Below are 72089 nucleotides of genomic sequence, written 5' to 3' on the forward strand. Positions count from 1 at the left end.
ACATTCTTGACATTGAAGAAGCAGAGGAATCAGATGAAGCAGAGATGGATGGAACTGCGGAGAGTGATGGACATGCAGATGACTCAGAGACAGTAGTTGGTGTTGAGGGTGTTAGCTCAGAACTTCCTGAAGCTTCAGATGATGATTCTGATTGGGATGATGATGCAATGCTCCGCATGGACACCTCTATTGCTAAATATTTGAAGGATAGGAAGAACCAGGCTGGTAGTGAAACTGCTCATTCACAGCTTGCCCTCTTCAAGCTTCGTGTCCTCTCTTTGCTGGAGATTTACCTACATGAAAATCCAGGCAAGTCTTTTCTTTACTCACTAAGGGATGTGTGGTTGCTGGTTAGGAAGGGGGCTATTTATGTATTAAAATTAACATAACTTATACTCCCCCTGGATCACAGAGTGTCCACTTAGCCCTTCTTATCAAATCAAGAAAGAATTAACCTTGTTTTTCCAGATTTGCTCCTATTAAGATTTATGTGATTAAATCCCAATACCTATTTAATGAGGGACAGTTTAGTCAAATTACCTATTTTTCTCTAGTAGTAGTATTTTCTTAAGGGGTGTGCAAATGAATAAGTGGACACTCTTTTTGATCCGGAGGGAGTATCATGTTTGACCTTTAGAGGCCTAGCGTCGACTCGATATAATGTTGGTCTCACAATTGTTATATAGCATTTAGCATTCACTTTGTGTATCTTTCTGTGGCATGACATTCCTATCACACTCTTCTTTTCAGCCATCCTATTGTTGTTCTGCATGATGTCTTTGTTTGTGTCATTCTCCTAGAAGTGGAAAATAATCAAATATTACCTATGCTGAATATATCATGAAATAAAAGATGCACCGGCATACATTTTCTTATGGCTGAGTTTCATGATCTAAAGCTGTGGTTCCCCTTGTTTTAAGGACTGCAGCTACCCTAACGTGTTTCAATTGTTAGTTTTATCATGAACTCAACGGCACTGTTTGTTTGATCTTAATGATTCATTGAGGGGTGAATAGCTGTTTAAATTTTCCATTTTGCAGGGAAGCCACAGGTATTGAAAATATTCTCAAGCCTAGCTCAAGCATTTGTAAACCCGCACACTACGGAAGGTAACGAACAACTTGGCCAGCGAATTTGGGGAATTTTACAGAAGAAAATCTTCAAGGCAAAGGACTATCCAAGAGGCGAAGCCATCCAGTTCCCAGTGCTTAAGTCACTGTTGGAAAGGAACTTGGCGCTGTCTGCAAAACCTTTCAAGAAAAAGAAATCTGCATCTGGCTTGTCAAAGAAAAAACTGTCTGCCGCCTTGAATAGATACAAAATGATTAATTCTCTTGCTCAGAGTTCAACATTTTGGATTCTGAAGATAATTGATGCTAAAAATCTTCCAGAGTCTGAGCTTCAGGAGGTTTTTCTTATATTCAGGGAAAAGCTGGAGGGCTACTTAGATAGTAAAAGTACTCGAATGAAGTGCGAGTTTCTAAAAGAAGTTTTTAAAAGACGACCATGGATTGGACATCACCTATTTGGGTTCCTTTTAGAGAAATGTGCTAGTGCGAAGCTACAGTTTCGACAAATTGAAGCTCTTGAGCTGGTTATTGAGGTTTTAAAATCGATTGTTTCTTCAAAGCCTGATGACAGCAGCTATCTTGCAAAGTTAGGCTGTCTTGTTAATGCGTTGTTGAAAAATATGCCCGATAAGGCATCAAGACGAGCTGATGTCCGGAAGTTCTGTGGCAAAGTCATTCAGGTTTTAACAGACCCTAATCCGAGAGCCTTGTTTCTTAGGGCTCTGGAACCTGATTGTGAAGCTCAGCTGACTGACATGTTTCCTGTTTTGAAAAAGTGAATGTCAGGGGAAGACATTTAACAAGGATTTATGAGAACATTCATTCGTATGTTGGGTTTTGCTCCAACCATAAGTTATTCGTGGGTTTTGTTACCGTTGGAATTTTCTGTTTTCACCAAAAAAAACTTCTTTGGTTGTTGAGAAACTTATGGTACTAGCAGTTTTGGTAATATGTAGTCCTTCATAGTAATTGTAAAATCCAAATTTTTGGCATACGGAGCGCGAATTTACATCTCACCGTTGAATGATTCCACTTGTCATTCTTCACCTTTGATTCCATGTCATTGTAGATATTTGGATTACTTTAGAAGTTGGAATTTTGTTGAATCTGATTATCGAGTATTATATCAGCCAAAAAAACAAGAATCTGGCATCAAAGGATTTATTTTTTTACTTATAAAAACTGTGGATCATACAGTTAAGTCATCTTCATCGTTGTGCTCGCGTAGGACTTTTGTTGGATAAGTTTTTGTTCGTTTTTTTTTTTTTTTTTTTTTTCTTAAATAACAAAAAGTTAGCCCGAAACTGGGTGAGGGAGTGAGATCCCAAACAACATCTCCCGAAGAAATGCTAGAAGTTATGTGTGAATGTCATTCAAAGTGAGACTCTTGATTAAACGCCGGATTGGCTAACTCATCAGCAATCGAATTAGCCTCCTTGTAAATATGGGCAATAAAGTCTAGCTTATTGCATCAACTAATCAACACTTTAAGCAATCGCTGCTAAAAAAAAAAATAAAAAAAAATTGATTTCAAGCTGTGGAGAACTATTCCATCGGAATTTCTTGTTTAGCTAGATCTTTTTATGATAACCAACACATTTCTTTCTTTCTTTTTTGTTTTAGTTGAAGCGGAAATACAATGTGTGGGCACAACCTCAAGGGGTAAACTATGTATTGAGTTTGCCTTTTTTTTTTTTCCTTAACCGTTTGGTGTCGGAGACCTACTGATCAGACTAATCATGATTCACGTTGTATAGGAGTTCCACATAGGGGGATTAAGCTCTTTTTATCAAAGAGAACTCCATTTTTAATTGAGACTCATACCCCAAGACTTCAAATTAAGGACGATAAAACTTCTACTATATTCTACTACACTCATTGATGATATAGGTAAAAGATGTCTTCCAAGATCTAGTGTAAATTCAAATGGAATACTGTCCATATATTTTTACAAGTACATGTTTAAGAGATGCAGACAAAAAAATTAGACCGTCTCCATTTAAGTGGAACACATTAGTGAATTTTATCCACAAAAGAGATAGGGTAATTTTAACCATATGTGGCCTAAAGAATGTTCATTGGGCACAATTTTTTTTTTTTAAATTTAAAAAAAAAATTTAAATTATTCTAATGAAAATAAAATGAATATCAAGAAATATCGCAGCTCGCAGCCTTTTGATGGAGGAAGAACCGCGGCTATGGAATCAGCCGCTCTGCGGCCGCCGTTCAATTTCTTCAATCGGCAAACAAGGGGGAAGTCTGCCACACCAACCCTTGTATTCTAGATGGAAAGAAAAAGTCAAAAGAATGAATATCATGCTAGATGGAGATATCAACCATGAATTTTGCCATTCATGTTTGTTATGTTTGTTACTTTAATTGTTAATTTAGCAATTGTTTTCACGGGTGTTGTCAAGTTAGATGGAAATGTTCACGAGACTTAATTCAGACGATTAAAGGTGTCAGTTTGATTACTTGAAAAGTTAGATAATTTAAAAGATAACTTAGACTAAAATATTTTTGTATAGACCCCCAACATCTAGATAATTTGAAGGGACATGTTTTAGAATAAAATATATTTATATGTTGGAATTAATATTGTTCATCCATATTTAACAATTTCATCTGATTTATATTATCATTGTCTAAAGTTTTATACACAACTTTTATAAAAGATATTTAATATATCTTTTGTCATTCCTTAATATTACACTTAATTAAAAGTACAACAACAACATACTCAGTGTAATTCTACAAGTGGAGTCTAGAGAGGATGAAAGTATTTTTGGATGTCTTGACAGGAGAAATCATTATTGGTTGGGCAAAGGGTCCAATTTACCCTTCAAGTATAATTTATAGCTTAAATTTTCCCTCCTCAAAGTTTGGGATCAAATTTACCCTCCCCGTTAGATACTTGTTATATTTGTCCTTTGATGGATGGAAGTTCACATCATAGCAAAAAAATAGCGACATTGAATCCACATTAGACCCACGAAGGCAACTCATATCCAAGCCAATAAATCCATAAGCCGACCCGTATTCCCATCCCATAAATATTCTTTCAATCCTAATTCTTTTTTTTTTTTCTTCAAAAAGAGAGGGAATACAACCTGGATTGTTGTTCAACATAGTTGTGCTCGCGTAGGACTTTTGTAGGATAATAGAACTAGACACAAAGTCTAGTTTTTTATTTTTATTTTTTATTTTTAATTTTTTAAAGAGAACTAAACCAATAAGAAACTAGCCCGAAACTAGGCTAGGAATGAGACCCCAGCAACATGTCCTGCAGCACGCGAAGAAATGCTAGATGGCACGTGTGCATGCCATTCAAAGCGAGACTCTTGACTAAACGCCAGTTTGACTAACCCATCAGCAACCGAATTAGCCTCCCTGTAAATATGGATCAACTAATCAACACTTTAAGCAATCGCCACAAAAAAAAAATTGATGTCAAACTGTAGAGAACTATTCCATCGGAATTTCTTGTTTAGCTAGATCTTTGTATGATAACCAACACATTTCTTTCGTTCTTTTTTGTTTTAGTTAAAGCGGAAATACAGTGTGCAGGCACAACCTCAAGGGGTAAACTATGTATTGAGTTTGCTATTTTTTTTTTTCCTTTTAAGCATTTGGTCTCGGAGACCTACTGATCAGACTAATCATGATTCATGTTGTATGGGAGTTCCACATAGGGGGATTAAGCTCTTTTTATCAAAGAGAACTCCATTTTTAATTGGGACTCGTACCCCGAGACTTCAAATTAAGGACGATAAAACTTCTACTATATTCTATTGCGCTCATCAATGATAACATATGTATTCACATAGGTAAAAGATGTCTTCCAAGATCTAAAATTCAAATGGAATACTATCCATATATTTTTACAGGTGCATGTTTAAGAGATGCAGAAAAATTACACCGTCTCCATTTAAGTGGAACACATTAGTGAATTTTATCCACAAAAGAGATAGGGTAATTTTAGCACTATGTGGCCTAAAGAATGTTCACTGGGCACAATATTTTTTTTTTAAAAAAACAAATTAATTTCTCACTTTGGTATTCGCTTTGGGCCCGACTAATTCGGATTCTAAATTATTCTAATGAAAATAAAATGAATACCCAAAAATATCAATCATGAATTTGACATTCATGTTTGTTACCGTAATTGTTAATTTAGCAATTGTTTTCAATGGTGTTGCCAATTCAGATGGAAGTGTTCACAAAACTTAATTCAAACGATTAAAGGTGTCAATTTGATTACTTGAAAAGTTAGATAATTTAGACTAAAAAACTTTTGTATAGACCCCCAACATCTATAGATAATTTGAAAGGACATGTTTTAGAATAAAGTATTTTCATATGTTGGAATTAATATTGTTCATCCATGTTTAACAATTTCATCCGATTTATATTATCAATGTCCTAAAGTTTTATGCACAACTTTTATAAAAGATATTTAATATATATTTTGCCATTCCTTAAATATTACACTTAATTAAAAGTACAACAACAACATCCTCAGTGTAATTTCACAAGTAGGATCTGAAGAGAATGAGAGTATTTTTGGATGTCTTGACAAGAGAAATCATTATTGGTTTATATTTGTTTATATAGGTAAATGACCACCTTAGGGTAGTAAAGGAGAAGATTGACACGCCTCTTAACGTTCGGAAATTAAAGAGCCATATAACTCCGAATAATGGTCGAGATTCGAGAATAAAGGCCAATAAAAAAAGACAATACATAACTTATTATTATTTTTTTTTTTAATAACAATACCAGTAGTCTAAAACAAATACGCCTATAATTTGTCAAAAACTGATTAATACTTGGTAACGAAAAAGTGAAGGTTGGAAGCATCTAGAACGCTGGGACCTAATAGCTTTACAATGCGCCGTCACCCAGTCTATATTTTCTCTCAAACCCCTTGTACAAGAATAAAATCTAATTTACCCCTTTCATTTGCCTCCTCTCTAAAACCCTAAACCCTAACACACAATCAGGAATTAGTTTTCTTCCATTGTGTCTCCAATGGCGACTTTGATTGGATCTCTTCTTCGTCGCCGTGAGCTTACTACCTCTTCTTTCTCTGCCTATAAAATTGTGAGTTCTTTTTCTCCATTTTCATCCTGTTTTGTTTATGTTCTGTTATATTCTTGATATTCTAATATCTATAGCTGGTTATAGTATTGTAGGGTTGTATTACATTGAACAGAAAACATATGTGAGTTAAATCTTATACACTAGCAATGCTAGGTTGCGTAATATGTTGTAGCTGCCATATTGGGATAAAAAAGCATATGAGACCTAATTTTATTCCTGTAAAAAAAAGTTGTTCAATAAAAATTAGTATTAAGTTTCTACTTTTACAAACCAATAGATTCGTATTTGTTAGTGTATAATTCTATGTTAGATATATTGCATTTTTTTTTTTTGAATTTGACTAATATATAGGTTGCTTAATATGTTCCAGCTGCCATAGCTTCCCTCTCAAATTAGGACAAGTCTTCGAGTTTAGATGTTAGGAGAAAAATAAAGAAACCTACAAAGGAAGGGTGAATAATGAATATCGACTAGTGTTGTTGATGGACTCGGTTAATAGTGGGTTATTTCCTGTCATTATGCTTTTGTTTTCTTTCAACAGTTTTGCCAATATGGAATGGGCTAGAATAGAGTAGAATGGATATAGAAGGTTCTTTGTATCTGACCCTATTGGTTTGGAGTTGAGGTTTAACTGATTTGTTTCTCATCTCCTAGCTTTTCAGTCTCTAACTTTTCTCTACCATTGGCTTGTGCAGTTGGCTTCCAACACCAAGCCTTCGTGGTGTCCATCAGAACTTGGTGCTAAATGGGCTAGTCTGGCTAGACCATTCAGGTATGCGGCTGGTAGCAATAGCATCGTTTTCTCCTTTCTATGTTGTTGTCTTGTATCTGTTTCTGTTTCAAGCTTATTTGCCTTTTGTTGCAGCTCTAAACCTGCTGGAAATGAAATTATTGGGATTGACTTGGGTACGACCAACTCTTGTGTTGCATTGATGGAGGGGAAGGTAAGGATTAGATTTGTTGAAATGCTGAACTTTTGTTGAGATCATTTTTGAGATATTGTAGGATGGCTTCAATGGACTATCTAACATCCCCTGATGTTCTTGTTAATGCAGAATCCTAAAGTCATTGAGAATGCTGAAGGGGCTAGAACAACTCCTTCTGTGGTTGCTTTTAACCAGAAGGGAGAACGGCTTGTTGGTACTCCAGCCAAGCGTCAGGCAGTTACCAATCCTGCAAACACTCTTTCCGGGACCAAGCGTCTAATTGGCAGACGCTTTGATGATCCTCAAACACAGAAGGAGATGAAGATGGTTCCTTACAAGATTGTGAGAGGCTCAAATGGAGATGCTTGGCTGGAAGCAAATGGACAACAATACTCTCCAAGCCAGATTGGAGCATTTGTTCTGACAAAGATGAAGGAAACTGCAGAAGCCTACCTAGGGAAATCTATTAATAAAGCTGTGATCACTGTTCCAGCTTATTTCAATGATGCTCAGAGGCAGGCGACAAAGGACGCTGGCCGAATTGCAGGTCTTGATGTGCAAAGGATTATTAATGAGCCTACTGCAGCTGCGCTCTCTTATGGTATGAACAACAAAGAAGGTCTTGTTGCTGTTTTTGATCTTGGCGGTGGAACGTTTGATGTTTCAATCCTTGAGATATCCAATGGGGTTTTTGAGGTAAGTAAAATTTGTGGTACTCTCTAAAGCTGAGCATCTTTTTGTGTTTTCCTGTCTAAACTCATATCTGTACTTACCTTCACTCAGGTCAAGGCAACCAACGGTGATACCTTTTTAGGTGGAGAGGATTTTGACAATACCTTGTTAGAATTTTTAGTTAGTGAGTTTAAGAGGACAGAGGGAATTGACCTATCAAAAGACCGGCTTGCCCTGCAAAGACTTCGAGAGGCAGCTGAGAAAGCTAAGATAGAGCTTTCATCAACATCTCAAACTGATATTAACTTGCCATTCATCACAGCCGATGCATCAGGGGCTAAACATCTTAATATCACACTGACAAGATCAAAATTTGAGGCATTGGTGAACGACTTAATTGAGAGGACAAGGAATCCTTGCAAGAATTGTTTGAAGGATGCCGGAGTATCTTTAAAAGATGTGGATGAGGTCCTGCTTGTTGGAGGTATGACACGGGTTCCTAAGGTGCAGGAAATAGTTTCTCAGATATTCGGTAAAAGCCCAAGCAAAGGTGTAAATCCAGATGAGGCAGTTGCCATGGGAGCTGCACTTCAAGGCGGTATTCTACGTGGTGATGTTAAAGAATTGCTTCTTTTGGATGTAACTCCACTATCTCTTGGTATTGAAACATTGGGAGGTATCTTTACTAGGTTGATCAACAGGAATACTACCATTCCCACAAAGAAAAGCCAGGTGAGTTGTTGGATCTGATTGTAGTCTTCTGTTGATTTTTATTATTGCCTAGTCTTGCCAAGAGTGGTACTCCTTCCGTCCAAAATCTATATACTTTTTTCCTTTTTGCAATTGCGCGACAACATTCCATGTTATACAACATTCATGATTTCAAGAATTCAAATTCAAAGTAAAATTTTAAATTTTGTTGTTATTTTCTTTGTCAAACTAACTTGTCAGTTACTATTTGTGTTCTCCTCCATCAAAACTAACATTATTTACAAATTAACATATATTTTGTCTGCGGTCAAATATGGATCTAGGGAATGATTTAGCATGTTCAATTCCAGTTCAGATTATGCTTGTTTTTTTTATTGTGGTTAAGTGTGCTGCTGCCTCTTGTATTTCAGGTATTCTCTACTGCTGCGGATAACCAAACTCAAGTGGGCATCAAGGTATTACAAGGTGAACGTGAAATGGCATCTGATAATAAGCTTCTGGGTGAATTTGAACTTGTAGGTATTCCTCCGGCACCAAGAGGTATGCCTCAGATAGAGGTCACATTTGACATAGATGCAAATGGAATGGTCACTGTTTCCGCCAAGGACAAGGCTACTAGCAAAGAGCAGCAGATCAGCATTCGGTCATCTGGTGGTCTATCGGAAGATGAGATAGACAAGATGGTCAGGGAAGCTGAAATGCATGCCCAGAAGGATCAAGAGCGCAAGACACTTATTGATCTCAGGAACAGTGCAGACACTACCATATACAGCATTGAGAAAAGCTTGAACGAATACAGGGAGAAGGTCCCCCAGGAGGTGGTTACAACAATTGAGACAGCTGTTTCTGACTTGAGAGCAGCAATGGGGACTGAGAACATTGATGACATCAAGTCAAAACTTGATGCTGCCAACAAAGCTGTTTCCAAGATTGGAGAGCACATGGCTGGCGGCAGCAGTTCTGGTGGTGCATCCGGTGGTTCACAAGGAGGAGATCAACAACCACCAGAGGCTGAATACGAGGAAGTCAAGAAATAAATCATTCTAGGCGAGAGAGATGTAATAGATCTACTTTCGTTCTAAACATGATTTAATTTTTTCCACCCCATACCCTTCTAAGTATCTTCTGCTCAAGTTCAAACACTGGCTGTTGTAAGTCTTGAGTGGATGTGAATTTGTTAGCATCGACTTTTTTCAGTAGAGATGTGATTATAATTTTTGCGAACAACTCAATGTTGAAATTGACCAAACTATACTTGTTGCCCAAATAAGATAAAGAAGCCACGTCCTTTCGTGCTCTGGATTCCTTTCTGCCTGCTAATGCTTGGTGTGCTTTACAAGATTGCTGAGCGAGTTTCAAGCTTGGATCATCTCGGTTTTTTTTAATTCCTAACTTGAATTACTCAACTACGGGGTTGTATAAACATCTTTAGGTGCATTGTTCTTTGGTGAGATTTCAAGCATTTTGATGAAATATTTGTACTCACCCTAAATCCTGCAGAAAAGAACTCACTCCGGGGGGAGTGAGGGGGGTATTCAACAAGGGGAGCCGCGGGTTCAGACTTGTTTAAAATTCTGAAGAGAGTTCGAGCACATTCCAACTTGCAATCTGCCTCCTAAGAGTGAAGTGAGCGTGTGCAATGAATCGATTGCAAGATATTTTGGGACATCAACTCTCTTCTCATTCGTCAAGGGAAGTAATATCGTTTTGACTTTTATTTTTCGCAGAAGTTTTAACGAAGGTGTATTACTTTAACCTATAAACTGGGGTTATAATAAAATAGTTTGTGTACCAATTAACATAATCTATTTTGCAATGTCTGAATATTGATATTACCCGATATAGTTGACAGTCTACTCAAAATTCAATGAGCAAAATATCATAAATAACCTACAATTACGGTAGAAGATGATGGAATTTGGATGTGATTCATAAAGTTTCTAGAGCTTCTAAATGTAATCTACCAATCTATATCTATATATAATATAAAGCTAGGCATAGATAAAGTGATGTGGCACCTCTCTTTGGCTAAGGATCATATTTATCTTATTTCTCTTTTCTTTTTCTTTTTTTTTTGCTTTTTCTTCCTCTTTCCTATTTATTCTTATTATTAGAATGAATTTTCTTAAAGAATGAATGTCCTAATTATTGTAATTATTAAGAAGACTTAAAGGTAGTCTCTTTGTCTACTATGACAAGTTATTTTCTTGCCTATAATTAATTGCCCGCAGATAATTTTTTATGAAACGGATGCAATGCAAGAATGTAATAATCAATTATTATGATTTTAGTGAGTACTGCCTTTTTTTTCCAGTTACTAACCCTATTAGTTAGGGCTGCTTATCGGGCGGATCGGGTAGTTAATTATGTTTAACGGTTCGATATATCGGTTATCGGCTTTTAAATGTACTAATCCGCTAGCCAACCGATAAGTTATCGGTTGGTTCGGTATCAGATTAGCAATTATCGGGCAGTTAGCGGACGGTGTATCGGCTAAATCTAAAAGACAATGAAATGTTGATGCAAATTTGAAAAATACCAAAGGGAAAATACCAACGACGATGTCACACATCGTATTGGAGCGGGATGGATGAAATGGAAGCTCGCATCGGGGGTGTTGTGCGATAAGAAGGTGCCGCCTATTCTAAAGGGAAAGTTCTACAAAGCGGTGGTTAGACCGGCTATGTTGTATGGGACAGAATGCTGGCCAGTTAAGAAAGCGCATGTCCAGAAGATGAAGGTAGCTGAGATGGATGTGCGGGCATACCAGGAGAGATAGGATTCGGAATGAAGTGATTCGGGACAAGGTGGGTGTGGCTCCTGTGGTGGATAAGATGCGGGAAGGGAGGTTGAGGTGGTTCGGCCATGTGCAGCGGAGATGCGTTGATGCGCCAGTGAGGAGGTGTGAGAGGATGGCAGTGGTGGGCCTGAAGAGAGTGAGGGGTAGGCCAAAGAAGGCCTGGGGAGAGGTGATTTGGTAGGACATGGCGTTACTCCGACTTCCGAGGGACATGACCGGTGATAGGAGGGGATGGAGGTCGAGTATCAGGGTTGAGGGCTAGGGGGGGGGGAGGTTTCCTTCCTCGTATTAGGAGTATTTTTATCCTGCTTCTATGTGTTGGTCTTGTCTATATCTTGTCTATCTTTGCTGTTTTATCATAACTTCGTTGCTCTTGCTATTTCTCATTTTTGCATGGTTTTGATTTGCTGTCCGTGTCGACTCTTTTCCTTGTTTTCTTCTTGTTTCTTCTTCGGGGTCTTTCGGAAACCTCCCTACCTTTCAGGTGGGGGTAAGGTCCGCGTACACTTTATTCTCCTGGAGACCACATTGTGGGATTCAACTGGGTATGTTGTTGTTTTTACCAAATAGTAAAATATTGATGAAATTTATACGAGCTCCAGTGCCCCCAGCCTTGGCAATCATGGTTCTTCCTGTATAAGGAGGACCAAACAAAAGAATCACTTAAATGACAAAGTTCAATTAGAACAATTTAGCACTTTTTTTTTTAAGTTTAATTAATTTCGGTATATTGCGAGGAGACCGAATAATGTTTATCTAGTGGCAGTTATTTCCTAAGCAAGTGAATAAAATAGTGAATGGGGCTTTAGCATTAGGGTTTACGGTAGATATTTATATATCTGGGACTAAAAAATAAATATAATAATTCTTAGAGTTAACGGTTTACCCAATAAGGAAATTGAGTAATCCGCTCCCGCATCGCTAAATCATTAACTATAAAATTTTAATCCGTTTACCAACCGTTAATCCGGTAACCCAATACTAAAAAGCCAATAAGCCAGTTATGCGATTGGGTTATCGGTTACGGTTCAGTTTTGAACACCCCTACTATTAGTATTACCTTTCTCCCCTATTTTTTATGCAATTTGTTGTAAGAATAAATGACTTAATTATTACTAATTCCAATCTTTCATACCTATTGTAAATAATGTCAATATTTAATACCTTAACCTTTCCTATTCCTTCCATGCTAAACTCTTCGGATCCAGCATATGAAATTCAGTCAAAGGTCGTTTACATTTCCTATAAAAAAGAAGCTAAAACATTCCAACATTGCAGGGCTTTTCTAAAATATGGAGAATGGGCCGTCGAGCATTGCAGGGAGTCCAAAATTGCACAAGCAATAGCAGTTTAAAATAATTCAACACTCAGTAGAGGAATTATGTTAAGATCAAGCGGTGACTTAATTGGTACAGTGAACAATTTATCATTTTGTGATAGGTCGCTTCACTCAATAACATCATTTTTGTGAGTAGTCTTTTTATTTGAGAAATTATTTAGAATTAATTCATATACCTAGCCTCATCTATGTGGATATCCATATTTTTTTACCTTTAAATCACATGCATACCCACAACTTGAATTAAGCGGTACTTTCAATTTCATGAGTAGTGTGTCATGTTGTTCTATATAATCGTTTTTATATTACAAAGCTTTTTTCTTGCATAATTTGTTATATTTCATTGTGCTCTTTGTATGTACAATTCATTTGAGCTCACATATACATACTACGTACGAAGCCTTCCATTCTATTCATGTTCTGCATTCCGAAAGTAAAATTCTCTCAGAAGACTTTTAGCTAGACATCGAAGTATATAGTATGTTCTTTTGTGCATTTTATGATACAATGAATTCATAGTTCTTTCCATTCTATCAAAGCACTTTACATTTATCGAAGTAAAACTACTTTTGTTCTCTTCATAGTAAGTATTGTTGGTTTATGTGCAATATTAGTGATAGATTAGAGTGTTGGAGTTGGAGTACACCACCGAAAATATCTATATATTTGTGATTTAATTGATTTAACTTAAATGCTGCCGGTTCTGAATATGATGTTAGCAATATTGCTGGAGTGTTGGAGTTAGATTTTTTTTTTTTTTTTTTTTTGGTGATTTAATCGATCAACAAAATTATTTCTCGTGCATATATGCGGGAATTATATCCTTTTATATATCTTGACAAAGTACTAAAAAAAATAGTGCTTCTAAATTCATTAAATTTTAACAACCGCGCGAAGCGCGGATAAATTTATTAGTTTTATATATATTCCTTTTGTAGCATAAACTACATAATACAGAAGAACTCTGTTTTTGCTTAAATCTTAATCTTAACGCTTTTTTTTTTTTTTTTTGGGAAAAGGGTCAAAAATACCCCTCTACTTTGAAAAAAGGGCTAAAAATATCCTCCGAACTTATTTTGGGTCAAAAATACTCCTCTCATCCTTAAAGTTTCTAAATATACCCTTTCCTTGACGGAAATTATCACCTAAAATAACCCAAAATCATTTTTTAAATCAGTTCCACCATTTAAACCCGACCTAACTAAATAATAACCCATAAGATCCCTTATTCCCCAATTCCCTCAAACTTCAAACCTACGTATTGGGGGAATAAGGGGATTTTATGGGTTATTATTTAGTTGGGTCAGCTTTAAATGATGAAACGGGTTTAAAAAATGATTTTATTTTGGAGGATAATTTTGTCGAAACAGTGTATATTTGAAAACTTCAAGGATGAGAAGGGTATTTTTAACCCAAAATAAGTTCGAAGAATATTTTAGCCCTTTTTCTAAAGTAGAGGGGTATTTTTGACCCTTTTCCTTTTTCTTTTTTTTTCCTTCCGTTTATACTTTACACTCCATCATAAATTACAATTCGTTATATCAATTTAAGAGGCACTCTCTTTCCACCCATGTCTTAACATGTTTTGTCGTCTCTCTTCTTTGTTCAATGTTGGAGATTACTGAACGGCCTTAATGAAAGGGCAAATGAATAAAACAAGTAAATTAAAATGTCTTAACTGATTTTTGTGTTATCATATTTTAGATACTAATAATTTTTCTCGCCAAAAGTTTTCAGAGGAACCCAATACCCCATAAATCCTATGGAGAGGAAGAAGCAAAAAAGAGCTCAAGACAAAGAGAGGTAAAGAGTCGAGTCTGTGAAAAAGGTTGAATCTGTGATACTCTGGAGAACAAGGAAGTGGTTGAGGGTTAGCTCAAATTGGAACCTGAGAAGGACGCTCCATTGAAAAACTGTTCTGTGCTTTTGTTGAATAATAAGTGCTTTATTATGTTGTTACTATTAAATTTGACAGCTTAAATAAAGGCTATATGCCTTTCCATCTTCATTTTATTATTGAAAATTTTTAGGGATGATATTAGAAGAGTGGAAGATATTGTGGCTTTACAGATACATAGCAATGGGAAATGTGATTGCATCACCAGGACAAAAACAGTAAAATAGTTGATGGCTAAATTTAAAACTGAGTCTTCTTGCATGCTTCTCCTTCAGAACTTTGTTCACATGTTCCTGGATAAGGTCTTGCTTCAGAAATTGGTTCCGTAGAAGATAATGATTAGCTATAGGAAACTCACAGTTTCTTAAAGGCTGGGTTGTAGAATCGCTTCCCAGAAGCTTGAAGCACTCTGGATATAAATATAAGGTTCAGGGTGCAAAGAGAAATTCTAAAAGCTCTGGCAGTTCAAGGTTTGTTCTTTTTCAACTCTTGGAAATGAGGTGACATCTTTTGAGTTGAAGGAGAAGTTTAGGCGACCAAAATCTTTCATTTCCAAATGCTCTTTAAAGGACGTGCATTAGGCAGCTACAGTTACTGCTGTCAAATGCTCAAAAAGGAGAAGTACCCCATGTTGTGGAACATTCCTTCTGTTTCACTGTTCATGTCCTTGAGCGATGATGATGAAGAAGCGTTTAATAAATGGCAGGATATGGAGTCTCAGCTCTCAGGACAGGTGAGATTTTTTGTTGCTTCATTTTGTAACATCCTAGTAAGTTGCCGACCCAAACGCTAGTCAAACTTTCTTGTGCCTTTGCAAAACCAAAGTCCCTTGCTTTAGGCCTTCCAATTCTTCTTTGTTGTTAGATAAGCATGTATCCGGCTTTGGTGTGAGGAGTCTGAGTAAGCTTTAATTCAAATACCATATCCTCTTATAATCCATCTTATATAACCATGGGTGACTTGTATTCTTTTTATGTCAGATTAACCACAATTCTGTGTGTTTGGAAAGCGAAAATTAATCCATTGCTTCTTTCAGAAACTCACCATTTCAACATATGTCAAATAGTGTTTATTTTAAGGCAAATTAAGAGTCTCAAACGCTAAATGTTCTCATAATCTCATACTTTACCTATTGAGACGTACAAGTCTCAAATTAGAATAAAACGTTTCTAGATGAATATTTGACTGATGTAAATGTACCAACAAAAACAGCAAAGACTTAATTCCAACTAGTTCGTGTCGCTTATATGGATGCTTTGCTTTTCTCCTTCCATATCAAGAGATTGTGGGTCTTTTGAAACTTCCCTTGTGTGATTTATGTCTTGCTCTTTTTTTTTTTTTTTTCCACATTCAATCATCATCATATTTTTGGACATAAGGATTGGTGCATCTTGATGAAGGCCAATTCTGGAAACTTTCTCTCATTTTATTCTCTATGCTTGCTGCTTGATCCTTCTGTCGTGTGTGATCATTTCTTATCTTGATTAATTTCATTTGACTGAACTTCCATACTAACATCTGCATTTCAACGTCATTTGTCTTGTATATATGTTGAGCTTTAGAGACCTGACATCACTCCCCTGTAACATTGTTGGTCTCACAAGTGTTCTATAATATTCTTAATATTCAACTTGAGTGTCTTTCTATTGCACATCACTCCTATAGCACTCATTTTCAGCCATCCTATTTTAGTTCTACATGATATATCTTCTTTTGTTATGCAATACTCCTTGAAGCGAAAGGTATTACCTATATTAAAAAGACTATTGTGAAGTAAAAGATGCAGTAGCATAAGCAGTTTGATCTTAAGGTTGCAGATCATGATATGAGGTTGTAGTTCGTGCACGGTGCATCAAGCATTGCAGCTACCTTTCATCTTTCTATTGTTACTATTTCTAATAAACTCAATGACACTTGTTCATTTGATCAGTTGATTGAAAATACATCTTCGGAAGTTAGGCCGTCTAATTAATAAGTTGTTGAAAAATATGCCCGACAATGCATCAAGACGAGCTCTAATGTGCGTAAATTCTGTGGCAAACTCATCCAGGTTTTAACAGACCTTAATCTGAAGCGTCGTTTCTTAAGACTGCCACAGATTGTGAAGATTTTGACCGGGGACATGTTTCCTGCTTTGGAAAGGTGAGTTTAGGGCAAACGATCATTATAGTATAATGTAAAATATTATGCTGGAAGTTCTTGGCACGTCTGATCTTACTGCCAGAAACTTTTGGCATGTGAAGATAGTATATACAAGGACATTCCTCTGACCATTTGGGCATTGTTACCTGGTGGTTTTCTAACAAGTCACTGGATTTTATTATATCCTAGGTTTGTTTACAGTGGAATTTCTGTTGTATTTACTATTTAGCACACATTAATTTTCCTTCTGTTCTAAAACTGATAATGATAGCATTTCTGATAATATTTGGCACTCCTATGTTACCATCCAAATATTACATCTTAGCTAACATCTCTGCGTGGAGAATGATTCACACTTGTCAACCTTCCCCTCTTATTCCGTATCAATTTTATTTTTGGAACTTCTTGGAATTTGGAACTTGCTGGAGAATGATCAAGTAGGTGAGAATCACTGGTAACACTCCAAGTAGATTTAGCATTAGTGTGATTAGTGTATGTAGGATTATTCTCTTGGTTTTTAAATTCTTATTTTTAGAATTTGCTTTCACCCCATTTCTTGGACATATGTGTTTGAGGAAAACATGGACTACTCCTCTTCAAGCAGCTGAACAAGTAAGATTTGCAAGTTCTAAACTAATTGGTTGAATAGATCATAGGAGTTTCCCATGTCTTCAACTGGCGAGGCAGGATTTGGTAGTGGATGATCCTTTGAGTCGCTATCACGAAAAGGACAAATGAATTGGTTGACTTGTAATATTAGTTCAGTTGGCAAGGTGGCGTTGGACTTTGTCAATGCCACTTGGGATTTCAACCAAAGGCTGGTAAAGACCTGACGGTTGGGCTAATAAATTCTAATAAAGGGTCAAGTGGGTATTCTGCTATTGTTTCCTCTGTTAGTTTAGTCTCAACACTTCTTCTGATATATAATACTCCTCTGTTTCAATTTGTTTGAACTTATTTTTTTTTTAATTCGTGCCAAAATAAATGACCTCTTTCCTAATTTGGAAACAAATTCACTTTATGAATGATTTACAGCCACACAAATTTTCGAAACTTATTTTGAACCACAAGTTTCAAAAATCTTCTCTTTCTTAAATGTCGTACCAAATAAATGAGTTCATATAAATTAAACGGAGGGAGTATTGTTTTGCGTGGTGGCACCTCATTGACCTCCTATGAATTATGACGTTTGAAGTCCCGACCAACGTAAAATTACATCCAGTATTTGCCGTCAAGTCCACGAGTGACTACTACATTTCTCATTGATTGTGGGAGGAAAAATAGAGAGGCGAATCTAGAATTTTATGTAGGCATTTAGCCATGAAAACTCAATATTTTTCACTTTATTTGAAATTTTGAAGTTGGAGTTATGTTGGGTTATAGTTTTTGCAAAGAATATTTGGTTATTTGAATGTATTGAAAGTGAAAAAAGTGAATAAGGTTTTAGGTGTTTTCCAAATTTCAAATACAATTTCAAGTTGTATTTGAATTTTCATATTTGAAACTTTGATTTCCAAATAAAGTGAAATAATTTTCTAGAAAAAAAGTGAAACATTCTCAAGGCCAAACTGGTCGTTGGGTGTAATAATATTTTAGAAAACAAAGTTGGACTTCGCTTTAAGCAAAGCAAGTCTTGAACACTTCAAAGGCGATGAAATACTAAAGTCTTGTCGAACTAACACCTCGAACGTGATACAATCGTCACACACTTTATGCCTCGAAATATCTATCCCCTATAACATTGACTGCAAGAATGCCACCTGACTTATAAAGCTTTTAATTGTCATCCATGTATGCTTTAGCTTGGTGGAAACAATGCTTGTCCATTTTAGCTTAAGATTAACATATTTTCTTGAGCTTGTATCCAGTGCCTTTGGATTAATGCGTCTGCCTCTTAAAGCACACTTATACTTTGTTACATGGGTGCAAACTAAATGGTTGTGTGTGTATATTTTTCGAGAAAATGTTATGTAGTCCCAATTATGTATAACCTTCACATGGGTAAAGAGCAGGCAATTTCAGAGGAGTCCGTTATTTCAGCCATTTTGGATCCTTCACGTGAAAGGAGATCGTTTACGTCTTTACTAAGTTAGTTTCTACCAGTACTTGGCTAACTTCATTAAGTATACTGTCACTGCAAAGGCAATAAAGGAAGAAAGGCCAGCGAAGCTAAGTTGCATTCCCAATTAAATAATGTAAGTATATAGAGAAAATGTCACACAATTGACAATTGTTTACATACCATGCCAGCATTCTCTAAAGTCCCAGCAACGTCCCATCTTCGCCATCAAAAGAATAGGATTGAATTCATTAAATGCCATTTTAAGTATTTCTTTATTCTGCTCTCAAACCATGGCTTAATATACCGTGCTTTCCAGGAACACCCACCTACGGAGATGACAGCTGAATTAGGAAGTCGATTCTAACATGCGGGCCAAACTTTTTAATAATTTGGGGGGGCATGGTGAAGAATCTTTTCCCCTTCCCCCCCAAGTTGCTGCTCAAGATAATTCAATTCACATATATATCTTGGCATCGTGGCTCCACAAGTTCTCCACCGACCAACACGTTCTCTCACAATAAATTTGAGGATCATGCCAAAAAAAGAAAGTTGATAGAGCTGGAACCAAAGAAGAAATGTGTGATGTGTTCTTTCAAGAAAACAATCAAATGTATTTAGTGTAACGAACTGTACAAAAAGGTGTCTCAACTATCTACACATCTCACTCTCATTAACAGAGGGACCATATCTAAAATTTCCTAAAATTTGTGATCCCTACGCCATAAGTTTTTGTCATCAACACTACCAAGTCCCCTTCCTCTCCCAGTTGCTTGTCCTCAGCTTTTTCTTCCTAGCTGGTCATCACGTGCCCATGTGTTTACAGCTGTGCACAAACGTTTTCCCAAACTTCTCAGCTCACTGGAATGAGCCATACACGTAGCTAAACAAGCGGATTCGAGTCACCAACTCTATACCCCCAAACAATAAAATCCAGCAACAACATGAAGTGAGACCAAAAAAACAAATGCCACTGCTAGAACCAACAAATCTAAGAGTGTGCATCATCAGCATCAGAGTCACTCCCTGAAGAACTTCCTGAATCAGAATCTGCACAAGAAATTATGTTCAATTAATCAGCTTTCCCCTGGACTCACTTGAGCCACAAAAACATCATTTTTCGGCAGTAGTAATGGTAGAATATATACCACTAGAAGAGGAGGAACCGCTACTTGAGCTGCTGGAACTACTGGAGCTACTACTACCACCATTATCTTGATCCCGACCACCACCTTCATCCTTCTCAATTTCCACTGGAGGAAAATGGGTGGCGGGTTCATCATCCTCTATCTCTACATCCTCATCTCCAGCATCACCCTTCTTGGGCTTTTTAAATGAGTCATTTTTCTCGCTAGTTGCCGGCTGCAAAAAACACAATTTATTAGCAAGCGCACACAATGTATGGATCAAAAGATTTAGAAAAATGCAATTTTGCATTAGCATTACCCCATCTGCCTCCGCAAAGGACGTAGTTGCAGCAGAAGCTGCAGCACTGGCGGATGGTGGTCCCAAATTGTTCATCAATGCCTGCCTCTTAGTTTTGCTCACCATCTTCTTCCAATTGGTCACAAACCTATCAAGCTCCCATAGAGTCTCCGTGTCAAGGGCCTCAATGTCAAGCTCAATCTCATCACCATCTTGGGCTAAATGCTCATTCCTTTTCCTTATAATCTGGACTAACTGCGGCATCTTCTCTTGCGGTAAACTTTGCAATCCAACACCTAATTTATGCTTCTCCTCCATACTCATCTCTCTTTTATTCGGATCCTTTGCCCTCGGCTTAGGTTGCTTTGGTACACGAGGAGCTTCAGTAGCAGCTGATTGGGGCTTTGTTGCCGGTGGTGCCCTCACTGGGGAAGGAGTCGACAACGGGGACTGCTGCCGCACTGGTGGATTGGGTGGCGGCAACGGCAAAGAGGGTGTTGATGCACTTGAATGATTTTGCATCCGTTCTTGCTTCTTAGGGGCCGGCGTAGCCTTGGGTTTTTTCACTCTTTCGGGCGTAGGAATGTGATTCCAAGAACTCCCCTGCAACTCATCTACAGGGTGAAATTCCCTCCTGCCACCATCAAGCTTATTCAATTTATCCTGAAGCGGTCTAAACATCTCCTCGAATCGAGCAAGAAGCTGTTCAGCAAAGCCATGAACTTGATCTGTTTTAGGGTTATACAACAAGGCATTATTGAAAGTAAGCCTTACATCAGCTGCAAATTCAAAAGGGGTAGGGTAAAAATTCTTAGCCAAATTAGATTTCACCGTCCCCAAATCCATGGGTCGTTTAATTATCTGGTGATAATCATGTAGACCCAAAGCTTCGGCATCAACGGGTGTATTGAAAATCCACCCACTTTTATGCTTCATCAGCTTCCCCAAAATACCCCTACATTCCTTCATCATACTTTCCATTCCGATTATACCCTTAACACCAAAATTCCTATTTTCAACTCCGTTTGGGAGTTTCTTCGGATCTTTAACGGATCCAGAAGGGGTAGGCCGTTTATTACCCGATAATTTCTTCGATTTCCCATGAGATCTGGGGTTGGTGGTGCTCAATTGACCCGATTCGATTCGATCTTTAAGGTTTCGGATCTGTTCAAGCTCCGACACCAACCGACTCCGTAGCTCATGGAGCTCGCCTTTGTTGTAAGAGACAACGTTGTAGGTCAAATAACCTCCAAGATTAAGACCGTCAACGTCGGCCGTTGATTCAATCGGCCGTTGATTGAACGAATACGCATCATCTGACGCCGTTTGTGTAACGGCCGGCGAATCATCGATATGCCGACCATTAGATGTGTGATGGAATTGTTTCTGTTTCTTCTTAGGGTTAGGGTTAGGGTTCAGTTGTTGTTGTGTATAAGGGGTTTTCCCCATGAATCCACCACCGGCACCACCAGCACCACCACCAGACTGAGCCCAGCTAGATTCATTCCGGCTAGCTAAGACGGCGGATGCCATGAATTGCACCGGCAACCGGCGTTTCTATCGTCGATTTTATCGGTATCACGTGGTGTTGAAATCATGAAATTGAAAAGCACGTGATGGCTACGCGCCTGCCGGATTCCGACAATTTCTCCGACCACCTTTGATTTAACCCGAAAAGGAGATATTTTTTTTTCTTTCTATAAATATTTGGAACCCAATTGAAGGCAAAGGGTTTGAAGGGATTGAGCGAGGAATGAAAGGGGGAGGGCATCGCTTCTTAAAGGCGATGAGATCTGCCCGTGCGAACTTCGGGCAGGGTCTAAACCGTTGATCATGACGATCAAACGGTGGGAAAAGATTTGTTTGCTGTCTGAGAAACTGACCGAGACAATCTGGCATGAACGGTTGGGATTTGATTTAATGAACACGTGGCGGTAGATTGGGGGTCAGTTGAGAAGGGTTTAAATAGAAGGTGTTATTTGTTTATTTTTAGATATTCTAAAATTGAATGATGGGAAAAGGAGAAAGGAGAGAGAGAGGGTGGCGTTGTAGGTTGGGTTCGTTTTGAGTTTGAAGTGAATTTGGGTCGCATGTGTCATGAATTTAGGGTTTTTGAGGAGGTGGGGTCCACAAAAGAGGAAACTGAGGGGGGTTGGGGTGGATGACGTGGAAGGATGAAGTCGTGAAAGAGAAGCAAAACGCGCAGAGCGCATGTGTAAAAGTGTTGACGTGTCAGGAAGATAGAAGCTTTGTTTAATGTTGTAGTAAAGTGTAAATGTAATTGGCCCATGAACGTTTAAAAAGCCGACTTTCCTTTTTTCATAATTCACACTCGTACCCTTTAAATATCCTTTTTTTTACTCTTTCATCAGATTTAATGTGATATTTGTCTAATTGAACACAAAGTCTAAGTTTTTAAGTACTTGCTGTTATTGGTATATTTAAATGAAGAAGATATTACATGATAACTAAAAATTTAAGAAATTAACTGAATTTAAATGTTAAATTAAACTTAATGTGTACTGAAGTTACATCAAATATTTTGAAATATTTAAAAATAAATAAAAGAGCCATAAACATGAGATGAAGAGAGCAGTTACTAACCTCTTCAATTTTATAAAGGAAATTGGTAGTTATGTATATAAAAAAATATGCTTCCATTTTTGGGGTAACAGTCACGTGCTGGGTGTATCGAGTGTATGACGCTCTAAAAATTCTATCATAACTAGTATTTTCATCTGTACTTTTTATTTGATATTTTCTTCTTATCAATATTTTAAAGGGAAAGATTTGAGAATAGCTTTACTTCAAACATCATGTTTACTCTTAATTATATGTTTCGTATGAGCACATAAATGTCAAAACATGTTTAATGGAAAGACTACAAATTTCAAAAGTTTTTCGCTTTCCTTAAACTTTATGTCAAATAAATGCTGTTACACAATGAAATAGATGGGGCACACAATATTAGTTACACATACTTGAACTAAACCTATCACAGACAAATATAAAAAAATCAACAATATTCCTTGCTACAAGATGATTGTGTTTATAGCATAGTTAGTAGTAGGAGTAAACGAAAGAGGTAAACCGCAGCTATCAACACAAGTCTTGATACTTTGTTTCCTAATCGCAAACATTAAATAACGCAATTAATCCATTTAGGATAAATTAAGAGGTAATTATAGTGGGAATCCAAATACTTGAAGGGTGCATAAGGTAAAGAAAGAAAACCCAATATTTTATCACCTTTTTTGGGTCCCACAAAAGAGTGAAGACAACTGAAAATTAAGCTAATGTCTAGGTGGCGTCACATTCTTTACAAAAATAAAAAGCATCCCTACCCACCCTACGTCTTCCTAGCTTACCTAGAACCTTCTAATATTAATATCATTACCACAAATTTATAATTTCAGATCCATTTCTCCATCTTCAGCTACTTTCTTCCTTTGTAAAAAATTCCCAAAAAAAACTTCTGAGGTTCATTTTTTTTTTTTTTGGATCGAGAATCAGCTTCTTAGATTTGTTGTTACAATTTTCCGACGAAATCAGACCAGATCTAATTGTCAGGCAGCAAGATTATGTGAAAACTGGCCGGATTTTATATACTCCGGCGAGGTAGATTAGTTTTATAAGAGTTCCATTGGTTTTTGCTGAAGGCGGCGTTGATTGTGGGTCCAGTTTTGGTAAACGATAATTAGGGTAAGCCGCCTAGCTGGGCCTGGTGTTGTTTGGGCCAAGCAGCCCAAGCCCAAACCGTGGTCAATCTGGTGATTGACAGCTGGAGGTTATTGGTCCGCTTTGTAAGGTCCAATAACATGTGTGTGAATGCGCTGCATCTTAGGTTGCCGTTGGACCAAATCAGTTTGTTGGGTCTTATTTAGCAGTAAGTATATAGTCTTTTAGTGAAATTTTTATTGGTAGTCTTAGTTTTTCGTTGAAAACGAAAATTTCTTCTTCTACCCAAAATATTCACAAATTTTTAACTTTTTTCCAACTTAAAAAAAAGGAGAATTTTATTGATTTTGCACAAAGTTAAATTTTTTCTTGACGATTGGTTGTGACATAATATGCTAGAAATTGCTTCTTTTTTAAGTAAAAACTCGGTACTTTAAGAAAAACCTTATTATCCGAACAAAAAAGGTATTGTTTGATACTTAAAAGTAAACATGCTTAAACTCTATTTGGAATAAAAAAGCTTAAGGTCCACTGGCTAGGATATTGATGGGGTTAATTTGTGATTTTTCTTTTTAAATCAATTAAGATTTAGGGAGTATTGGCTGGAAATTATGAAATTGCATCGGTTTTGATACTTAAAAACATTTTATCATTACCCTTTGGATATTTGGGGATAATTTCAATAAATAAACCCTCGATGTATTTTCTCCATTGTTATTTTCTTCCTTTGCTTTTTGTCACAATTCAACATTCATTATAAGCGATTCCTTTTTTTAAATTAATACACGCGGTCAATACTGGAGCTCCTCTCTATGACTTCACACACAATCTAGTGAACTTACGTCATATAATAGACAGGAATTACGCCCCCCACGCGGCCACGCCTTCACACGGTTTTGCACCATTTTTTTTTTTTTAAATGTTCTTTTTTTTGGCAAAACTGTGTTATGCATACCTTTTGAATATTATGTTGCAATCCTAGAATCAATGCATGTCTACTTGGAATATGTTCTAAGCTCGAAAACTTTCAGTATTTTGTAATCCGTCCTAATTGATGTGACACATTTTTGTTTTTCGTCAATTCTAAAAATAATGTCATCTTTCTATATTTAGATGCATTTATCGTTAATGAAATAAGTCTTAAATCACAAATATCAAAAGTCTTTTTTTTCTTAAATTTTATGTCTAGTTAAATGGTGCCACATACGGAGGGAATGTGTCACACTAATCGTATGCGTTTTTTTTCTTTTTTCGTTTTACAAATTAGTTTACTTAAATCTCATGGATTCAAAAGTATAAAATTTGAACTCACTAATTTGTGAAATTAAAAAGGGTCCCACATTGCGGGCATCTATTTTTTATGAGAAATTAATTAGTTTTTTTAATTTCTCATTTGTTTTTAAGAGACATCGGGAATTTGGCTCCTCTGCATTACACTTTCTCTCTTAGATTTTAATAGCCTAGATTAAATTGACTTGACAAGCGTCATAACTATAGTTTAAGAGTTTATTTTGGAAAATTACTGAGGAAAATTTGAATTTCCATATATTGAGGAATCCATTAATATCATTATTTTTTGTTATAATTTTACATCTAGATATAAAACAGAAAGAAGAGTAATCAAAACCAGTTGTATAGAAGAGAGAAAAAGAAGATGATATGTTTAACTAAAATTTAATACATAGATAATTTCGTTAAATAATTTGTATTTGAATTTAAATTACGTAAAATGGAATGCTAATAATAATAATAATAATAATAATAATAAGAAGAATAAGAAGAAGAAGAAGAAGAAAGTAACATTAATATTAACGGTTGCCAAATTTGAGGGAGAAGAGAATTTTCTTATTAAAGTTAGGGAGTGCATTCCTAATTTATCTCATTAATTATGATTTAATATGCTAGTTAAGTTAATTTAATCTAGACCTTTAAAGTTTAAAATAAACAAGTGTCAATCATCTAAGGATGCATTTGAGGAAATGGACAAAATGTGTAACGGAGTGGAGCAAAATCCACGTATTGGTATGTTATAATGCGTGAAATATACTACTCGGCTCATTTGTAACACTATATCAGCTCCTTATCCTTGTAAATACTAAAGTGAAAATGTCAACCAAGTTGTTTGAAAACTTTGTTCTGCTTAGTTTCTATTTGACTTTTTTTTGGGGATAAATGATCATAAAGAAACAAACAAAACAGAGGTTTTTCTCTGATCCAATTATAACAAATCGATTCCTACCATTATCTCACATCCCTTGTCTTTATCATTCTAGCAGCTGCCAAAGAAAATTATTTGCTCACTGATCTTGACTTTGAAGCAACAGATGTCTGAGAAAAATTTCAGCAAGTTAAATCATCAGCTGCTCTTTTACTTAATCCAAATCATGCGTTTGATGCTTCGGTGGAAACCAAATTAGAAAATTTCATATTTATTTTGCAAAACATGTCTCGGTCTCGCAACTTCGGAAATTGAATTAGTCCTAGAATTCCTAGTTGTGTATCATTGAGGTGTTAGAAGTTCCTTTCTTTTTTATCTTAGTATCCCATCAAAACCAAAAGGAATAAATCAAATGGTCCTTTTGCTTTCTCCCATAGAAAATACGAGAGAGATTAATTCGATGCTATGTGGCATTAAGCCACATAACCATTAATTAGACAGTCGTTGAATTGACACCTCATTATTCGTTGCAGATGCATAGTGCCTTGCATCGAATTGACTCCTCGATAGAAAAGGATTTAGTGTTTTTAAGTCAATGGATGTAACGTAATCTCAATGGGAGAAATATGCTGTGTACAGCTCTGTACATATGTGGACTTGTTTGCATTGCATATTGTTTCTGATCAAGAATTTGATAAGAAGCTCTTGGATGACCACAGTTCCACATATCTACAAAGTTGTACCAGTATATAGCCCTATCTTTCGGTTCATAACAAATGTCCACCACTTGCCCATTTTATTTTGACTCAAAATAAGTATATATTTACATGATCAAGAAGAAATAACTTTATTTTTTACCCTTATTAAGTGCTAGTTACTAGATCCATTTACATGATCAAGAAGAAATAACTTAATTTTTTACCCTTATTAAGTGCTAGTTACTAGATCCATTTACATGATCAAGAAGAAATAACTTAATTTTTAACCCTTATTAAGTGCTAGATCCGAATGTGTGAAGTTAATAGTAATATACAAATTTTAATTAAGCGTAATTTAGTCAAAATACTTATTTTTTCTTAAGAATTTTGAATTTTCTTAAAAGGTGTTCTAAAAACTAATGAACATTTAGGAGGAGTAGTAACTTATATAGTGTCTAAAATCCTGTTATGACTTATGATAGTCTCTGTTTTTATTCTCTTAGTCACTTTTCCAATATACCATCATGTATACCATTATCAACCCTACATACTTTCTTCTACAAGGAAACTAAAATCAAGAAAGAAGTTTCTTAGGAAAACTTTTTCACAAAAGTCTCTCATTCCACAAGTTTTGACTTATTTATTGATTGTTTTTTTCAACTTATCTTTTGTTAAAAAGTGCTTAAATAATGGCACACGAAGAAGGAAATAACGGAAAGAGAGCTAATTATACAAAAGATCAAGAATTTTAACTCGCATGTCAAACACCTTTAAGAAAATTTCTGGAAAATAGTAACGCATGAAAATTCATGGGCACAATGCACATTATTTTTATTCTTCTTTTGGCTGGTAACTTGTGAATGATTAAGACAAAAACAAAACAAAACAAAAAAAGAGATCAAAAGTAGTACTCCAACTCTTCTATTCACTTATAGGTACATAGTCACAACTTACAACTCCCTGAAATCCCCCTTTGTAATGCGAGTTCTACACCATTTACAACTCCCTGTACTAATGTTTTGTTTCAAGTATAATACACTGTTTTCTTCCAGACCCAAAAAAGAAAACGGCTTATAGAATACTACTGACATTTTAAGTAGTTGTACAAAGAAGAACTAGATGCAGAGGAAAGGATCCCAGCAACAACAGTCTAGGAGGCAACAACAACATAACGTTGCCAGGCTGCAAACAAAAGCCATAAATCAGACAAGTTACCATAAACATATATAGTAAATGTAAAACGAAGAAGAAATCAAATAATGAAGAACCAAAGAAGAACAAATTAAACAATAATACTAAAACACTACTCTAGTTCTTTTAATACATAGTAAAAAAAGTAAATAAAAGTTTTAAAACTTGTGATCTTAGACCTAACACAAGATATGTGTGGCTACAAGACTTTAAAACTCGTGACCATAAAAAATGGCACGACATTTACCTATAAGCTAAGAGCTGCTCATTAAGAGAAACTTAAAAGTAGTAAAGATGAATTATTTCCTTAACAAAACATGTCATTCTATTTCGATAACATACAAAGTAATAACTAATTGTGATAAATAAACTGAAACAGATGGAATAGGAATATTACCAAGCCTCGAGAAAACCTGGTTGGCTCCTAGGAGGAGCAGCAGTATACATATACATAGGGGGTGCCATCACTGGAGGTCCCTCGTAATAACCTGTTACATTAATTCCACCATTAATTAATTACTATAGTTTCAGAAGTCTGGTGCGATAAATCTAATGCTAATACTTGCGTGTGGCAAAATCGAAGCTACTCTATCCTTCATTTTGATTATGCTCGGAATTCCTCATAGAAAAACTACATCTAAATTGTACATGGTCATTATTGGATAAACACTGGTATAGAAAATTATGTATCAATAGATAATATACCATCTTTGATTGACTTACGCGAAGCAAGCAGCCGTGGATTTAAATTTTCGATGGGATGTTCGGACATACAAAGGAAAGCAAAACGAAAACGCTAAGGGGTTCAACATCAGCCATGTATATATAAGATAATTTTCACCAAAATTAGCAAGGAGAATTAACCTGGAGCGGGGTAGGGATAAGCTACTTGCTTTGGTACTTCACTCATATTGTCTTTGTGTTAAATCTCAGTTTTTAATTTGGGGACAATATGTCAGTTGAACTCTGAACAAAGAAGGAACATCAGAATTTAAAGTCTCTGCATTATTATGTTTAAAGTTCTGTCCAAGTGACACCTGGGTCAGTTATCCATGCCAACAAAAACAGCTATTATACGCGGCAGAAGCATAATATAAGCATACAAAACCATCGCCACCGAAGATTGTCGTGGATAAGTACAATTTTGTCTGTCCTTAATTAGCTCGAGTTCGAAAACTGAATAGATACTGGACATTAATGAAAAATAATATTCCCTCCGTACTTATTCAAGTGTCTTCGGTCCGTCCCCAAAAAATACCCCTTTCTATATTTAGTAAGTTGACAAGTCAAATATCCTACATTACAAGTTTATAACCACAAGATCCAAAAAATATTTTAGTACATTATACACATCTTTAAATTAGGATCACGAGATTCAAAAGTGTGTTTATTTTTTAAACTACTTGCCTAATCAAACTAAGACACTTAAATATTGATATGGAGGGAGTAATAATAAAAAGCATACAACAACCTGGTGCTAATCTTTAATCTAAAATTTAAGTTTAAAATTAACAATTGAATTTATATTTAGGGTCAAGGGCATAGTGATTATAATTATCACAATTAACCTTTAAATGCTCTGTATATGTACGAAATAAACAATGAACAATAAATTAATAAGCAGTAAAATAAAAAGTTTTTTTTTTTTAAGCAAAACAGTAAAATAAAAAGTAAGAATGTTGTTATTCAATCTCAGATCAGCCGGAGAAGAAAATGTATGCTTGTTACAAATTCAAGAGTTTAAGCCATAGTAGTGATAAAAATTACACGTGAGAAAAAGGGGAGACAACTATAATCTAATCCTAAGGTAACGTTTTTCTAATTAAGCCCATCATCATGACTATTATACGCAGGTTTCTCAGATAACGGATACTGATTTTACCCTTCAACAATACCTTCTCAACGTTCGTCTCCTCTTCCTCTTTGTCCCAACATAATAAACCCACACTTTCCGTCGAAGGAGATTTTGATGCTGATTTAAAATTAATACTGATTTATGAATGTTGACTCGTTAAGTGCCCTCCAAAGGAGATGAGAAATTAAAATTGGTCTATTTATATGATTTGGAACAGTTTTCATCTCATGAACTAGTTTTTAGAGTTGGGTTAGGTTAAATGTAATTTTTTAATCATAATATTAGAATCAGACTCGTCCTAATTCATTGGTTGATTGATGTTGGGACCATTTTATATTTCGATGCTTCAAATATTCAATCCTGGCCGCGCGGGTAGTGTTGAATCTCACATCGTGGGGGTGAAGAGAATTGGTCTCATCATATGATCTTAATAATTCTTATCTGAGTTAGCTTCTTATCTGAGCTAGCTTTTAGGATTGAACATGACTAAATTTATTTTCTTATCAGAATGAGTGGATATGAATTATTACCGATTCCGAGAAGTGATGAACTATCAAGTATTGTTGGACAAATTTGAAGAAGAATACAAGAGGAAAATACTTCAAGTTGACGGGCAAGCTATTTTTTTTAGTTCATACATATATAACATGAAGTTTGAGGTTGATAACTCAACTTTATTCATGACTTTTGTGCTTTTACATTACTTAAGCATCCTCATTTGTACTATCATCATATAGTGTATTATAAACTCCGTGATGATCATAAAATACCTAATTTTCTCTAACTCTTATTGTGTTCATGCTTGTTAATTAGTAGAGGTTCGTTACCTCATTATGATTAGTAAGGTAAGCCCTAGGCCCCCTGCTTGTACTTTTCTCTTTGAGGTTCACTTTTATTTATTAATAAAAAAAAGAGCTTAAAAAAATGAATTATTACATGTGTATGTAATTTTTATTTTTGTTCTATATGTGTACATGTATCTTGAGCTAGAAATAATAGGCTGAGTTAAATCTATAAAGTCCGCCTTAAATTGATAAACATACAAACATGATAAAGAATATTTTATTTATAAACTCCATACTATGAGAATGGCTAACAATTATCCCAATATATTTATAATAATAGTACGAAATCTATTTTAACTTAAAATAGAAACATCTATTCTTATATAAATTTGACTAAAATTATAACTAATTATAAACATGAATGATACCAAATTCTAATCAATTTTGATTTCTTAAAACGAAGAACTATTTTTTCTAACATTCTCTCACAATACAAAATTGTAATTCTAATTTTTGATTCACTCGTCACCCTCTTCCAATTTGTTGAAACATTTTCTCTTCAACCTTCAACAACACTTTCACTTCAACTTCAATTGTTGAAGCATTTTTTTTTCAACCTTCTGTTGTTAAAACACTTTCTCGTCATCCTCCAATTGTTGAAGCACTTTCTTTTAAATATTCAACTGCTAATGAGAAAATGCATTATTGAAAATGCTTCAACAATTAAAGGTTGAAGTGAAAGTATTTCAACCTTAGTTCTCTAAATTATAATGAATAAAGTAGGGAACTTTGGAGCGATGGTAGTTTGATAATTTGTAGATTCGAGCTGTGAAATTGCCAAAGATGCGGCCTTTTCCTAACTCCCTTTTTTTTAACTGTAATATATAATAACGCATGAAAATCCATTACTTTCATCATTTTTACATTCCTTTTGTCTGGTCACTCGTGAACAATTTAAACCAAAAAAGAGATCAAAAGTAGTACCAACTACTTGTTCACTTTGAACAACACTGAGGACAGCGGTTCATTGTGCATAGTCACAACTCACAACTATATATGTAACTGCACCATCTATATCACTCCCTGTATACTAATTTTTTTGTTTAAGTAACATAACTGCTTTTTTCTGACTCCCCCCCAACAAAAAAAAAAAAAAAGAAAAGGACAACGGCCTGTGGATAATAAGAAGAAAAGATGAGAGATCATAAGTGAATACTAGTACTGCCATTTAAGTAGTTGTACGGAAAAAAAAAAAAAACTAGATGCAGAGGAACGGATCCCAGCAGCAAGAGTCTAGGAGGCAACAACAACATAAAGTTGCCAGGCTGCAAACAAAAGCCATAATCAAACAAGTTATAATTATAACTAGAGAACTTAACCGCGCTTTGCGCGATAACTTTGAATTTTTTTCTTTAAATAGTAAAACTCTTGTTTAGTGTAAAGAAAGGTGTCACATGAGTAAAGGGGCAAAAGAGTCTTTTCACAATTATCGTTAAAGTCCTAATTTTTTTACATTCATTAGTTAGTTAGAAGTATAAAGGAAAGGATAACAAATAGTTTTGGGTTCATTCGTTTTATTCTGAATAATGAAAGAATCATCTTCTCTTCTTCTCAAGGCATATCTTTCTTTTTAATACCCATTAATTCTTCCACAATTAGAAAAACTAGAATTCCTAGTTGTTGTTCATTCTCAATTTCTGAAATTCCCCAATCTCTATTCTCAATGTCTAAAAAATTTGGTCTGTAAATCTTGATAAATCTGATCAACATGACTGGAAATCTTGATCCTAATCAAAGGATTAATGGCGTTGAAACAAGCAATGGCAATGGCAGCAATGGCACAACTGAGATTGACTATGATCATCCTCTTTTCTTATCCCCTGCAGATGTAAGTGGAATCAACCTCATATCATTTCAACTCAAACAGATTGCTTGCAGTCGTAATAAACTGGGTCACAATGCAAAAGATACCATTGTTCGCGAACTCGCCCTCAGCCAATTGGAGGATAATGTACGTTGCACAAGTAGGTCTGGAAGAACTTCAGGAAAGGTTCACCAAGATTGATAGTTCAAGGTCTTATAACATACATAAAGAGATAGCACAGTCAACTGCCGCAATGCAATTTTTCAAGATTAAAGAATATGCTCTTATACCGCAACACTTACGTGTGAATGCCCGGTTGTCAAAAGATTATGTAGAAAAATTCCTTCAAAAAGGAGTCAAATATTGTTGATGAATCCGTTTCGGGCCTATGGTACGGTAATTAGTGATGAGGACAAAGTCAAACATTGGGACCAAATCCCTTTGATGTGGCAATGTACTCAAGGTCGAAGTAAAATTACAATGGTAACCAGTATAGTAGTCATAGCACTACTCAGTATAATAATCCAAGTCAAAGGTTAAGTAGAGACTTGTTCATCGTGTTTACTTGCTACAAGATCGTGGGTTACCTCCTAAAGTAAAAAAAAATAATGTCATAAGGGGATTTTGGCCATGGGCAAGAATATGCTTACATGATGCAAAGTCAAAACTTGGGTGCTGTCAACCAAGGAGCACCAGTTGGTCCTGAGAAAAATCCAAGTTTACAGGGGTGCTCATTCACTAAAGAGCAATATGAACAAATTCTGAAATTCTTGAACAAAGATGCTGAAAAGGCTTATGCAAACAATAAAAGTCCAAGCCATATAATCGGTTAAAATGGATAGTGGACACAGGTGCATCAAACCATATGGTCTCTGATGTGAATTCATTAGATAAGGACACAACAGGCACCGAAAACCAAAGAAAGTGTTTCTCCCTAACGGTGATGTCACAAGTGTTTTACATGTCGTGGAAAAAGTACATTAGCTTGGGATACTATATCTAATCGTGTTTCATATTTCAAGTTTAAGATCACTATTAAAATGCTCGCTTTTGTTTTTGTCCCCGACTTCGCTTATTCCAGATCTTCTTCATGGACTTTTTCACAATCATCAAGTAATGGAGAGATAGCACTAAACATCAAGGCCGGAGACAAAGACAATGAAGCTGATAATATAGAATTGTGGCATAAAAGGTTTGGCCATGTATCTACTACTGTCCTTAGTAAACTGATTACTGCAAAACAAGATGTGATAAGTGAAAGATTGAGCAAATGTACTGTGTGTCCATGTGCCAAACAGACTAGGCAACCTTTTTCTACTAGTTGTATTAAGACTTCTGAGTGTTTTGAATTGGTTCATATGGATTTGTGGGGACCATACAAAGTCCCTACTTATGATGGCAACAAGTATTTTCTTACGAAAGATGACTAACGACCGGATTTTTTTGTTAAAGTTGAAGTCTTCAATAAAATATTTCCTAACTCTCGTTAAAAAATCGATTAAGTCTGTCAAAGTTATTAGGACAGATAATGGTACTGAATTTGTGAATGCTGCATGTGATAGTCTATTCAAGGGCTTAGGAATTATCCACCAAAAATCATGTGCCTATACCCCTCAGCAAAATGGAGTTGCTGAGAGGAAGCACAGACACATTCTAGAGATCACAAGAGCTATTCGGTTTCAAGCATGAATTCCTATCAAGCTATGGGGTTATTGTGTGTTGGTCGCCGTCTACCAATAGATTAAAATCGCAATAAGTCACCATATGAACTTCTATACAACAAACCACCTACACTCAGTCACTTAAGGGTGTTAGGATGCATGTGTTATGCTAAGGTGGTACAAGAACAAGACAAATTAATGTCTAGGTCCAAAGCAAAAAGCATGTGGGATATGCGACCACTCGTAAAGGTTATTACCATTTTATGATCTTGCGACCAAAGAAGTGTTTGTTAGTAGGGATGTGATATTCAGGGAACATATTTTTCCCTTCAAATCTAGTGACTTAGAAGCACAACCTGTCTTCACTCCTGTTGAGTTACACAACCTTATGACTCACCTACAAGACACTGCTCATAAACATAATTCAGGAATGATCAATCCTTCTACTCAACCTATTGACACTGACACTGATATACCAGAATTAACTGAAATACCAATTTCTCAATCTTCAAATCACTCTTTATCTACTCCATCTCTTCCCGTGCTCAAGCTTCATCATTTCCAATCCAACCTCGTTGAACCGTATGCACAAACTTCTCATAATCATCAATCTATGCAAAATACTAGAGTATCTGGTAGAGGCAAGAAACCACCGATATGGATGAAAGATTTTGTCTCCTTAAATGCTCATCACACCAATCCATACTCCTTATCAAACTATATGACTTATGACCATCTATTCAAGCATTTGCATTTCGCATCATCAAAAAATCAACCAAATACCTACTTAGAAGCAATAAAAGACCCTAGGTGGGTAGCAGCTATGAAAAATGAGATAGAAGCACTGGAAACCAATAATACATGGGAGGTGGTGACATTACCTAGTGGGAAAAGTCCAATTGGCTGCAAGTGGATTTTTAAAATAAAATACAAGTCAAATGGGGAGATTGAGAGGTTTAAAGCAAGGTTGGTGGCCAAAGGATTTAGTCAAAAAGAGGGGATAGATTACCACGAAACATTCTCACCTGTGGTGAAAATGAAAACTGTTAGAACTATTTTGTCACTGGCTGCTTCAAATAAGTGGCACATCCATCAAATGGATGTTTTCAATGCCTTCTTACAAGGGGACTTAGAGGATGAAATTTACATGGACCTTCCTCGTGGATTTGTCGGCGGGGAGAAAAAGGTATCAATCAAATCATTGTATGGCTTAAAACAAGCCCCAAGACAATGGAATGCTAAGTTGACTGAAGCATTGGTAAGAGATCAATTTCAACAGAGTCAATATGATTACTCTCTTTTCTTCAAAAAATCTACTGAGGGTATCACTATAGTCCTAGTATATGTAGATGACATGCTCATCATCGCAGACAATTTTTGATCAAGAAACCAAAACAAAGATTACAAAAAGCCTTCAAAATGAAAGACTTAGGCGAAAAATTTTTCCTTGGAATTGAGTTTGCTAGAACCGAACAAGGCATCTTGATGCATCAAAGGAAATATGCCTAGAAATCATATCCAAACAGCCTAAGTCAAGAAAACCGCAATTACACCTTTGGACTACAATGTGAAGTTAACAACTAAGGAGTATGATGACTTCATAGCTAGCAGTGACCAAACTAAGATCACTAATGATGAAGAGTTGTCTGATCAGAGTACTTATCAGAGGTTGATTGGTAAACTGCTGTATCTTACAATGACCAGACCTGATATATCATTCAGTGTACAACACTTAAGTCGGGCCTTCTACAAATTAAAAGGAGTCACACACGAAAGGATTGATAAAGATACCTCAAGAATCAACCTGGCCAAGGTATCCTACTATCAAGCAAAGAAAACAAAGAATATCCGCCATCGTGATGCAGATTGGGTCGCTTGCCCATTAACAAGAAAATCGGATCGTTACGTAGTAAAGATGGGTGAATCCTCGATAACTGAAAGCTAAAGAAGCACCACAACGTGTCTGAAGCTCACCGAGGCCGAGTATAAAGCCTTGCCAACATCAAGTTATCGAGCTAGTATGGATACTAGGATTACTTAAAGAAATTGGCAGGGAAGTTCCAACACCAGTCAAGATATACAGTGACAACAAAGCTGCATTACAAATAGCAGCAAATCCAGTTTACCACGAGAGAACTAAACACATAGAAGTTGATTGTCACTACATAAGAGAGAAGATCTTACAAGGGTTGATTGCCACAGAATACATTTCCACACATGACCAGCCTGCTGATATCCTAACAAAAGGATTGAACCGAGTACAACATGAACACCTCTGTTCCAAGCTAGGATTGTATAACATCTTTGCAATGCCTAGCTTGAGGGGGAGTGTAAAGAAAGGTGTCACATGAGTAAAGGGGCAAAAGAGTCTTTTCACAATTACTGTTAAGAAGTCCTAATTACAGTTAGTTAGTTAGAGTGTCATTAGTTAGTTAGAAGTATAAAGGAAAGGATAACAAATAATTTTGGGTTCATTCGTTTTATTCTGAATAATGAAAGAATCATCTTCTCTCTCTTCTCAACTGTATATCTTTCTTTCTCTTAGGGTTTAATACCCATTAATTCTTCCACAATTACAGTTTTCCTAATTTTTTAAATAAAATAGAAATGAATAAAAAGTAAAGAAACTAAAAGTAGAATAGAAAACAAAAGAAATAAATGGCAACATAAGTTACAGTGATGTCCATTGGATTACGTTTCAGTTATGTACTTCTTTTCTTATTCTCTTACCTTGTACAGTATACTTTTTGAATTATATTATATTTTTTTATTTCATGTAGTAAAATTTTCATGTGCTGACTATAATGTTTCGAAATGCCAACACTCCCTTTTGGGGTACAGGGAGTAATAGGAACAGAATGGTCAATAGTTGTAAAGAAATTTGATTTCAAATAAAAAGATGTGGGGAGATATTTAAGGTTTTTGTTACCATTTTAACACTTCAAAAGGAAAAGGAAAGGAGGAAAATGACATTAGGCGTTCACAATTTCAACATTATCCACGTCCGTTTCTATTTTTTGCTTCATCTCCTTCGAATGTTTAGTGAATCTTCATTCCCCTCTTAAATTTGACAAAATTCACAAGCAGGTAGAGCCATTCATATTAGATCAAAAGAGTACTATCTTCAACATTTGAACGGACCTTCAAAAGAATATTACAGCAATTCCGATGTTAAAACAAAAATCAGATATGAAGCACATCAATGAATTACCAAAAAACCAAAAATAATGTTAATATTATCACATCCAAAGTAATTATATTGTAGGCCTAAAAAATAATTTTAAAAAAATTATAAAGATTTTTTTTTTTAAAAAAAAGGACCAACCTGACTTCAAATTAAAGGAATGACAAAGTCATCAGCAACATAAAGAGAGCTTCCCCCCACCAAAAAAAAAAAAAAAAAGAATTGTCAACCACAAAATAAATGCTTACGTTGTTAGAACCAATCTCTTTTGAAGAAGGTAGATTTAAACCTTTCGTTAAGATTTAGCTTTTCAACAATATTACCTGATGGTGAGAAGAGATATCTCCCATAGTTTCCATCCAACGTAGTAGATGGGCTTCCAAAAATAAAGAAAAATTAGCCATAAACCCGTTAGTCCATAACCTCTTACTTATGAGTCAAAACATAAAAGAACAGAAGTAAATAATGTACTCATTACTAATAACAATATTTAAATTCAATACAATCACACATCATAATATAAGAAATAAAATGTCCTACCACAGGTCCTTGAAGAACCGTTTCTCACAATCGCTCACTTTCATTGCTACTGCTGCTATTAAGAAATAATTCGACGATGAAATTCAGTGCTTGCGGCGGCTCCTGCAAGGTATCTTACTTTCTTAGTTTTCAATAAGTGAAGATAGAATGCCTTGTGATTCTATAAAAGTGATTGTGATTTGCGAATCTGGACGTACAGATCACTTAAAGTAAATTATTACTTGTCAATATGTCATTGAATTAAACACAAGAATATTAAGAAGAAAATAGTACCCCCACAAGGGATTATTCATAACCATACAAACCCAAAGAGATGAAATAAAACAGAGTAGACAAATGACACCCCAAAACGACCAAAATAGATAAATGTGAACGTGTTATTGGCTACTGGATGAGCAAAAACTTTTTTGTTGTTGAACAAAACATGTATTATTTGAGATTTTCAATAGATTTAAACAAAAATCAAAGTTTACCTCTCAACCATGTTGCCACTCCCAAACGAAGCAAAAAGTGACAGACGCATTGGATGAGCCCAACAGGTTCTCTTCTTTCTTATTTTCTGGGCGGAGACTTTTGGCTTTCTAGTTGATAACAGAATTTATGAGTCTTTTCAGTTTATATCTAACAGTCCTCTATTTAATAATGACATTTAGGCATTTCCCATTAAATTAGATTGGAAAAAAAATAGAAGAAAATGCCAAAAAAACAAGAAAAAAGATAAATATGAATGGAGGCGATATATAGAGAGGTGGCACATAGGATTGACTATTCCTAGTTTTATTATATATATATATATATTGATTACATAGTAAAACGTAAAACAAGGAAGACATCAAATAATCAAGAACCAAAGAAGAACAAAACAATAATAGTAAAACACTACTCTAGCTCTCTTATCCCATTTATGTGATGTAATCTGAATTACAAAATGTACAGTTAGGAAAAAAAAAAAGACTTTAATACAACAATTATGTGGTTACCAGACTTTCAAAACTTGTAACCTTAAAAAAGAATCTCACAAGCTTCTCATTAAGAGAAAGTAAAAAGTACTTCAATTATTTCTAGATAAAAAACATCTCATCTTGTTTTGAACATGCAAATATATCTTTTTTTTTGGTCCAACCAGTAGTAATATCTATTAGGTTGTTCCACCTATATTTTTATAAAGTGTGTCACGTAAATAGAAACGTATAGAATAATAAACATTACCAGGCCTCGAGAAAACCCGGTTGGCTACCAGGAGGGGGAGCAGCAGTGTACATAGGGGGTGCCATCACTGGAAGTCCCTCGTAATAACCTATTACGAATTACGATATTAGTTCCACCATTAATTAATTAATTACAAATAATCAAAGCTACTATACTTCATTTTGATTAAGCTCCAAAATCCTGCTAGAAAAACTAATCTAGATTATATATGGTCATTATTGGATCAACTTTGGTTTAGAAAAAATATATCAATAGATTATACGCCATCTTTGCATTTTGATTGACCTACGCGCAGCAGCAAAGTTAAGATTGGAAAAATTACATTGCATATGTAAAATTAATATTAAGTTCATTAATATAAAGTATATATTGAATTTCTTTGGCATCTTCGGCGTGTTTATTTCCTTATATTTAAAATTCCTCTAATGAAAATCCTGACTCAATTACTGATGTGAAGATGTAAAAGTATCGTGTTATTCATTCGGTAATTAAAAGACCAAGTTTTAGCAATTCAAATAAAAGTTTTTCTAACTAGCCTAAACTCATGACGAGGACTGAGGAGATAGATACAAGTAGTAATTAAATTAGCAAGGAGAATTAATTAACCTGGAGCAGGGGCGGGGTAGGGATAAGCTGTTTGCTTTGGTACTCCACTCATATTGACTGTACTGTTAGCTGGTGCTTGACTTCTTTGTGTTGAATATTCTTGAGTGTTTGGGACAACCTCTGGACAATAAACATCAGAAAAAAACGACTGTATTAATATTGTTTGAATAAGTTCTGTCCAAGTGACACCTGGGTCGGTTATACTTATCCCTGCCAACGAAACGATTACATTATACGCGGCAGAAGCATAACATAATGCATACAACAGCGTCATCACCGAAGACTGTTGTACGATAAATACTACTTACTATCTCTTTATCCATACTTAACTCGAGTTCGAATTTTAGGATTAAACAAATGCTGAATAGATACCGATCATTAAATGAAAAATAAGAAAATTAAAGTCTACAACAACCGGGTGCTAAAACTAGAATTTGAATTTCTTTTGTCGCCCCAAAAAGAAAAATTTGTTCTAGAAAGCACATTACAATAATTAAAGCCATATATAGGAAATATCTTTAGTTAGTAGGCGGTGCACGTAGTATGACGAACCAATTCAAAATTTAATGATTGGCTTTTGAATGCTGAGTCCCGCTTAGTTGGGATGAAAAGAGAATTGACCCTTTTATATTTTTTCGGGCAATCTTTTTATTATGAACTAATTTTGGGGTAGAGTTAGGCCCTAATTTATCTTTTATCGTGATATCAAAATTAGAACCATTCCAAATCATTGCTTATCAACCAATCTTAATACTATTCACACTTCAAATATCCAGTCCTGCATATTTAGAGGGTGTTAAGTCTCACAGCGTTGGAGTTGTTGGTCTCTTTATATGATCTTGATCAATCCTCACCTCATAAACTAGTTTTTAGAGTTGAGTTACCCCAAGGTTCATTTTCTTATTCACGAGAGAAATATGAATTATTACACGTATGTAATTTTTATTATTTATTTATATGTGTATAATTTGAGCCAGAAATAATAGGTTGAGAATTTATAAAATTCGCATTAAATTGAGCTCTCAAATGATGTGAATATACAAACATTATTGCTTTATTTGCATATATATATTTGGAACTAGCCATATATGCCCGTGCAATGTACGGGCCGAACATGTTTATTCACTTTAATTAGCCTGTGTTTAAGGTTTGTATTTTGTAAATAATTTTTAAAAATTTGTCATAGTCATGACAATGAAAGTTGCTCATCAATGTGGAAAAAAAAATTGTAAGAAGGTGAGGGAAAATTAATATTTAGATTTTAGATTTTAGATTTTTTTTTCTTTTAAAATTGTTTAATATCTTATATGTATACTTGACAAGTTGATATTCATCTCAATCAATTAACCGTTCGAGATCCAAACATAAGAATCATTGTTGTATATATTGGTTTTTTTAAAAGCAAAACAAATAAAATATTTTTATTAAATTAATTGAAAAAATATGAGAAAATAAATGTGTCAGATAATTAAAATTGAAGTACATACGTCTATGGAATAAATATTAAGTATTATGACATATTAGAAATGCGATATGTTATATCGTAAATCACCAAATTTTAATTCCGAAATGAAAATATAAAGTAATACATTTTATAAATGTAAGGAAACAATAATCAGAGAATGCAAAGGAGAGTAAGATAAGTAGAGTATTTAATACTTTAAACATGAAAAGAGGACGAACAATAACAATGCAAATTTGTACCAAAAGTTATATAAATTGCACACTTTAACCAACTACTTTTTTATACACTTAGACATTTGTCATCTCTCTCCAATAGACTATTTTCAAGAATATTTATTAGAAAGGATTAATTTTATTTTGAGAGAGACTATAAATGAACAAGTAATTTGGACACACACATATTATATTTTTCAAGAACGCGAAAAGTCAAGAGTGAACAAGTAAAAGTGCACGGAGAAAATAAATGTCTCGAAAAATTTAAATTGAAGTGTGTCTATGGAATAAATATTAAGTACTATGACATATTAGAAATGTCCACGTGGGATTAAAAAATAGTTGGGTAAAATGTACAAGTTATATAGCTTATGGTACAAGCATTCATTGCGTGTACAATTTGTTAAGCTTTTGGTACAAGTTTGGGCAGCGGCGTTCGTACCCCCAAGCCACTTATATATATTAGAAATATGGGAAGAAAATAAATATTCGGCAAAAAAACGTAAAAAGTCAAAAGTGAACAAGTAAAGTGCGGAGAAATAAATATGTGTCGGAGAATTAAAATAGAAGTGCACACGTGTATACATGAAAAGAGAATAAATATTCAGTACTATGACATATATCCACATGTGATTTATTAATTCTTAAAGAATGTGAAAAGTCAAAAGTGAACATATTAAAGTGCACGGACGAAATAAATTTGTGTAGGAGAATTAAAATTTGAAGTGCATACGTCTATACATGAGAAGGGAATAAATATTAAGTACTATGACATATGTCTATGTGGGATATAAAAATTATTGGATAAAGTGTACAAGTTATATAGCTCATGGTACAAGCATTTATTGCATGTACAATTTGTGAAGGTCATGGGAAAAAAAAAAATATTCAGCACAAACGTGAAAAGTCAAAAGTGAACAAATAAAAGTGCACGGAGAAAATAAATGTATCGGAGAATTAAAATAGAAGTGCACACGTGTACACATGAGAAGAGAATAAATATTCAGTACTACAGTATATATCCACATAGGGTTTATTAATTCTTAAAGAATGTGAAAAGTCAAAAGTGTACAATTTGTGAAGCTTTTGGTACAAGTTTTGGCAGCTGTGTTCGTACCCCCAAGCCACTTATATATATTAGAAAAGAAACATGGGAAGAAAATAAATATTCAGTAAAAACGTGAAAAGTCAAAGGTGAACAAGTAAAAGTGCACGGACGAAATAAATATGTGTCTGAGAATTAAAATAGAAGTGCACACGTGTATACATAAGAAGAGAATAAATATTCAGTACTATGACATATATACTCGTGTGATTTATTAATTCTTAAAGAATGTGAAAAGTCAAAAGTGAATATATTAAAGTGCACGGACGAAATAAATTTGTGTAGGAGAATTAAAATTTGAAGTGCATGCATCTATACATGAGAAGGGAATAAATATTAAGTACTATGATATATATCTACATGGAATATAAAAATAGTTGGATAAAGTATACAAGTTATATAGCTCATGGTACAAACATTCATTGCGTGTACAATTGTGAAGCTCATGGGAAGAAAATAAATATTCAGAAAAAATGTGAAAAGCCAAAAGTGAACAAGTAAAAGTGCACGGAGGAAATAAACATGTGTCGGAGAATTAAAATAGAAGTGCACACACGAAGAGAATAAATATTCAAGTATATATCCACGATTTATTAATTCTTAAAGAGAAAAATATTGAACATATTAAAGTGTACGATATAAATTTGTGTAGGAGAATTAAATTGAATTTTACGATTATATATAAAAGAGAATAAATATTCAAGCTAGAATACAAAAGTCAACAAGTAAACATACGCCTATATATAAGGAATAAATATTATAATATGTCTAGTATAAAAATAGTTGGATAAAATGTAATTATATAATTACAAGCATTCATATGTCTATACATGAGATTATACAAGTGAGAATAAATATTCGATTCCCCACCACTTATATAAAATGTTGAAAATGAAAACGAAAAAGGCTCAAATATGCCATCCAACTATCTAAATGGCTATTTAAATAGTTTACATTTATGCCATCGAAAATAAATGGTCGGAGAATTAAATTTGATGCTATTTATCAATAGTTTGAATCATATGCGTCGCCGTATATATATGATTCATCTATGCCATATTTCATTAAAGGATTTTAAATATTAAATACTTCAACTAGATATGATTGTGGGTGTGGGATATAAATTAATTTGGTATTTAAAATTGGATAATTAATATACGAGACCTTAATCGGAGGCCACGTGTCATTTCGGTATTATAAACATTAAAAAATGGCATGATGAGTCATTTTTGTAACGTATAATTTATGATAAAATGATAATTGTTCCTATAAGTGAGGGCAAATGAGCCATGTTCGTACCCCCACCGCACTTACATAAAATGATGAAAATGAAAATGTGAACGAAAATGGAGGAGGAGAATAAAGGTATATATTTGACAATTACGAGCATCTTATTTGCTGAATCTCGTACAACCCAACCAAGAGAATAAAAACTTTTGAAGATCCTTATTCCATTCTTCTTTCCGCGTTATTCCTTGGTGGACATGTTAACCAGCAACTTGATTGGACAGTTTAGAAATGCCTGCTAATAGGAAAAGAATAAATGTGTGGCACGCAATGCTCATAATTAATGCTTTGCTTCGTGTTCAGTTTTGTTAGGCTAGATTTTCTGAAAAGTAGATTCATTTTTACCGCAATTTATACCGTTAAATGATGATTTATAACACTATCCTGTTTATCTCTGCATTGTCTTTCTTTTTGATATGTTTGCGTTAATTTGGGCTTTTCTTTTTGCTATGCTTTTGCCATTATATGGTGAAAGATCTATCAACGGTGACAATATATATATATTACAAACTGGCCGTCCATAAAAAAAAGATTTTAGGGGACAGAAAAAGGGGCAAAAAAGATGTAATTCCAATTTTTGTTTTGTAGTTTACATAATGAAACTGCAACTCTCTCAAAGAGTTTAAAGATTTAAAAGAAGACTATTACAAGATTACTCCCAATAATACTGTTGTTCCAAAAGAACTTATTTACATGACAATTCTTATTTGGTGGTACAAAGCAAGAAGAAATAAAAGAATAACTGAACTTGGCAGCCGGCACACCTCAATTACCAGACACAGATTACAGAGGGATCACAGCAACACTCATCTAACAGGCAACAACAACACAGAGCTGCTAGGCTGCAATTATCACAAGACAAAAAGAAAAAGAGTTACTGTACTTACTTAATAAAAAGCATCTTTTAGCAACAAAAGAAAAAAGAAAGGAATAAGAATTAAAACAAGAAACCCACAAAAATCGAATCCCCATATTATAATCTGTTCCCCTGTCCCCAATGTAGTTAAAAAAAAAAAACACAAAAAATGAAAATTTAAAAAGAGTTTTAACTTATGCACACTAGCATTACAATGTAAAATGACTGGCGATTCACCTAAAAGATAACTATAGATAATCTTCCTTAAAAGTGAATCAAATTCCTAATACAACCGTCCAAAAGTACATTGCAAGTGTTAAAAAAAAATTATACAAAAAGTCAGTATATGTAAGTTAAATCCATCAAGTCAAGGAAAGGCTAAAAACCACTTTTTTTTTTCTTTACCGTATTACACTAGTATTATGAGAATCACACAAAAGAAAATCATGTATTTCTATGAAAAAAAATTAATTAAGGATAGTAGAGGCATGGTTATATTACCATCCTTCAAGAAAACCTGTGTTTTTCTGAGGTGGAGGAGCAGCATATGTTGGTGGCGCCATCACAGGGGGAGGAGGACCCTCATAATACCCTATTTCACAAACAAAAATAATAATAAAAAATTATATGCTTAACTAATTATTTTTCTTAAATCTTCCACCAGACCATAATTTTAGCAAATACAAAAAGAAAAAATATTTGGATGTGTTATTACCTTGACCTTGGGCAGGGTATGGATAACCATATTTTGGTGGCTCATTCATGTCTTAATTTCACTAAATTAAAAAGACTCAATAGAAGAGGAGAAAAAAAGAGAAAGCAAAGCAGAAATTTGATGGTATATGAAAACTTCAGCTTCAGAGTGGATTTATTCTTGTATACACAAATAATATATACTAGTAACAAAAGAGCTTTTGATGAGAATGAGAATATGATTCCTTTCACTTCTTGTTTTTAGGTACGTCTTTGGATGGCGAAAGAAGCAACTGGAGAAAAAGTGAAGGGTCTAGAAGAGTGAAAGAACAAAAGCAACTTTGCTTGCAGTTGTCAAAATTTGCAGCCCCGTATACAATTACTACTACTTTAGTAATATATAGAAAGAAACTTCACAAAACCACAATAACTTAGATATTGTAAAGAGGTTGAGTAATTCTTTTAATGTTTATTGTTGTTGCCATCAATGTTATCTGCTAGGGTAGTTGCATGTCTATGCAAATACTACTACTACTCTACCAGGGACATCTAGCAAGTGGCAACCGTACAAGAGCTTAAAATCTTTAACTAATTGTTTCTAACTTGAAATGTAATAATTATTTGCACATAATATTCTACTAAATTAATTAATGTATTTTTAGTATATATTTTTGTATTAATTTATTATAATTAAATGAAATATATTTTTACTTTAATTTATAGTTTTTATAATTAAATTATTTAATTTGATATAAATATTGAGTATGGCAACATATTTATCTTATCTCATCAGATTTTTGCAACAATTTTTGGTCAGCACTGAATTTATTGCAAATGCAACTTGCTTGCTCCAGCTAAACTTAGTTGGCTTAACAAGCTTGGATGGTCCAATAATTTAAGGGAAAAAGAACACCTATGTCCGTCACACACAAAATAATTATACTTTCATGCTTTTTTATTTTTATACCCCAAAACTATTTATTCTTTATACTCATTGTAGCTTTTGTAGGTAATTGTCTCTTTTTTCTTCTCTCCTTTTTTATTTTTCTACTTCATATCTTCTTTTCTTCTTTTTTTATTCTCGTTTTCTTTTTCTCTTTTTTCGTTCATTCATTTTTTTCCCCAAATCATGCTATTTTTAAAATAAATAAAATCACCATAATCTGATTTCATATTTAATTCTAGCTCCTTTCTTTTCGTGTTTTTTTTTCTTTTTCTTTTTTTATTTCTTTATTTCTTGTTCCTTTTTAATTTCATATATTTCCTTTATTTTTTTTCTTTTCTATCTCCATAATCTAATTTCATTCACCTTTTTTGCTATTTTTATCTATTCTTCTTTTTATAATTTATGGTGATTTTAATTTATTTTTTTCAACTTTTCTAAATTTTTTTTTTCTTTATTTCTTGTTCTTCTTATAATCTAACTATGCACTTTTGGCTCCTTTATTTTTGTTTTTTTCTTCTTTTTTTCCATATCGATAAAAAGGATAACTGATATATATTTTTTTATTTTTTTATATCTCATAAAACATTTTATTCTATCATATAGTATATCAAATCAACAACAATTGAAGTATATTGTTGCAGTATACTATAATATCCATATGGTATCATATACTAACATGGTATCATACAGGACTGTCGGTTCATTCCTTCGAGAAAAATACTCAGTCCTCTATGATACCAACCTGGTATATATCATTTATTGACAGAGTATCATAAAGGACTGATTCATCTATTAGAGAAAAAACACAACTCAATCCTCCATGACACCCACATGGTATCATAGAGGATTGATTCATTATTTCAAAAAATACTATCTAGTCCTCTAGGATACCCATATGGTATATCATATACTGACAGGGTGTCATGGAGGACTAACAGTTCATTCCTTCAAGAAAAACACTCAGTTCTCTATGATACTAACCTGATTTATATCATATACTGATAAGGTATCATAGATGACATATTCATTCCAACACTACTCAGTCTTCTATGATGCCCATATGGTATATAGCATATACTAATAGGTTATCATAGAGGAGTGATTAGTTTCTTCAAGAAAAACACTCTTCAATCCTCTATGATACCTACATGATATATATCATACACTATATACTAAAAAAGTATCATAGAGGACTAGTTCATTCATTGAAAAGACACAAATCAATTCTCTATGATATTCATTTGGTATATATCATATACGACAGTGTATCATGGATGACTGACCCACATGATATATCATATACTCGCAAGATATCATATAGGACTGATTTGTTCATTCAACAAAAAAGAGCTCAGACATCTATGATACCCTCATGGCATATATCATATACGAGTATTATAAAGATTGATTAATTCCTTAAAAATAAAAAACACTTCTCAATCCTCTGTGATGTTCACATGGTATATATCATATACTGACAAAGTATCATGGAGGACTTGTTCATTCCTTCAAAAAGAGCCCAGTCCTCTATGATACCAACCTGATATATATCATATACTGACAAGGTATCATAGAGGAATAATTCATTCCTTCAAGAAAACACAACTCAATCATATATGATACTCACATAATATATCATATGATGACAGGGTACCATGGATGACTAACCCACATGATATATCATATACTCACAAGATATCATCAAGGACTGATTTATTCCTAGAAAAGAACTCAGTCATCTATGATACCCACATAGTATATATCATCTACTGATAGATATCATATAGACTGATCCATTTTTTAAAAATAAAAAGAAGTCCTCTATGATACCCACATGGTATATATCATATACGTATCATAAAAGACTGATTCATTTCTTTATAATACCTGCATCATATATATCATATACTAATAAGATATCACAGAGGGCAGGTTCATTTCTTTAAATGAAAAAAGATTATAATAAAAGATACAATAAATAGAGCTTTGAGCTTAATTTTGAGATATTAATTTTTATAATATTTTTAGCAAATCAAAATTTGTAAATAAATTACAAGAAAATAGAGTCATATTTTAGATATAACTTTTGTTTTCATTTGCAAAAGAGAAAAAAAATATAAGAATATATTTTTTATTAATTTAAACTTTAATACGCTTCCGCCAGTTGCATAAAGCTAAAAAGGTGGGGGCATCGGGTAATTCTTTAGTAGCGAATTGGTATTTGTGAAATTAGTTTATGAAGGGTAATTTTGTGTAAATAGTTTGCATATAATGGGTATTTTATGTTGTTTTTCCAAATTTTAATGCAATTTTCAAAAGTTAAAAATCAGGTGGCGTCTATTCAAAATCTGCAAATTCAGTTTCCCACAAGTTAATTATGAAGATGAAGATGTGTTTGGATAACAAATTTATGAATATTTATTGGATGTAATATGAATGTCACACTTCCTACATTATGGGATTTTATTGGGTATGTTGTCGTTGTAATATGAATGTCACACTTCAAAAAGCATAGAACATACTCCCTTTGTCCCAAAGTAATTACTATATCGTTTTAGATCATTACACGTCCATTAAGAAATTAAAAATATAATGTGTAGTTTACTAAATTACCCCTATTTGTTGGATGTTTCTTGAAATTGAGTACTATAAGAAGTAGTTCTTTAATATAAGAGTATAATTGAAAAAGCGACTAGTATTTTTGGATAATTTTTTTGTTGCTAAAATGACACTTATTTTGGGACAGAGGGAATAACATTTGAGCCTAGTATTTTATAAGAACTATAAACACTTCCCGTTGTTTGCCACATTCAGTTTAGAACACACAAGCATCTTATAGAATTTCACTGGATTAGATTAAACTAAAATGGTATTAACTTTATTTACAACTATTAAATAAAATAATATATATATATATATATATATATATATATATATATATATATATATATATATATATATATATAGCAAAGAAGTAAAATGGTGGCTAGTGAGAGCTCAATATAGTTGGATAAGGCAATTATGAATGGTAGGTGAAGGATGTAAATGGTAGGCTGAAGTTTTTAATGTCAAAATTTATTTTCTTATTTTTATTCTTTTGCAAAAAAAAAAAAAAAAAAAAGGTTAATAGTTCGTGAAATGGTGAGTTAAATTGTACTCCATCCAGGATCTATAACACTTTTTTAACTTATTCTTTTGAAAATGACTTACAAGCGATTTTTAATTTTTTTGAGTGTTTGGCAAAAAAGATTAGTTAAAAAGTGCTTAAAATAAGCCAAAAACAAAAAGTTGGGGAATTTCAATTTTTTGGTTAAAAATCATTTTGATTTGATCAATAATTTTACTCTTTTATCCCATATTTTCTTCTAATTTCAATATTACTCTCACTAATAAAAATCTTAAACTATCATCTTTCCCTCTCAATAACTTATTTTCAGCTTCAACATTTTTATTCAAATACATAACTATTTATTTATAAAATAACTTTCAACACTTATATTTAAAAGTCACTTGTTTTTTTTTTTTTTAGCTAATGAAACGGACTCCTAATCCAGACGTTAAGGAAGTACAGTCAAAATTATTCATCTTGAAAATGTAAGCTGTAAAGTGAAATTACTCTTCCCGTGACTTTATCTTTTTTCGATTTGCTTTTTCTGTTATTCTCTCTGTTGCAACTCCCCCTTGTTGAGTCCTTTTCAGTTTTCACACTATTGCTCATGGGCCAAAAAGAACCCATAAAATACGGACAATTTGCAGGATTACCATTCTCTGGGATGGTCTTTAATTTTTGTCCCTCAAATTAGTGATTTTTAATTTTGTCTTTCGCTAAAAAAATTTTGGTATCAGATTCAAACTTCCGCTCAGTAAAAAAAATTTCTTAAAAATTCATAAGGTAGAGTTTTGATTCGCAAGACAGAGTTTTGTTATGGAAAAATTTTACAAAATTCTGCCTTAAGGAAGGATGGCAAAACTTTGCCTTGCCAATCTAAACATCTGCCTTGCGAAAATTTCTTTTTTTTTTTTTAACTGAATTGAGATTCGAACCCAAAACCTCGGGATATTAGGCTAAGGACAAAAATTAAAGACCACCCCAAATGAAGGACAATCCGCCCAAAAAAAAGAAGAAGAAGATAAAATACAACAGTTCTGACCCGAGGAATAATCATTTGAAATTAATATTCGTAAGGCACTCTTAATAATCTTCTTTATGTATACACAAAGTAATTTAAATTAAGGCGTATTTATTACTACTATAGATGATACAATTCATTAGCTAAATGACATACATGTAATTTAATTGGGTCAATTTCAAATCTGCACGGAAATTGCATTTCGTGCTCTAAATTTTCACGGGCGTGTTTCTGTTAGACATAAGACCCCCATTTAACTTTTGTCTTGTTTTTATAAGGATTTTTAGATATACCGTCCAAACTTCTCATCCTCCTCCTCTTTCTTCTAGGGGTACGCACAGTTTGGACTAACTCGAAATTTAAATCAAAATCCGAACTTTTTAAATAATTGATTTGGATATTGGATTATGGATTGAACTTCGAATTTTATTTTTAAAATTTATAGATTTCGGATTGGATATGGATTTAGTACTACAGATTTTTGAATATCCGAAAATTCAAAATTTTTATACATTATATCTAGCCCTACCTATATCATATGTGCCCAATATACTAATAAGTTTAGTTTCTAAAAGTCCAATAGATTAGTACTTAAGGTCCTACCCATTAAAATATTAAGTCTAATATACAATTCTCCACTAAATCAAATATAATATAGGATTTTCTTAATTCTCAAGTCTCAAAAGTCTCACGTTAGTGTCACCCACTACAGAGTTCTTTGTTATTTTTCAAGATGATTACTTAGATTTTATTTTGTTCATTTCCACTTTTTCAGAATGCTTTTATTTGGTATGGATTTACTATGTTAGACATGACTTAAATTTGTTAATCCTAATTTGAATTGGAAGGTTTTTTTCCTGAGCAATTAAGATTTAGATTTACCTCTGTAGAACTAACACATGAATTTCGTTCGTAATAAGTTTGCCTTAAATCTCAAGAGTCAAATCCGAAATATTCAAACCGAATAGTCCGAAACCGAACTTAAAATATCCAATCCAATCCGAACTTATTTGGATTGGATTTGGACTGTAATTTCTTCAATCCGAAAATTGAATATCCAAACCAAAAATTTCATATCCAATCCGATGGCCCGAACGCCCACCCCTAGTTTCTTCTACTTCTCCATCCTCTTCATATGTATTATAAAAAGTTAAAGACTCATTTTTTATCTGTGATTGAAATTGACTAGATAATGTCTCATTGAGCTTATATTGTCTATCCATAATAATTTGAATGATTTGGTTGAAGAAAATTGAAGGGACACCGTTATCGAGTTAATTTTATTGAGCTTTAAAAAAAAATTGTTAAAGAAAATAAAGTGGTTTTATATATTTTAAAAAGTTTAGATTGAATATAATCATTGGAATTTGTGGATTGGTATTAGAGGATTGAATATTAAATTTGAAGTAAGATTTAGAACAATTTTGAAGTAAAAATATGCTAGGGAAATTTCTAAATAATATGCCGATCCATAAAAACTTGTGAACAATTTATTTTAAAATTGTAATACAATTTGTACTAAAGTCCTAACGATCCGTCAGAACTTATGGGAAAGCAAGTTTGCCATTTGTTAGAGCTTGTGAACAGTTTGTTTCAAAGTAATTGCCACCAATTTGTACTAAAATTCTGAAGATCCATCAGGTTTTGTGGCAAACCAAGTTTGTCATCCATTAAAACTTGTTACGATTTGTCAAAACTCGTGACTACCACAATTGGTTTTAAAGTCGCGAGATCCGTCAAGACTTGTCGCAAGAAAACTTACATGCCTGTCAGGGTTGTGAACAATTTATTTCGAAGTTATAACACAATTTTTACTAAAATCCTAACGATATGTCAAAAATTGTGACAAGGGAAATTTTCCCACCCATCGAAACATGTGAGATCCGTTTGAAATTGTGACAAGGCAAGCTTGCTCATTCATCAAAATTTGTAATGATTTATCAGAACTTACAGGCAAATTCTGACCAGAAACTAATTTTGTAAAAGAATTTATTTTAGGTTAAAACTAAAATAGTAGCACGAAACTAATCTATTTATGCAAATCAATCCATTGGCGTGTGTGTGATGTGCAATTCGTCCACAATGGACAAGAGATTTCTAGAACACAAGAGGATTGCCGTGCTGATGGGCCCAAATGAACCTGTCTAGAAAGTTTCAAAAGATAGGCTCATCAACCTTGACTTTTGCTAAAAAGGAAATAAAAAATCGATTTGGAAATTCCTTTATTGTTAATAGTTGACGTGGAAACAGAACTCTTTAATATGGGCCGGAAGCATCTTCACGTTTAAGCTTAGCCCAATAGTAGGAATCTCGCAAGAACCAATTCCTTTCTTTTTTTTTTTTTTGCGCGGATTGACCTTCATTTGGGGTGGCCTTTAATTTCTGCCCTTCAAATTATTGGTCTTTAAGTTTATCCTTCGCCTAATATCACGAGATTATGAGTTCGAACCCCAAATCAGTAAAAAAAAAAAATCACAAGGTAGAAGCTGCAAAATTCTGCCTACAAATTTATCTATGACAGAATTTGCATGGCTTCTAATTTCTTGCTGCGTAATTTCAAATTCTATCCATAATGCAATTTCAAAGATAGAATTTGAGTGAAATTTGCTCAAGGGCAAAAGTTAAAGATCACCATTTTGAGAGATAAAAATTAAAGACAACCCCAAGCGAAGGGCAATCCTGCAAATTTCCCTTTTCCTTTCCCACGTTGTTTTCATGTTTCAGTTTTTTTTGTGTGGATTGTCCTTCTTTTGGGGTGGTCTTTAATTTTTGGCCCTCAAATTGCTAGTATTTAATTTTTGTCCTTCGCTTAAAAAGGTGGCCGAAAATACCCCTAGGTTCTGAGTTCGAGCCCCCGCTCAGCTTTATAAAAAATAAAAAATCGCAAGGCAAGACTTTTGCCAAAAGTTTGCCTTTTTTTACGCGGACTTTGCCTTATGATAATTCTAAAAGTTTGCTTTTACAAAGAAAGTCTCGTCTCCGCATAGGTTCTATGTAACTTCGCCCAAATAAACATTATTACTTTTTACTTTGCTTTGGGTTTCGAACCCGGTAACCGGGGTATTTTCGGGTCACCTTTAATCGAAGCAAAAAAATTAAAGCATCAAAGAAATTGAAGGGAAAATATTAAAGATCAGTCCGTATGAAGGGCAATCGTGCAACTTAAGATAAATTTTCCTTTACTTTGTACAATTTTACGGAAAATTTTGACAAAAGTAGATTCATGTTTGCTTGAAAGCATCAAATCTTGACCACTAAGAGTGGAAAAAATAGAATTCAAAAAATTTCACTTTCTCAATCTCACGAAAAGTAAACCCAGTGTTCTCATTTTGATTTATATTTAGGGATTTTTATTCCATATAATCGTCTACCAAAATAATAGCCAGCAAATATATATTTTTCTAATATTAATCGTAATATACAAAGAATATACATATTTTGTACATAGTTAATATACTATTTATATACTGACTAGCGGATGTAAAAATTTAAATGAGGTGGTTTACATATATCAATAAACAACATGCAACTTCTCTTTTTCCTAGTATTGGCATTTTTCACTAACCAAAAGCCGTAACACACTTCATTTAGAGTACCGTTGAATAGCGGTTATTGGCCGCTTTCTGGTGCCCTCTTTGAAAAATAGACCGTCACGATGTTTCAAATTTTACAAGTGGAATACATGATAATATTTTAAATTTTCATTTGTAAAATTTGGAGCTTATTTTCGTTAGAATGGCTGAAAAGTGGATATCTAATTGTATCCCTAAAATCAGAACTAGATACCATCGTACAATATTACGGGCCTACATCTAAAGCTATACAGCTAATGGACTAAATCAGACGCCATCACATATACCAACGTTCACGGTGTACCCAATTGGACTATCAATTGGTCCAATAACTAAGCATTTAATCTCAAAGCTTAACGGTGCAGGATTGACACATATTATAAGTCTATGATAGACTAGCTTATTCATAGCTATTGCTTGAAAATCCAGAAAATATTATTCTTTTGAAAATAACGGAATAAAGAGGGATGAGAACCATGATATCTCAGGTTACATTCTTCAGTGGAGATTAAAAATACTAGATAGTTTCTTCTCAGTTTTTGAAGCCTTGGTGGATAGAGTTACGATCTTAGTTGATGTGAGGTATTATTCAAGATGCGCACAAGCTAGTCCAGACATCCTGATTATAAAAAACACAAGATATTTGCTTTTAAAACCAAAAACAGAGTCCTGCTTTGTTTATGTTCTTTTTTCTTTCTCAAACCGATTTATAGTTTTGTTTTTTGCAGTTTTTTTTATTCAGAAGTTCGATTAGTAACAAATAAACATGGTTATTGAGGTTTAATCAATTAAACTGTAGGAATAAAGCTTTTAAATATGTCTTGGGACATTATCAATATTTTTTCTCAAAATTTAACCCCAACACTAACTCTCCCCAAGAAAATCTTACATAAAATATCAAATACGGCAACTCCAATAATTGTTTTTTTTTTAAATTTGAAAATGACAAGTGGTGTTCGATATAAGGTGGATCTACTCTATTGGAGTAAAAAACACTAGTGTGAATGGCACTCCTACTGAAATATTCTCCAAGGGGTATCATTTCTACAAAAATTTACTAGGTCATACTTTTGTTTTTTTATTTTTGTTTTCTGTTTTGTTTTCTTATTACATACTCCGGAGTTCAGGAAATATGTAAGGGGAAGAATCAGAATTGAATCCACCCGTTTGTGTGAGTAGGGACGAAGCTATCTTGAAAGAAGGAGGTTTAATTTAAGAAACTGTTAAAAAAGTTATACTGTGTAAATAGAATAAAAAATAAGTGGTTAAGTTATATATAAGGTATTGAATATTCTTGAAAGAAACCGTTCTAATAAAACGATAAAAGAAGTTCGTAAATTATTTAAATCATACGTTCAAATTCTAAGCGTGATTTCTTTTTTATTTATATAAAATTCTTATTTCATCACTATATGAAAGATTTTCACCAATGTTATTAAATTCTAAGTGTAGGTATACTTTGATTCTATTAAAATTGTTTTTTTTTTTTTTTAAATATTCCCCTCCCCATAAACTCCCACCTTTTTGCTCTCTTATGATTCGAAACCACAACATTGAAATTAGAGGTGAAGTGTGCTCACCATATGAGCAGGGCACCCTTCTCTTCAATTCAAATTTGGCTTCACTCTTGGAGAATTTTCTTTTACACGACATATCACATAAAGATGTTGGCCTTCCATTATTTCTATCATTCGTGGATTCACGGTCTTGACTAGAAAATTGTTAAATCCCAGTCGAGTCTATCCTATTCCCATATCAACTCATTTACGCAACTTCAAAAGCATCATATCATGTTACATAGTAGCAAACAATTTTGATAATGACCCCACAACCCTCCCACTACATAAGCAACCAAGGAAAATAATAACTACATCTAAATTAAATACTAGATACTAAGATTGATTAATAATTAAATATGTACATGGAATTAGTCAACCCGTAAACACACTCCCCCGCATTATTGGCACAACGCAATATCTGAGTTTGTCATCCTAAATATTGAAAAGTTAATGTTAAAGTCAAGGTGATATGTAATATTGAAATTAAATATATTAGTCATCCTAATTAATTATTAATAAACCACATATACCAAAAGGTTCTATCAAATTAAAAAGACTTGACCATGAAAATATATTCCAAAAATCAACTTTGCAAATTGAAGAAACTAGTTATTTTTCTTCCTATTCCAAAAGTCATAAGAGAATTAGTTGTCCATATATTTATGGAAAATAATTTATAAACAAAAAGAAATCGGTGGGTGTGGGTGCGGGGCGGGTTTTCGTGGGTTTATTATACTAATCCCTATCTGAGTTTGTCATTAATTATATATTATATTCATCGTTAAAAAGACTTGACCATGAAAATATATTCCAAAAATCAACTTTGCACTAGTTATTTTTCTTCCTATTCCAAAAGTCATAAGAGAATTAGTTGTCCATATATTTATGGAAAATAATTTATAAACACTCGGTATTATACTAATCCAATTAATTATATATTCACGTGTACTTGCATCTACTTAACACTGAGTCATTGCTAACTAACATATATTTCACAACATTACTTAATAACAGTAAACTAATGTAATTTGGTGCAAACTATTGGCATGGACAAATTCTCTCTTTTACTGGTTTAGTGTATGTGTGAGAGAAAGGAATATATTAGAGTAGTTTAGGATCGATTACAGTTTAAAATAAATAAAGAACACTTTGCACATCAAGTGAATGTATTAAATTTTACTTGGGAATCTTGGTTAGGGTAATACGAGGAACAATTGTAGTAGGGCCTTTTTTCACTTTCTCCTACTGCAGTAAAGAATTACTACTATTAAATTCATTAATACCACAGCACTAGATTCCTTTTTATATGAGTCCAGACAAATTACAACAACAACAACAACAACAACAAGAAGCCCAGTATAATCCCACCATGAGTCCAGACAAATTCATTAAATTAAATTCTACAACATGAACCGAGTTAAGTTCAAACGCACCTTTGATCCTTTTGGACTAAACCAACGTATTTATTCTAAGACATGATTATCTTTACTTTCCAAAAGGTTAATTGAGATTTGAACCAAACTACGTCAGATATTCTTTTTCTTTTTATGTATTACTCAACAGGATCTCTGCTTACCAATCACATGACGTGCTGTTTGATTTCAGAAAACGTTGAAAAATATTCTTTAATTTTTCAGCTTTTCAAAAAAAAAAAAAAAAAAAAAAAAAGGAAGAAGAAGAAGAAGTTGAAACACTCCTCTGTAATTGTGTTTGGTTTCAAAAGAAATTTTGAAAAATTGAAAGTAACGCATGAGAATTCCTGTCACACTTTTTCTCTAATGAATTTAGGGGAAAAGGAATGCGATACCAAGTGTGTTACCTAGTCGTGAATAAATTAAGCGGGAATAACTCTTAAAATTCAAGGTTCAGATTCAGCATAAAAAAAAAAAAAAAAAAAACCTATTCCCTATTCCAAATAATTTTTTCTGTCTAAATCTTGATATACAAAGTTGTATGTGACATTTTTGCTGATAGAAGTGTACCGGACAGAATGAACAAAATGTGAAATTAGTGGGTAAGGTATGATTAAGAAATGCAATTTTAAGTTTGAATTATGGAAGTAGGGCCATAAAAGGGGTGGGCAACTGGGCATTCATTTCCCTCCAAGTGTGGGGCAGGACATGGAAGAAAATTCCAGGCTTCATCCAAAATAGGAGTTACATAAATATAGGTATAGCAACGGCATTTCCATAGAGGTGGACCCAATGATGAGGAAAAAATTTCCACCTGTCCATGAAATTCTACTTGCTACGTTTCTCATTATCATTTTATTATGTGATGTTAATCCTTGTTTAATTTTATGTAATTTCATCTTCATATCATTTCCAAACGACAATAACATCTAACCAACATATCCACGATTGTCAACAGCAGACTACTTTTTCTATTCAAATATTTTTATTCCTATTTTTTTAGCCCGGCTACAAAAAATTGACATCATTTCTTAAATTTGATATATAATTACTTCATAACTTGATTATATTTGGAATTTATAACTAACTTCACTTTGTGGAAGGAGATTCTAAACCACTATCTGAGTGTTTTCTTATCATATTTAGCAAAATCTTTTTAGTTTTCATCCACATTAGAGCGCGACTAAGTAAATTTCAATCTTAACTATGAGGTTAAATTGAGTCTAGCTTTTCAGACGAGGAAACATATTTTAATTGGAAATTAAAGATAGTGGGGGAACCAAATATCTTTAGCTTTTGCTGTTAGATATTTGTCTTTCCTTTAAATACTCACTTTACGGTTTCTCATTTTAGGGGATATGTTGAATGGTTTGCTTTTTGGCATTTTGTAAAATGCAAGTGGCTACGTTTCTCACTATTTATGATAGAATCTGTCTTGAGTTTTTAATTTTGAATTGTGATGTTTGCCTTGTGAGGGCAATGGAAGTCTATTTTCGTTCTTGTCCAACTATTTTTAAGTCTTTCACACTACTCAATAACTGTTTTGTCAATGTTTGGGAAGTAAATGAAAAGGTAACAAGGAATTGGAGTTATAACTCCGATAACAAAATATAATCCGAAAGAATTGTATGTTCTTTTTTCCATCAAGTCCTTTACGTGTATTATTCAGATGTGGAGTTGAAATTTCACCAAATACCTTCTCTTCCAGATTTCACTCTCTTATTTCAAACCATCCCACTCGAGAAATATAAAATTAAATGTGTAATAAAACTTGTACTCCACAAAGCATCAAAACAACTTATGAAATTTGAAGTAGCACTAAACCGCAAAAAGAACAGTAGATTATTCTTAATCTTGACGAAGGACGATTTCCCGAATTTGGTGAATGATGATGTTTGAGCACAAAATGGAAATCATTGTGACCAACTGTAGAATTACTAATGTTACCCATGCCATTCATCGGACCTACCAAATCATAGAGATGGGTTGAGTTGATCAGTTGGAATCTAGGTGCCCGTTGAGACAAAACATTTAATTAAAACTGAAAATAAAAAACGAACCCCTAAGACACTGCTGAGCAAAACTTTTACAAGCTTTTCTAGCCCAAAGGAATCAAATTAGACCGAGTTCGACATTGGTTTATTAGCTTTTCTAGCCTAAAAGTATCTGGTTTGTCGTCTTCCTTTTTCCCCCTCTCTTCTCTTTATACCAAAATGTTTTCTCTCTCTCTATCCATATTCATAGTAGTATATGCAGACGCAGAAGGCACGGGGACACTACAGCAATCATAACGCACAAACAAACAAGTAAAAAGTGAAAAAGGGTTAGCCTTCACTAAATTGAGTAAAAGCTTATCCGTATCCAAATTTATATCAACTCAATGAATCTCAAACATGTATATTTGGTATCTATGTTTATCACTTAACCATTTTTACTAAGTATAAATTTTATGTACAATGCGGGTATGTGTTTAGTAGTATCATTGTGATACGGATTGCAAACTTTACATAAAACTCATTCTGGAAAAAGGTAGATCCATCTGTACCTTTTCTTGCTCTTTAACTTCAAGTTAAAAAATGGGAATACAGGAAAATCTGGAAGAAAAAAAACCACCAAATGCATCGAAATAAAAGGAACATATACTATAAATGCAAGGAATCAGGTCGAAGAAGCATAAAATAAAGAAACTCATTCTCCACTCATCAAAATGTACACAACATGGCACATAATCTTCTCAAGACTGAACAGAATAATTAAGAGGTAGTAATACGGTAAACTCATGCCCTAGTACTTTTATTTTATTACTTCGCTAGTAACTTTTATATGAAAGTTCAAGATATTCATATACCTTAAATTAAACAGCGTCAAGAATTGATCACACTGATGTTTGCGTATTAGGCTTGACAGGAACGACCTTCGCAGCTTCTTGAGTTCTCATGTCTCCGGAGCTAACCACAGCTTGCGGCGGCATTGCGTGGTACTGCGGTTGCTGTGGCGGCGGCGCCATAACACCACCTTGTGGAGGATAATACATCTGCCTATCGTACGCCATCTGTGTGTATCCACCAGCATCCATGGTAGTTGTGGGTCTGACCATACCATATCCTTCCGTATACCCACCCACCTTCTGTGGTGGTCCCTGAGATTGTTGCAAAGTTGGTGCTGCTGCTGCAACTGTAGGCACTGCTTGTGGTAAACTCGGCATCACATTGTATACTGGCTGATCCCTGTATTGATCTTGTGGGTGTGGCATCCTTTGAACCGCGTAGTATCCTTGACCCGGTGGGCCACCCATTGGCCTAACAAATTGAGGGTGCTGGTGCTGGTGCTGCTGTGGGTGCTGGTGCTGGTGTGGATGATATGCTCCTGCAGGTGTTTGAATCATGTAAACTGGTTGTTCCGTGGCGTGTACTCCTCCTCCGGGGACTTGTTTTTCCTGCCAATAGCCTACAGGAGGTGCTGTTGCTTGAACGGGTTGAGGAGCTATTTTCTCCGGTACCTTCTGAACATAATAGTCACCACCGGAGGTGGTGAAAGCTGCTTGCAGATTATCGTCGCTTTTCCGACGATACATATTTTGTTGCTCTTCTAGATGTAACCTCTGCAGATCCTGAATGTGTTTCTGGATCGGATCATCCACCACACCATGATGAACCGGAAGAATCTCCGGTTCCTTAACAACTTGCTCAGTATTCGGATCTCTCAATTTCATATGTGGCGGTACCATCCCAAGAAAATCTGCGTTTCCAGTCGGCGATGCAACAGCTCCGGCCACCGGAATCGGGCCTGAATTCAACGCATCCACAAACCTATCCTTCTCCGATTTGGAATCCTCTGAACCAAAACTCCGACTCTGCGACACTCCACTTCCGACAGTCGCCGGTGGATTCGCCGTAAATAGAAACAACCTTAACCTAGCTGGTTTAGGTGAAGCTCTGTACATCCGATCATACTCATGCATCATATGGTCAAGATCATCTTCATTAGTAACAGAAATCAAGGCATCAAGCTCCTCACCTGGAAGCTGATACTTAAAGGAAACAGTATCAGTATCACAAATAGCAGCAAGCTTAGAAATGAGCTGAGGAAACTTAGTATTCCGATCAACGGAAAGGATTTTGGTTTCACCGCCGATGTAAGCAAGCTGATTATCATGAGGTCTAGGGTGAATTTTACCACCATAACTACACATGAATTTGACCTTGTAATTAGGGATTTGATTCGGATCTTCCCATGCTGCAGTGTTTTCGAAATCGATTTCACGGGAACGGGGAGAAGAATCGCCTGATTCAGGGTAAGATGTGTAGGTGTAGTTCTCCATCGGCGCAAATTAGCGAGAGAGGTAGATTTTTGGGTTTAGGACTTTTTTTTTAATTTTATTTTTTACTGTTTTTGGGGTTTGAGTTGTTACGCCATTTGAGAGACTGAAAAATGGAGGAGGTTGAAGAAGAAAGAGGGGGATTTTAAGCGGCTATTTGAGAGGTTTTATTATTGTCACCCGTGACTTTACGGAAAGTCTGTGCAACTTGTTGCGTTTGTGTAGAAAATTACGCTAACAGCAACTCATCATGGTCTGTTGGGTCAATAAAAGAAAAGGAACACATTGGATCATTATACTCGTTAAGCACGAACTATGGATTGCTCTCCCGTTTGTAACAAGTGTCCTTATCCTTTTATTTTGGTTCAATTTCACTTTACATAATAAAAAAAATCAGATTTCCTTATTTTTGCTAAGTGATCAGATCTTAATATTTCAAGTTAATAGTAATATAAAAATTTAAATTAAAAATAGTTTAGTTAAAATTCTATTTTTTTAGGAGTTATCAATTTTTTTAAGAAGTATGCTAAAAACTAAGTTTTTTTTTTTTTTTTTTAATGTAAACTGGGGAAATTCTAGTGCTAAAGAATAAGTAAACATTTATTTTGAATCGGAGGAAGTAATATTATTTGGTGTGTTTAATTAGTTTCCTTTCTCCTGTGGTATTGTAGAAATTATACCAAATAAAAACAAATTAATTTAATTTCAGAGTGCATACCAGTTGTCTTTGACTCCCTCTGTCTCAATTTAACACATTTGATATTGGGACGTGAATTTCATTTGAAAGAAAGAGTTTGTAATGCTAAAAAATTCTTTTCCTAAAAGTTATTATTTATATTAAAACTATTATTCAAATATATTTAAAGTGCAATTTTATATGTAACAGGCAATATTTCTCCTAGTATTTTATTTCAATTAATGTAAAATTTAACTTCACATAAGAAATATGAATGTTTTTTTCCCCGGTTACAAATTTATATAATAATGTTTCTATTTTCATGACATACTAAAAAGGTTAACATTGTTTTATTTCATTATATATTCACAAATCTATATATATTCATATTTATCTTTTTCCTCAAATTCTTGCCTTTTTTCCATATTATTATGTCATTTTGTTTGGCTTTTCTCATTATTATATTAAATATTTATTAATTCCCCATTATTAGAAAGAATGACTAAACAAATCCTATCAATTAATTTGGAAACGGAAAACGCCTCTATCACTTAATTGAGGAATTTGAATGGGTTATTTTCCATTAGATAGGGAAGGACAACACACCGCTATATATATTCAGATTTGTCCTTCAGCTTGGTTCATTATATGTAAGTTGATTCAACGATTTTCTGTTTTTAACTCCATTCTTCTTAGTGAGGAGTATATGTGTTTTGCTTCTTTTGAATTATTAATTGTATGTAATTTTCTGTTTTTCTTCGTAGGTGCCGGCGTCTTTTTTTCCAGTAGCGGACAATTGCAACACTTCAAATTCTGAGGCTTCCTGTGCAATTGTGGAGTGTAGGAAATTGTTGTCCGCAAGAAAAAACACTGAACAAATGATTGTTGTTCAGTGATTGGATACCTTACCGCAGTCTGTTGATTGATTTTTCTATAGGAACCGCTCCATTAGAAATAATGGTAATCTTCTGTTTAATTTTTTATAGGTTTTGACATCCGTGATAACAAATTATTTTTTGGAACAAAACCAGCCATGAGAATGAGGGATGAAATCCTAGAGAAAAAACTGCAACTGAACTGACAAATTTAATTTATGGACTTATAACTTATGTCATGATATAATGGTAAATAATCTCATTTTCTGTTTTGTTGGCGAGCATTTGTGGTCAGGCAAACATCGTGCTATTTGATAGACGAATTATAACGTTAATTGTTACATGGTTAAGAGAGCACTACGTCTTCAATATTCCACAAATTGTTTTTGTCAAGCTAAAACATTTTTCGAGTTAATGATTATATATATATATATATATATATGATTGTTGATACTATTTTCTAGAGTATAAAGTCAATTTACATTTTCTTTTTATCTTTTAGCAGGAAGGGATGGTGGAAGGACACACATAAGACTTAAGCCCTCTAAATGCAAATACTAATCAATATTATTATTTACAATATTAAAATGATTCTTTTCCCTCATTAAAGAAGTCACGGTATATAATTGCAAATAAATCATTAAATACAATATTAAAACTATTTACTGTAAGAAGGTAATAATTTGCTTGCATTAGTCTTTGTCAACTTGTGTATATATACAAAGATCCTAGGCTATAATGAAGGTAACTAAATATACACCTAACCATAATGGTAACTAAATATTCTTCTAATATATTTACATCAATAAAGATGGTAACTAAATATTTACATATTCTAACACACCCCCGCAGTCGAAGCGGGAGGTTTGCGGACGCTTAGGCTGTCGCGAAAATCTTCAAATAGAACCAAGGGAAGACCTTTAGTAAATATATCCGCGATCTGATAGCGCGATGGGACATGTTGGACATGTAAATGACCACGAGCAACTTGTTCACAGACGAAGTGAATATCCATCTCTATATGCTTAGTGCATTGATGTTGAACAGGATTGCCAGATAGATATACGGCACTAACATTATCACAGTACACCAACGTAGCCTTTCGTATTGGACAATGAAGTTCTAGAAGCAGATTGCGGAGCCAACAAGACTCAGCAACAACATTGGCTACCCCTCGATATTCAGCCTCCGCACTAGATCGAGACATGATGGCCTGCCGCTTGGCGGACCAAGAAATGAGATTATCACCAAGAAAGACACAATACCCGGAGAGTCGAACGCACCGGTATCCGGGACAACCACCTCAATGCGATCCGTATATAAAATGAGAGTGGTGGGTTTAGATGGATAAAGATGCAAGCCATGATCAAGGGTGCCATATAATATAGCGCACAATACGTTTGAGAGCATTCGTATGGACCTCGATCGGGTTATGCATGAATAGACAAATCTGTTGCACAACATACGAAATGTCTGGTCTCGTCAACGTGAGCTATTGCAGTGCACACCCAGGCTGCGATAAAGTGAAGGATCCTTAAACGGTGAGATAGATGTGGCACTTAACTTCGGTTTGGTGTCCGGCGGGTGGCACTTGGCCTACGAGCCGACATGCTAGCTCGTTTTATGATCTCTTCGGCGTACTTCTTTTGAGATAAAAATAAACCACCTACGTGACGAATGCGCTATTCCCAAGAAATAACCGAGTGGTCCCAAATCCTTCATATGTGAGTCGAGTTGAGAAGTGTCATGATGAGCGAAAGATCATCGAGAGGGTAGTTAAGATGATATCATCCACATACAAAAGAAGATACGCCATATCAATACCTTTTCGGTAGATGAACAGAGAATGATCAGACTTGCTGTGGGTGAAACCAATACTAGAAACATAGTTAGCAAATCGTTAGTACCAGGCTCGGGGAGCTTGCTTGAGGCCATATAAGGACTTCTTTAGTAAGCAGACATAGTCAGGATGTGTGGGGTCTCGGAAACCCACGGGTTGATGCATGTAGACAGTTTCCTCGAGTTCACCATGTAAGAAAGCATTTTTCACATCAAGTTGTTGAATAGGCCAAGCATTAGAGAGAGCTAGACTGAGAACAGTGCGGATGGTCGCCGATTTCACCACCGGGCTAAGTATCACCACAATCCTGTCACACCCCAACCTTGGGGGTATGGCCGGCACCCGGCACCCGAAGGGCCGAGCGAACCAACTGTGATATCTGAACTCTGTAATGTGAATCATAGGCCGACAAGACGGCAATAATAACAATTGTAAGAAGTATATCATAACAACCGCAGCGAGAAAAGGCCCAACAACACACATATATGCATAACTAGGGCCGACAAGGCCACAACCAAGAAAGACAACTAGTCGAAGGCCGGAAGGGCCAAACATAATACCCAACTGTACACCGATTGATAGTCCGTAAGCCTCTAAGAGCACTAATATACATCAACTAGTCGGGACGGAGTGAGCGTACGTGCCCATAGCCATACTACTATATATACATGTATGTTACGTATCTATTTAATGACTCGACCGGTAACTCGGAGAATGAAGTGCGAACATCCTGTCGAACTTTGGTGTCCTATCGAGAAAGGTACAACAATCCGTCTATCATACCCGTGGTATGATCACACAACGCGTAAAATGTGTCGACGTACGAAATATGTACCGAGTATGTAAGAGCGATGGCATAAACGTAACATAAGCAAAAGAGATACAAGATAACTCGAGAAGAGATGTAGAGATAACTGAAACTGCGAACGAGGCCCGAGGGCGACCATAATCATGACATAAATGTAAATACATGCCCGTAAAATCATTCCTCACTGCGCAGGCATATATCATATCATATAACAATAATAAATCCCTCGGTAGGGGTGAGCTCGTCATCGCCTATCATAACATCATCTCCTACACCGGTCGGTGTGTGCACGTCTACGTGCCTACCGACCGCTTACAACATGGCTCGGTAAAGAAAAAACACATCTAGGTGCACATATAAGTGCCTGCCCGGCCGACTATGGCGCGGCTCGATAATGAAAATAAATACATATATATAAGTGCAATGCCAAAATCGACCTCGGTATAATAAAAGTCGGAGTGACCTATTATCGTCGTTAGCCTCCGACTATCGTTATCGTCGCTACGTTTATCATTATTTGATCGTTAGGCCAAGAAGTAAAAGTACAAGGAAACATCTTGTTATGAATTATTCACGAAGCCAAAGTCTCTTGTGAAATATGATCGACACAACTTTTATCGGAAAGAGTGTGCCCAACGGTTCGTCGCACTTGGAGCAAGTAAGAACGAAGAAGAAGATAAGGATTAACTTAATTAAAGGAAGTACAATCAACTCAACTTTGATGTGAAGAGTACCATAACTAATATCATTCTTCATTCGATAAACAAGAGGGATACGAAATGTGAAAGGTACTTTAATACAAGCTATTCATGAGAAAAGGGTGAGCTTAACAATTTTGGGACATAATCGACACAAGTTGAACGGAAAGTCTTTTAATCGATAGCCAAAATGAGATGTGGACCATAATTTGGTACAAGTCATAGATGAGTATGTGTCAACTCAATTATCATGGAACGCGATCGATCCAAGTTAGCCAAACAACTTTTCAATGAAAGGTCATTTGAAATCTAGTCATGCCACAAAGAGAATAGAAAGCCCTACATACCTCGTCGATTGGAGTTATACACATTTCCATAAGCTTCGAACACTTTATAACTGACTTCCTACAAGATACGAACAATTCGAGATCAACTTTGAGCATATAGCCAATAAAAATCTTCATTTAGGCATTTTATCGAGCAATTCGTAGGCACGAGTTTGTAAGCTCTTTTGTAGGGTAGCTTCTTGTAAAACACTACCAAAGACCTACTTTTATACTCCTCCTTACTACCATGATTTGATCCATACCATCATAACTCCAAACAATACAACAAACCCAACACAAATAGCTCAACAATTTAGCCATGTCCGCTGGAAGCTTCAAGTTTTAACCATAACTTATTCATATGGGATTTTCCCTCCATTTTCTTAGGTTTAATTACTTGTAAGGCTCAAAGAGATGAAGGGAAGGTTAAATCATACCTCAAAAGTTGAATAATACTCTGCAACTTAAGTTATTTCAAGACGAAGCTTTCTTAGAAAATCGAAATAACGAGAAATCTACGATTCTATGATTGTCATGTGATTCCTTATGTTGTAATCACTTGATTTGCCTTTGAACTTAGTTGTGATTGATGGAGAATAAATTTGGGAGAGTATAAGGGCTGTTCTAGGGTTTAATATTGATGAAAATTAGGGCCTAAAACGTTGCGGACTTTACTTATATCACTTAAGTTGGGCCCATTGCCCCGTGGCGGCTTTGCGCACCCTTGGACGGAAATGAAGATTTCTCTCTACTCGGACGTCGTATTGACAAACGGTAAAATGCAATGGAAACTAGACTCATAGACCTTCGATTTGGTAGGTGGATAACCCCGTAACTCCAAGTAGATTGAGAGAAAATCTCCAAGACATCTGACCCAAATTTCAGTGAAATTTACAAACTTAACTTGCGACGCTCTTTGTCGACTTTCGTATTACAACTCGTTTGACTTCCAAACTTAACAAGATACCATTATACAATTCAAATACTTCATATCATTACTTGCTTAGCATGTGGAGCACTCCTAATCTCACCCAAAAGTACAAGTTATCGTATGCCCAACTTGCGAACTTTTGACGAAACTCGTGCTTCTTTGATTCATTCACCCTCCAAATCTTCCGCTACTTACTAATATTATTTAAAGACTCTTGTAACCATTTTTATTAATAAAATCAATCCCTTTTATCCTCAACATAATTTCTTTTGAACTTACGTGGACTAGCTCAAGATGCGACTTTAACGTGCAAAAAAATTCGGGGTGTAACAAATCCCAAGCTTTGTTGAGTATTACATCATCACCTAGTCGGGCTTTATCTCTCGAAAGGAAATCGAGTGTTCTTTATGTCTAAAAATTCACATAGACCGAATAACATGCACATTAGGTGGGCGAGGCACTAACTCCCACGTCATATTTTTAATAAGAGCCTTATATTCATCTTCCATAGCCATTTTCCAATTCGGGTCACGTAAAGGCGGAGACACGGAGTTGAGAAGGGAGATTTGGACGCACGAGTGATGAAAGTTCGTATTTTTGGGTTAGGCTTGACAATACCATGTTGACTCCCTTAGTATTTGATCGATTTTTGGACCGAGAGAAGGGATTGGGCGGAGGACGGGGGTACGGACAGATGGGGGTGCGCGGTCGCGATGTAGGGTGAGGCGGATATGGCGCGTGGGTGGTGTCGCTAGGACCGATGGAGCGTTCGTCACGACCCAACCCCGTAAGCCGTGACTAATGTGAAGCCGGGCACCCACACACATTCATTAACAGAATCGCATACGGATAACTTATTCATATACAAATATCGGACGTTGTCTCAAGCGGCAAACACAAATATATATCACGAAGCACAAAGTGGCTATCATATAGGCAACGCCCCACAATATATACACAAATGCGAGCGACACGGGGCCCACGACGAATAGGACCGCCCGAACATATACCATATGAACACAACCGAACGAGAAATATCCACAACCCACATATATGTTTACGGACCTCTCGCGGAACGTAGCGTAATCATATGACGGAATAGAGGGGCCCCGCCGTGCCTAATAAACAAATACGTATGCAACGGAAGAATATATACCAAAATATAGGCTCCGGAACAAGGGAGCACTCAAGCAGTACAGAATAGGTGTCCTAGGGTGGCGTATCAAAATGAAATGCATGCGGACATGAAACGTAAACCAGAAGAAGGGTCGGTCGGAATATTTCTGATCGAAAGTATGCAAAGCAAAAATACGAGAAACGAGAATCATAGTCAAAACAGAAGTACAGAAAATAAGTATAATATCCAAAGTACCAAAACGTTTACTTTTAAAACACAAGGGATGCATAGGGCTCAGGGAATATGGTCGCCCGCCCGTCATTGGCGCCATAACACAGCATAACACCAGAAGGTTTCATATCTCCGTAACCCGACATATCTCCATGACACATCATAACGCCATAATCACAGCATAACACCAAAATATATAGGGTCCCCGGCCCTCTAGCGAGTGACTCGGTGAACCATAACACAGCATAACGCCGGAATATAACATAATGCGCACGATAACATAACCGGCCCGGGACTCGGCGAAAGATACAACGAGAACACGGCAGTCGTGAGTAACCATATGCGTAAAATCATTATTACGGAATACTCAACAAATAAGCCGGACCGACCATACTCGGGGGTCGGGACGATAGCCATACCAAGTTACGTCACAAAAGTCGTTGGAACTATACAAAGGAACGTCGCGGGACCCACGGACGAGCATCAACCTTAATCCGATCCCGCCTATGGAAGACATAGTCATTATACGCTACGTAATCTCCTACGAGCATATCGAGGCGATCCGGTTACGTACGAAAGTTACGGCTCTTTTCGACGTAGAACTGTCAGAACAAAACTATTTATGCGGCATTTGAAATCCAATTATACCAAAGACATAAGGACCATTTTTCTAACACATTACGAATGCCAACGTTAAAAAGGTAAATAAGAATCGTAGACATGCTCGGATCGCGAGAATAGAGTTTTCTCGAGACTCGTGTCGTAGCCTATTTACAACTAAGACATGCCAAAAGAAAGAAAGGTTAAACTTTACATACCTCGTCCGCTCTCAAAGCTACTCCAAACCTAAGTTTCGGGCTCCCCAAGATCTACAATAACGTATTGTATACCAAACATTAGCTATAGGCATTTAGGAATTCAATTCCAAACTAGCACTTAATTCTGAGCTGAATTTGGGCGAAATTTCCCTATAAATACAACAACTCCGAGAATTCAACTCGGCCAAATCATCAACAATAACACCAACAACCATACGTTAACAATGTCATTTCCATAAGTATAAAAATTACATTATAACCACGTTAACTCTGAAACACCGTAACCATTACAACATTAATTTGAATCATTAAACTCTCATTTTCACCATAGAACCCACAACACACGACAACCAAAATACCACATAAAATCGATTCATTCTTTGTTATACAAGGAAGGGGTATTCGCCACCACACCAACATGCCAACTTCATGATTTTCATTCATTTCAACACACTACAATAACCAAACATGCTAAATAGAATTAATTCATCACTCTTACACAACACACCTACACGCTTACAAGCCATATACACCAACCTCGGCAAAACATGCAATATTTAAAGCGCAGTTTCATCCATTTTTACATACTACAACATACGCAAATCATCCATAACATATGTAAAAGAAGATTAAACCTTACCTTTTCCCTTCAACTTCACAACTTAGCTAGGGTTTGCAAACGACAAAATGAGCGGCTTAACGACTCCAACAACTATCTCACGTTAAAGAGGACCTTCCAGGTCGCTTAAATTACTAGAAGGAAATATTTTTTCTTGATCAATTTTTGGACCTTAGTTTTTCTTTGTTCATGGCCGAATGGCCTTTATTCTTCTTTTCCAAGTTTCTTGAAATTTCTAAGTGTTGAGGATGAGTGAAAATGATGACTTAGTCATCTTTTAATACATATAATTGTAGGCTTCCATGTGTGTGCCCACACCCATGTGACGACCCTTAATTCATGAAATAATAATATTTTCTTAATTCATTTTTGACCCCAAATTTTCCCTTAATATTCCATGGCACAAAATCGTAAGCAACTTATGCCTTAAAACAAGATCGTGGTTAAAAGTCTTGACTTCGTATCCCGGAATAGTCTTGTCCTAACTTATCGTGGTTAACTCGGATTGTCCCAATGTACAAAATACGGGATATAACATCTCTCCCCCTTTAAAACATTCGTCCTCGAATGTTAAACTATACTTTTGGAAGTGCTTATAAGCATTTCGGGGAGTTCCTTTTATAGCTATCACATACAATTCGTTCATCAATCAACATAACCAATTAAGGAATTTAGATTACACAATAGGTATTGGAAATAAGTGAAGGTACTTCTTATCTTCATTCCCCCTTCCGGGTCGTTTCCTCACGTTATTATTCCGCCATAACGCATACCGTAAGCCACATCTTTATTCCGCAACCTTCTTACCCGACGATCCAATATGGCTATAGAAATTTTGCTCTTCGTAGGATAGCTCCTCGTGACCTGATATCCCCACGGATATCCTGCAGGTATTGGACCAACGGTGCATGTGGCATTTGGCATGAACACGCGGAACACCGGATGCGGCTATCGAAATCCGCCGGGTAGATCCTAATTCATAGGCAATACTGCCTATCTTACGGATGATCCGATACGGCCCAACATATCTCGGAGTGACTTTCCCTTTTGCCGAATCTCATAACACCTTTAAATGGGTGTACTTTCGTGAATACCTAATCACCAACCCGGAACTCAAATGTCGACGTCGATTATCCGCATGATTTCCGTCGACTCGGGCCGGCTAATAGCCTTTCCCAAATAAGCTTCACTCGTTTTGGAGCCCATATCTTGCACGAACTCTTAGTTGCATATGTATATGTTTGTTCGGGGGGGGTCGTATGATTCTGTTAGCTACTCTTAGGGTACGTAGACATGTGTGGGTTGTGTATAGGTCTGTTCGTGTGTCTATTTGATGTACTATGATATGATATTCATCTTTGATGGCGACCTTGCCGGCAGCTTATGATTTTGATATGTGATGGCGTCCTTGTCGGCTTGCATATATACATATTCGAGGATGTTGTGATTTATGATAGCACTTGCCATCTGTACGACATATGTAACCTATTCTGCTGTTTTGAGTGCTCTCTTTGTTAAGGCATATTTTGGTATATATTCTTCCGTTGCGTATATTTTATTTATTCGAAGTCTGTTTGGCCTGTCCGTCATATGGTCTGTTAATTGCATTTAGGTACGTAAACATATATGTGGGTTGTGGATATTTACATTGATTTGTTCATATGGTATATATTACGTGGCCCATTAAAGTGTGGTAAGCGACCTTGTCGAGCATTTGTGTATATATTATGGGGCGTTGCGCATATGATAACCTTTGCCGGCTTCGTGATATATATTTGTGTTTGCAACAAGTTTGAGACAGTCCGATATTTGTATATAATAAGTTATCCGTACGCGATTAAGGTTAATGAATGTTGTGGGTGCCCAGCTTGGGCACTAGTCACGGCCTACGGGGTTGGGTCGTGACAGCAGCGGAGTATGGTCGCTGGAAGGTGGTCCATCATCTAGAAAGTCATAATGGTGACGATCTAAGGGAGTATGTAGCTTAGCAAAAGGAAATTGGGTTTCATCGAACATGACATG

General features: G+C 34.9%; 4 protein-coding genes and 3 long non-coding RNA genes across 9 annotated transcripts in view; 2 read left to right on the forward strand and 5 right to left on the reverse strand.

The window, feature by feature from the left end:
• LOC132064747 (rDNA transcriptional regulator pol5) overlaps window positions 1–2086 on the forward strand; it is a 9102-nt gene extending 7016 nt beyond the window's left edge. For all 3 annotated transcript variants that reach the window (XM_059457848.1, XM_059457847.1, XM_059457849.1), the window contains 2 exons: window positions 1–309; window positions 1041–2086. The exon at window positions 1–309 is cut by the window's left edge and continues 136 nt beyond it. In XM_059457848.1, coding sequence (XP_059313831.1) covers window positions 1–309; window positions 1041–1849 — 1118 coding nt within the window. In that variant the 3' untranslated portion in view covers window positions 1850–2086. The remainder of the gene's footprint in view (window positions 310–1040) is intronic.
• A 3887-nt stretch (window positions 2087–5973) lies between these two features.
• LOC132064748 (heat shock 70 kDa protein, mitochondrial) lies at window positions 5974–9792 on the forward strand. The gene is made up of 6 exons (XM_059457850.1): window positions 5974–6173; window positions 6869–6945; window positions 7039–7117; window positions 7229–7795; window positions 7883–8503; window positions 8893–9792. Exons 1-6 carry the CDS (start codon window positions 6102–6104, stop codon window positions 9517–9519), a joined length of 2043 nt encoding a protein of 680 aa, XP_059313833.1. The 5' UTR covers window positions 5974–6101; the 3' UTR covers window positions 9520–9792.
• A 9515-nt stretch (window positions 9793–19307) lies between these two features.
• LOC132064749 (transcription factor GTE2-like) lies at window positions 19308–21899 on the reverse strand. Its single transcript, XM_059457851.1, has 3 exons — window positions 20166–21899; window positions 19868–20081; window positions 19308–19769 (listed from the first exon to the last, which is right to left on the reverse strand). Exons 1-3 carry the CDS (start codon window positions 21675–21677, stop codon window positions 19711–19713), a joined length of 1785 nt encoding a protein of 594 aa, XP_059313834.1. The 5' UTR covers window positions 21678–21899; the 3' UTR covers window positions 19308–19710.
• Window positions 21900–27486: 5587 nt separating this feature from the next.
• Window positions 27487–29333, reverse strand: LOC132064750 (uncharacterized). Its single transcript, XR_009416624.1, has 3 exons — window positions 28734–29333; window positions 28267–28357; window positions 27487–27860 (listed from the first exon to the last, which is right to left on the reverse strand). It is a non-coding gene; the product is annotated as an uncharacterized LOC132064750 (long non-coding RNA).
• Window positions 29334–31500: 2167 nt separating this feature from the next.
• Window positions 31501–39724, reverse strand: LOC132064751 (uncharacterized). Its single transcript, XR_009416625.1, has 3 exons — window positions 39574–39724; window positions 38968–39055; window positions 31501–31834 (listed from the first exon to the last, which is right to left on the reverse strand). It is a non-coding gene; the product is annotated as an uncharacterized LOC132064751 (long non-coding RNA).
• A 4466-nt stretch (window positions 39725–44190) lies between these two features.
• LOC132064752 (uncharacterized) lies at window positions 44191–45593 on the reverse strand. Its single transcript, XR_009416626.1, has 3 exons — window positions 45214–45593; window positions 45000–45090; window positions 44191–44484 (listed from the first exon to the last, which is right to left on the reverse strand). It is a non-coding gene; the product is annotated as an uncharacterized LOC132064752 (long non-coding RNA).
• Window positions 45594–59489: 13896 nt separating this feature from the next.
• On the reverse strand, window positions 59490–61303 carry LOC132064753 (uncharacterized). Its single transcript, XM_059457852.1, has one exon. It carries the CDS (start codon window positions 61129–61131, stop codon window positions 59686–59688), a length of 1446 nt encoding a protein of 481 aa, XP_059313835.1. The 5' UTR covers window positions 61132–61303; the 3' UTR covers window positions 59490–59685.
• Window positions 61304–72089: the final 10786 nt, after the last annotated feature.

This window comes from Lycium ferocissimum, chromosome 7, assembly GCF_029784015.1.
Source record: "Lycium ferocissimum isolate CSIRO_LF1 chromosome 7, AGI_CSIRO_Lferr_CH_V1, whole genome shotgun sequence".
NCBI classification, from domain to species: Eukaryota; Viridiplantae; Streptophyta; class Magnoliopsida; order Solanales; family Solanaceae; genus Lycium; species Lycium ferocissimum.

Bases quoted from the DNA above. Each gene is read 5' to 3' on its own strand.
- LOC132064748 (XM_059457850.1), top strand. From the start codon at position 6,102: ATGGCGACTTTGATTGGATCTCTTCTTCGTCGCCGTGAGCTTACTACC. The intron at 7,118-7,228 runs GTAAGGATTAGA...TTGTTAATGCAG, and splicing joins TTGCATTGATGGAGGGGAAG to AATCCTAAAGTCATTGAGAA. The intron at 7,796-7,882 runs GTAAGTAAAATT...ACCTTCACTCAG, and splicing joins TATCCAATGGGGTTTTTGAG to GTCAAGGCAACCAACGGTGA.
- LOC132064753 (XM_059457852.1), bottom strand. From the start codon at position 61,131: ATGGAGAACTACACCTACACATCTTACCCTGAATCAGGCGATTCTTCT.
- LOC132064749 (XM_059457851.1), bottom strand. From the start codon at position 21,677: ATGGCATCCGCCGTCTTAGCTAGCCGGAATGAATCTAGCTGGGCTCAG. The intron at 20,082-20,165 runs GTAATGCTAATG...TGTTTTTTGCAG, and splicing joins CCTTTGCGGAGGCAGATGGG to CCGGCAACTAGCGAGAAAAA. The intron at 19,770-19,867 runs GTATATATTCTA...TTTCTTGTGCAG, and splicing joins CGGTTCCTCCTCTTCTAGTG to ATTCTGATTCAGGAAGTTCT.